Consider the following 60,307-nt stretch of genomic DNA (forward strand, 5'->3'; position numbering starts at 1 on the left):
AATTGAATGTCATTTTTTTCATAGCAATTCAAGGCATATGTTTGTTTAAAATGCTCATAACTAGTATTCGAGATATAAGTGCTCTAAATATATGTTCTTAACTTACCTATTATAAAATATTCTTAAATAAAACTATAACATAGAAACTCTTAACATAAATTATATTATCAAGCTATTCCTAAATTGACACAATAATTACCTCAGGGGGTTTTGGTAATTTGCCCTATTCCTAAATTGAATTGACGCTAGGGGGGGGGGGGGGGGGGGGGGGTCAAATGGGAATTTTGACACTCGTACACAAGATTCAGGAGCAGGTGTGTGTCGTTAGCGTAACAAGATTGATAGTTGAGGGATGATTGTAATCATGATTCATGGTTATCAAATCGTGAATCAAATCGAAAATCGCTGTATCAAAATTGCGAAGCGTAAATCATAACAAGTCATAAATCCTAAGATTTTTAAAATTTCTTCAAAATATTAATATATTAAATATATAACTACAAAAGTTACTCAGGTTAACATGTTAATATTTAAAATTTAATACTAAATGGACTTTGATACAAAAAATTAACATGATAAAAACAAAAGTTATTAAAAAAATGTGATTTATTATCATTTAATTTATAGTATTTGTGAATGGAAGTATTTATTATTATTAGGTTGAATGAATCGAATTGTACGATTTGAATCGTAAATCGTACGATTTTAATAATGATGGTTGTAATTACGAAACATGAGGGTTTTTTTTTTCTTTCGTAATTCACCATTTAATTTACTTCTACTTAATATTTGGTTAAGGGTAAAAATGAAATTTCAAAAATCAATAGTCAAATGTGCAAAGCCTTTTGCTTTTAGGAAGTCTTGTGCGAAGACTTAAATGTATTAATAGACTATTTAAGTAATAGTGCAGTAGTTTTTACATGACAATCTGTAAATAGACTATCTGCCTCGATATAGATTGACTATTATGTGAATAGACTGTTTTAGAAAACAGTCCAATCTGTAAAAATTACTATTTAAGTAATAATGTGTAAATTGACTATTTAAGTAATAATGTGTAAATTGACATAATAATGTGTAAATTGACTATTTAAGTAATATTGCAGTAGTTTTACATGACAATCTGTAAATAGACTATTCTGCCTCGATATAAATTGACTATTCTGTGAATAGTCTTTTTAGAAAAAACAGTCCAATCTCCATGCCATTGTGATTCGAAAATAATCTATTATCTTGGTTGTCTTGGATGTTCTGCAATTATTAACAGACTATTTTTTGGTAAGAGGCACTAACATATTTTGGAAACAGTTTATTATTATATAATTGGACAATTCGACTATTCTGTCTAGATAGACTATTCTGTAAACTGACTAATAGGTAAATAGACTTTTTTTGTGTGAAATAGTTCAATATGCAAGAGTTGGTTTTGTGAAAATGTGTTTTGCAAATCTGTTCTTCTAAAGTTGCCTACTTTGATAATTTAATTAATGTTATTTATAATTTGTGTAACAGATGGTACTAAAAGGATTGTAAAAAAGAGAAAGACAGAGGGTACTTGGGTTAGACAGTTTCGATCAAACCTTTGGGCAACGTGGTCATTCTTCAGGAACATTCACCTAACGAAAGCACACCTTAATTGCCTAAAACGAACGCCCTTCTACCATTTAGTATTACCATTTGCAAAAAAACAAGTACTTCCATCCACAGTAAGGGGAACACAAGATGGTAGTATACAACTACTACTAACGTATGACAGAAAACGAGGTGCATTTGAAATAGCAGGAAAAACTCTCAAAATACATCCAAGCGAGTTTGACTTGATATTTGGAATCAAATCTGGAACACGGGTGAAATATTCAAAGCGAAGTAGTGTTCAACAATCTCTACTAGGAAGGAGGAGATTCCACCGCTACACAAAGGTTTCGCCAAAAATACTTAAAAAAGAGTTGATAAAAATTGTTGGAAGCAACATTGAAGAAGATATTGAAGACACCGTACGTATAGTAATAGTACATATATTGTCTAGTCTTTTATTCACAATTTCTGAGGATGTGGTCAGTGCGTGGATGTTCAAGTTGTGCGACGACATCAATCAATTAAAAGAGTACAATTGGGGGAAACTGGTAGTTGATTTGCTAATGAAGTATGTAAAAGATAATGAGGCAGAAGCGGTGAAAGGTTGTGTACCTCTATTTCTGGTGAGTCATATGTTTTGAAATTATTGAACTATATTAGTTTTTGAACACTAAAATAACTGCTTAGTTTAGTGAACATTTTCTGATTAAAACTGTATTTGGTGTTTATTTAATTTTAGGAGACTGATGTTTTCTATTACTTGATTAATTAAACAGTCGTTTTGTAAAAATAATAGTTCACTTACAACGACATGCAGGTGTATGCACACATCCAATACTCTTTCAACTATTTATGAAGTTTGAATTAATTTACTACAATCTACAAATATTAATTTTAATTATTTGCGTTAACTTATTTTTGTGACATAACTTGACAGTTCTGGATGTGTGAACGAGTTAATCTTGTGGAGCCAGAATGCCGAGACGCATTTCCAAGATTCAGAAAATGGAGCTTGAAGACCTTTAAGGAAAAGCTTGTTTGTACAGCCATAAAGGACATCACCAACGAACAAGTTCTAGACACCCCCATAACAGAGACTGATATGGAACGTTCATTGTTGAGTGGTTGTTGTGAAGAACAAGAAGTTAGTGAAAAGGAGCCACGTGACTATGAATACGAGGAAAATGACGATTCAGAAGCAAGAAACGAACCGCATGATAGTGAAAGTGAATCGGTTGATGCAGATGATGAGAACGATGATGAACTTGACTGTGATGCACCTGCCACAGCAAGTCCCATTGAGCAATCTTCAGGGAGCAAGAAACGAAAATATGTTGACGAGCACAACGATGATTTGTTGACACATAACACAATACTTGAGGCAAGGCTTGCATGTGCTTTACAGGAGGCAAAAGCATGGCAAACAAAAGCAACCAATGTTTCGGAGCATAACAAAGAATTAGAGCACCGAATTAAAACCTCAACTGACCCACAGTTAGCTACGGAGTTGGAGGTTCTCCAAGGACGTCTGGAGTACGAGCTAAAAAAAAGCGCCGATCTTTCAGACAAATACAAAAACTGACTAACGCCAACGAGAATCTACATACCACTATCGAAACGCTCGTCGCAGATAATGAGGAGTTGAAAGCTGAGATGACAACCATAAAGTTGTGCAACAACAGCTTGGTAGAAGCAAACAAAAGGCTCAACACAGAATCCAACAATGACAAGAAGAGTGACGACATCCAAGAAAATGCTCGGAAGCTAGAAAATCAAGACATGCCATCATGGGACTTATTGTCTCAAACACAAGCTGCAACCCAAATGCAATCAACCATTTTGAGTACATCGAGCCTCGAAATAGTAGATCTCAGTACAAAATGTAAAATTCTGGAAGACAAACAAGAGGAACTGCTCAAACTAATTGAGGAGCAAGCAATGCAAATCAAATCGCTCAAGAATGGTGATTGTGAAGACCAACCAATCACGCGTGGGGCAGCAGATGAAGACTTCGACCTCACCACTTCCGTAATAAACTATCTTGAGAATGTAGAACCAACTTCTGTTGTGGCAAGGAGGACTCGATCAAAGAGGAAAGACGTCACGCCATTTGGAAAAAATCAACTGATTGACATAGGGAAAAACTACAATAAATTCAAACCGTACAAAGACCTGTCAGATGACTACAAAACCATTGTCAACATCATGGCTTCGTCGGATGACGAGATGAAGTAAGTGATTTTCTAATTGTATCTTTTTTTTTTTTAAGGTTTATATATCTTTGTTTGATTTGAACTGTTTATGGCCGTAAATAGTGTGTTTGATTACTGCTGAAAATTTTGGGCTTAGTGTTAAACAACTATTTCAACCTAAAATTAACTATTTTTATTTAGTAAATAAATAAATTTCTTCTTCAATCCCAACATATTAGTTAAACAACTATTTTCAAAGTAAAACCACTGTTTGTCTTCATTAAAAATAATTTCATTTCCTCTAGAGCATAACTAGTCAGTTAAAAATCATTTTTCCCTAACCAACTGTATTCAACCTTAATTTGCAGTAAGGTCATGTGGAGATTGGATGACAAGCGTGCTTGCGTGTTCGTGACAGACATCTTTCATTGCCTGAAGAAACAATGCATAAGTCAATTGGTAAAATGTAGTTGTGTTTAATATCCCCCGTCAACGTACAAGAAAAATAAAATAAAACCTAATAATCATCAAGAATTTGTACTGAATAACAGGTAGTTGACTCGTACAGCAAGATTATTTCTCTTGAGCAATGCAGAGGCACATTCAACCAAACAGCCGATTCAGATTTGAAAGGACGTAGTTTTGTCTTCCCCTCATACTTACTGGTAAGAAACGCATCACTAATTTTAATTCATAGATCATACCAGTTTTATTTTTTCAATTGAACCTTGTGTTGCAGAACTACGTAAGGGGGAGGCCTGATGGGATGTTCGATCCACCCGATGACATCATTAACTACCGTTATCTGGTGTTCCCCATTCTCCATATTAGTACAGCAAAAAATAGATGTCAGGATCACTGGACATTACTTGTTTTAGACAAGTTTCATGGCGATTGGATTTTCTACAATTCTATGTGTCGTCGCTCCAATGATTGTTATCTTGCAGAGGCAATGGAACTGGTATTTTTTCAATTACGCATTGTTTTTATATTACAATATAATACACCTTCAACTTACATAATAAATGTACAAATTCAGAAAAGGGCCCTGGAAAAAACAGCAGCACATCACAACCTCATACTCGTATGTCCAAAAGAGAAAATCGTTTCACTCGCTGAAGCGCCACAACAAAAAGATGACAGTGTTGACTGCGGTGTGGTGGTTTTGTATCTGATTAAAAAACTTTTCGAGCAACAACCAATCATAAAGGACGAAGCTGAATCAGAATACCCAGCAATGCGAACTGAAATTGTGAAAACCTTTCTAGATTGGGGAAGCAAAAAGATGAATTCGAGTAAAAAAATCGCTTGATTATTTTCATTTTTCGTAGTTCTAAACTTGCATAGATTTTTTTTTTTTTTTGGTATTTTGTGTTGACGTTTTATTACTTTTGGGCGAAGTTTTTTGAGCAAACTTTTAGTTTATTGTATCTGCAAACTTGCGTAGAATATTTTAGTAGGTATTTTATGTTGACGATGTTTAATTTATGTACTGAACTAATCTTGGTTTATAATAGTTCTTCATTAATAGTTGTATGCCTTTTTGGTTGCTGAAAGCACAATCGTGCGTTGTAGTGTAAATGTAAAAGGATGCTGCAAAACAACTATATGTTATGTAATGAACTATTTTCACAGTTCTCATGTTATTACAAAAAGGTAGTGTCAGTTGTATATGAACGTATTCTATACCAGATATTGATCTATACTTTATGAGAGCAAAAACTATGAATACAACTATAATCTAAAAAAAAAATAGTTGAATAATTTGTACACTGAACACCTTATGTTGAAAACATCGCACAAACAAAGGCATATCTGAACTCAATTATACTTGAATATAATGTATATTCGATCTATCTAATCAAATAGAAATGAACTATACTAACAATATTGAACAAGTCAACAACAACCTCAAAGTTGAAACACTTAAATCATATATTCGACCTGTTTAATCCAACTACTAAATCAATGTACGAATAATATTGTCGATATAAAATACAAAATCAACTACAATTAAAAATAAAAATTATAAAAATTCCACCCGCATGCGGCAGGTTTTCTTATTATGATTTCCAACTATGTTGCGTATGGTACATTTCATCTTGCGAGGCAAACGCTCACCCCTAGATAAGATCCTCTTCCTTTTCGGTCTGCCACGCTGAGGACGGTAATCTGGAGGTCCTACGATAGCAGCTTCAGGGTCGAGAGGAGGTTTAACAAATGGAAAAATAGGGGAAGCATATGTCAGTCAGAATGTTGAAGTATGAAAAACCTTATCAATAAGGTCATACCTTCCCTTCATTTTTAGAAAAATAATACCAGCAGCATGAAAACATGGCAGCCCCGTAATCTGCCACTGCCTACATGAGCATGTCTTCTCCCGAACATCTATAATCGCAGTTGGATCCGAGTACATTTCCCACACAAATTCAGAAGCTTGCTTAATTAACCAAGGCCTCGCTTTATCAACTAGATCTTTCATAATTTTATCAATTTTAAATGTTAACAGAGTGTGCCAATTAGTTCCCTTAATAAGCCTGTCACAAATTTGTGCCATTATCTTACTTCGAATACCATCAATCAAATTAGTCACTGGCAAAAAACGTTCATCCATTACTTGTGCATTCCAAGATTCAGAACCATTTGACGTCATCTGGCCATACCTTGGTCCCTCAAAATATGCGTTCGACCACTTTTCCTTTGGAATATCAGCTAGAAAATTGCGTGCTCTTCCACCACCAGTTCTTATGAATTTCTCCAAGCATCTTTCAAACTCAGGTTTTGTGGCAGCATAAGCGCAATCTCGAAATTGCCTCACCACAGCTTTACGATAAATCTTGGACTCACCCCTAAATCGATCTTTCAAATTTCCCTTCAAGTGTTTGTAGCAGTAAGCATGAAGACAATGTGGAAACACATTCTGAACCCCAACCAAAATCCCATGATTACGATCTGAGACAAACTTAAAAACCCTATCCATTCCAATAGCAACTTTCAAGTGATTTAGAAACCATGACCAATTACAATCGGTTTCTTCATCCACAATTGCAAATGCAATTGGAAACAAACCTGGATGTGAAAAATGATATTAAATACTGGTTTGTATGTAAACAACTATTATGTAGACAACTATTTATGAAATTAACTATCGTCAAACCAACTATACTCTAAAAACCAAAAAAAAAACATACACTGTACAACTTACGTTGATCGCCGTCTTTTCCGACAGCGCTAAGTAACATGCCCTTGTGTTTGCCCTTCAAAAAGGTGCCATCAAGCATGACAACAGGACGACAGAACCTGAACCCCTCCATACAAGCTGCAAATGCAAAGAAACAACGACGAAAATTCTTCTTCACATCATCAATTTCCAAGTGAAATAAACTACCAGGATTTGTCCGCTCCGCTTCTTCAAAATATGACGGAATAAATGAATACGAGCTGCTATGATCGCCAAAGATTAATGCCCTACCTGCGTCAGTCGATCTCCACGCTAAATAATAGCTAATGTCAACTCCAAACTTGTCTCTCACCTGCGTAATTATTTCACGAGGTCGGGTACCTGGCCTTGATCGAATTTCACCCGCAATCAAGTCAATAATAATAGTTGCACTTAATCTCTTCTTATTCGCAGTCCCGAAAAACATACCGCACGTATGATGTTTATCGTACGTCCGAATAGAACAAAACTTGCTATATTTGTCAACAGAAGCGTGTATCCTCCAGCAGCATTGTTTTTCATGTTTGTACTTACACACTGCCGTCACCCTATATGACTCGTTCTTGATATACTCGTACTCAAACCCCATTTCAATTGAAAACTTAATAAGTGCTTTTCTGAAATCGGCAACACCACCTTCAAAAACCTGACCTACGTCCTGTATCAAATAAATCCAATCAGCACTCAACAGCTTCTTGCCCTCAACCACCGCAGCCACGTTGTCTAAATCACAATCTTCCGTATTCTCACCATCTTTGTCATAGCCAATAATTGGCAGGGTCATCTGAGTGTCGGCATGCCGAATTGGTGCATCCACATGTTGAATCGGTCGAGTCACAATGCCAGCTACACCCTTCACCTCGATATTTATACGCACCAAAGACAACTCGCGCAACAATGCAAACATGGATACCAAGTCTTCATCATCCGCGATAATGCATTCTCCACAATCAGCCATCATATAAGTCATGCTTATACTAGATGCATTCAGACATTGCCATTTCGAACACACAAAATCAACCAATGCTTGGAAAGTGAGACCCGAAGATCGCTTCAGAGCAACCAAACCACCGTACTTCACAAATATATTAACATTGTTATCCATCTACAACAAACATAATATTTAAATGAAAACGCAGTTAATATAGAATATGCATTAAACAACTATTAATACTTACTGCATAAACGACTATAATTAAACGACTATAAATAAATCAACTATAATAGAAAACGAATTGCGAACATGTTACTGCAAAACCAATAGTCGTGTTATCTGCATAACACGACTATATAATCTGAACATACTCAGCACAAAAAAAAAATTCTCCTGGATACATACATAACTGTTCATTCATATTCCGTACGCTATCGTTTGCACAAACAACGAAACAACAGTTTGCATACATGAAATCAATTAGAAGCCACTTTCTGCAATTACATCAGATTCACCATATATATGAATCCAAATTTGATGCATCAAATCACCAATAAAACACATCTGAGTTGCAAAAAATAAAAATAAAAAAAACTCGCCTTCTTCAATTACATTCGCCGACTCTCTGAACGGAACGAGATATGAATCTCAACACGCGCCTTTGGAACGGTTCAGAAATTAACACGATGTTTGAGAGAGATGACGCGGTTATGGAATATGCCGATATATCGTGATTTCAAAGATTTTCTTCAACTCACATGTTTAAAATAAATTAATTACACAAGGGTGAAAATGTAAATATCAATTATGAAATTATTCATAAAAATTCGAATTTAATACATGGGGGTTTTCACTAATTATGAAAAGGGGGTTAAACCCACCCTCATATATGTAAATGATGTGGGGGGTTTCACTAATTATCCCAATATAATAATAATATATTTAGATAAATAATTATAAAAATAATAATATAAAGCATCAGTCAGACACTTGTCAAATAATAGCTCATATTTACCCTCCCCCTCTCTCTCTCTCTCTCTCTCTCTCTCTCTTCTCTCTCTCTTTTAGATAGCAGCAAAAATTCTATATCGGTGATGAGGCGTAATGGAAGCTTGAATCCTATCCAAAGGGGATGAGGTGTGGGGGTGGGTGAAGATGCGGTCTTTTTTAGGGTTTTTCCAAAATTTGTGCAATTGGAAAGGGTTTTTGACGCAGATGGAGAGAGAAAGCTTCAAACTTGGCATAAAATGTAAGCTTATTAACTCATTCGAAGCTCCTTCCTTTTTTAATTCTTCTCTGATGTTCTATTTCCATGCACAAAGGTTTTCTATTTTTCTCTTCCTGCTCGGTGAATTTATCTCTCTCTGTGTGTGTGTGACTGTGTGTGTGTGTGTGTGAATATGAGAAGAAATATAAACAAGTTGGGCTGGTTGATATTTTTCTCAATTTTGTATTTGATTTTTCAATGGCGCGGCTGGAGCTTCTCGCGATTGAGATTGTGGCTGAAATCGAGAATGGATCCGCTCAATTTCATCGTCTCTGTATGATATTTTCACATTTAATCTTCTTTATTTAATCTAGTTCCGGCGTATAGATTGGTGATTTCTGTCGGGTTTTCTGGTTGATTTGCACCATGTACAAAAGGTCTAATGAGGCTCAATAATTGGTGTATGAACAACATTGGTACAAATATGCTGTTTAATACATGAAATCCAGATTTACTTGTGGACACATTTCATGTTCGTCTAGAGTCACATCTATGCGATACAGCATGCTATGCAATAAAGAGGACTTCTTGCCTCGAGGTGGCTATTGCTTGAACTAATTAATCGAACTTGGTAACTGTTTACGTGGTCAAATGAGCAGGGGAAGCTCGTTTTCTCTCAACTCTTTTCTATGTACAAGGCCAAATCTAGTCTTGCTCCTAAACACTTTAAACTCTATTTTCATCAAAAACACGTAGCATGAAGCACAATGTTTCTAAATGCAGGGCCGACTATATCTCTCTCTCTTTCTTGGTCTCTTCTACACCAAAACTATGTTCCTAATAATATTGAATTTTTTTAGACTCGTGTAGAAAAATTTGAATGGAACATGTATTAGCTGCTAGTTATGATGCATAAATCATTTATTCTGCATGGTCACAAATATCAAGAACACTAGACAGCCAAAGATTATTTATAATAAGCTGATGACTTGGTACGTTTAAAAGTAAGTAGGGAAAATATGCATTCATCATCTAGTTTCTTTTCTTTCTCTGCAATGTGAATCCACGTCAACTACTAAAGGAAGCCTAATTTTTTCAGGTGAAGATTATTCCACCATGTTTGCAGATAAAAGTGGCGTGGGCTAAAGCAAAGCATATATCCCCATATATGTTGCACCGTTAAAAACAGAGGAGCAATATTTAACAAAAGTTCAAATACAGAAGAGGGGTCAAGCAACTTACACCATGCAACGAGGGCCTCGCTCACAATAAAGAGGTAGATATTCCTCTAGCACCTTTTATTTATTTTTATTTTACATATAAAAGTTTGGACGAGGTCCGGTGTTGTATGCTTCCATTTGTCGTTTAGCCGTCTGCGGCAATGTTGAGATCTATCACCACCTTCTTTTTCTTAGCACACTTATTGCCTTCAACAATCTGTAATATGTAAACAATTGTGTGTAATAGATTCATTTTTGTGATAATAACCTCGTTGAAATTTATATTCATAATTTCTATTCAGGGTTTCAACTTTAATAACCTCGTTGAAATTCTTTTTTTCTTCTTCCAGCATTTTTTCCTGTTCACAGAATATAAGCCGTTGTAAGCTTTTATCTTTTTTCACACACACACACACTGGAGAATACTCGGATAACAACAATTTCCCTGCAATATAATTGTGGCAAAAATAGATTTACGCACCTTTTCCCGAAGGCTTGACAGAGCATCCGTCGTCATTTTTGTCTGCATGAAGTTATAAATTAATAAATTCTGACATCACAATGTAGTATGGATGGAAATTAACTTTAATATGTTCTTACAGGTTGACAAGAAACTGGAAAGAAGTCTACTGATGTTCGAAGATTCTTACCACATAAGCTCAGTTCATCAAAAAGGTAAACAAAAACTACTGTATGAATTTGACTTCTCTAGTTCATGAAATGGCTCTTGAACAAACTTTACGAGATAAAAGCTAACAAGAATATCATTGTTTTAAGACAAAAGTTTGCTTGGTCCAAAAAAAAAACATAGGCAATCGAAGAAAAACATGAAACCTTAGTCGAACGTATATCCATTAATGCAGTCTCAAGATGTTTCTGCAAGAGGCCAAGGTCCGCCACACTTATCTTGTCAACATGTGGCTCCTTAAGTTCACTATGGGAAAGAAATATAACTTGCAAGTAAACAACCCCGAAAGCGTTGCAACAAAAACAAAATTAAATTATTCAGAAATCGGGAGTTACCTTCCAACAGTTTTGAGAAGCTCACTATATGTAAGATAATCACCGTTTCTGGAGTACAGCAGATCCTGCCCAATCAATCAATCACCTTGTGAAATGAATGCCCTTATATGTGTATATATTGAAGAACTTCTTTATTAAAACTATATTCCCATCTCTTATAAAGAGCGTCGGCTCATTCTATAATATTACTATATTTATGGCATTTCTAATCCATAGCTATCATTTCAGTGCAATTGTGGGGGATTTCAAATCTCTTCATTTGGACTTGTTTTAAATCCCAGAGTCCAAAGTGTCTTAAGGCTCCATTTGGATGGAATGATTTGATTTGGGGAAGAGATTTGAAATGACTATGATTTGTAGTCATTTGAAATCAACACGAGTTACCCATTTTATAACTAAAAGGGACGAGTGTGGATTTGAAACATTTCATCAGATCTCTCAATCCAAACAAGTGCAAGATATTTGTTATTATGGATTTGAAATCCCTCCTCCAAATTGTATCATCCAAACGGAGCTTAGAGACTTTACTTCAAACAAAAAATTGCCTTCCTACTTTGGTTAGAAGTAATGAATCACTTTCGATAGTAGATTTATTTCTATATGCGGAAGAAATATTAGGCCTCAAATATCACACGAGACCGATGACTACAAAAATTCGAAGCACCACATATCTCACAAGAATAAATATCATCAATCAAACTCGTGTATTTATTAATATCACCAATCATGTGGTTATATGACAGTCGTGAAAGATTACGAAATTATCTTCCCTATTTGATAAGCGATATTATTTGAAATTTCAGTAATGATCAACGTTTTCACAATATAAATATCGAGTAAGACCTGTGTATTCAGTTTTTCTTTTCTTTTTTTGTTTTTTTTTTCTTCCAAAATCCATTGTCGGAGGTGTGAATCTTACCTCTGTATCGCAACCATCTTTCTCACTTTCGACTCGACTTTGATATTGTTGCACGACCTGCGCCATGCTGTTATTGTTTAATAACAACAACATAAAAAAACAAAATAATATTGAGCTAAAACCAAAAGAAGAATAAGAACGCAATTGGAATAAAGGCAAGGCAAGAAGAAATGCAAAAATCTTTCACTACGAAACAAAATCATATGTACTTTATCAAACATGAAATATTGGAAAGCAGAAAAGGACACAATCATAAATTGTCTAGAGTTTGTAGTACATTCATTCCTTACAAACGTACAATATCTTTTGGATCGTACATCGCTAGTACGTACAATATCCATCTGTGCCTTTCTCGATTAAAAAATAAAATAACATTATATCTTGCTCGTATATATGGAACTCTTAAAAAAACGTGACCAATCAACCAATAAACAACATGAACTTCTAAATAAGCTCGAATTTTTCATTTGAACTCGTGTCTTAGTTACCAAGTGGAATACCATAGAGGGTTATATGCTTATATTAAAAGTACAAAAACGGTCGCATGCACAAACTTACCAGCGGAGGTTCTTACAGTTAGAAATCTACCAGCGTCAAGAATGTATAAATTAAAACATTACATCTATTTTGGCAGGTGTTTCATAAAAATAAATTAAAATAACTGTTTGCTTGCAAACTATGCGACTTCATTATTTAACATTCAAAAATTCCAAACACACCATTAAGCAACAGCTTGCTCTTATTGTCCTTCCCTATTTTTTTTTTAAATTAATACAAGGTAAAAAAACAAGAATTATCATAATAGTTTCAAAGGCTCCTTTACTTATTTGTTTTGAAATTATACTTTACATGGTAAAAAGAATAAAATATTATTCTTATCTTGATTCATGAACAACAATAATATTCTCTACTAATATTAAATTTGTTAAAGTAAGTACAAGCATTAAAATAAATAATTTGTTACAAATAATAATTTATGAAAAGTTATACAAAGATGGAAAGTTATATGTGATTCAATAAAGCTTGTCATATGCACGAGGATAACTCGTGACAATATAATATATATATATATATATATATATATATATATATATATATATATATATATATATAGATGGCTCTCAAAGCACATGACTATTAACAAATTAAATACTAATACGAAACAACTTTTTTCCCGAGTTAATATATCATTTTTTTTTTCAATGATTGAATGACAAATGCTAATGTTGTGTAGGAGCGTGTACGGGTCGGTACGGCTCGGTTTTTGCAATAAAGCAAAGACGTACCGACTATATTGGTATTTCATATTTTAACAACCGAACATGTCGGGTTTTTTTGGTTCGGTGTTAATGACGGTATCAATTCGGTTTGTTTTTTGTTTCTGTTTCGTCTATTGATTCACCATAAAAAAACGATTATTTGATTTACAGTGAATTTGGATTTTCATTACATTTGTTTGAAAAAAATAATTAATAAAAAACATGTCACGTGGAGGCGTTCGAATGATAAAGGCAGCTAGGGGAAAACGGTAAATATTTATACTATATATTACAGAAACGTATTTTTGTATAAATTGGTATTGTTCGGTAATTTTTTATTCCCCATACACAAATCGATATTTTGGGTTTTTTTTAAAAAAAAAAAAAAAATTAACGTATATGCAATTTTAACTGAAAACGGTGCATATTGGTTCCGCTTTTAATAAATTATTATCTCTTTATGTTTGTAATATGTTGAGATGTCTTTATCATTTTTTCCTTTAAATCACGATGAAACTGCAGGATCAATTTTTTAATGAATATTTGAGTCCTCTCTTTTTCTGGGTGCAATTTTGCACCTCAAATTCCTCCACCACCATAGGAGTACTTTTAATTTTCAAGTATCGAAATAGTAATTTTATTACCCGGTCCCCTTATTAATTCCTCTATTTCAGGAATATGAGAACTAGGGTTTTGAAATTTCCACAAACCAACAATTTCAACTCTGTATATAAACAAAAAGAGAATTCAAACAATTAAGGAAAAGAAAAAAGATTAGGCAGTGTTAATTACCTATTAGCGCTGCAATACTCATAAAGCTTTCCTCTCTTGGAGAAGAAAATGGCGGCCACGTCGACATCGCAGAGAACAGATAACTCCTTAGTTTTCTTAATCAGACCATTTTTTCGCTTCGAAAAACAAATCATTCTCGCACTGTTATCCTCGATTCGATTGATCTCTAGCTTCTTTTTCCCCATCTTCGGTAAACAAACGAAAATCTCTCTTTCTCTCACCCTTTTCTCTGTTCTTTTCTAGAGAGAGAAAATAAAATAAACTTTTGTAATTATTTTGTGGTTAAAAAAGCAGCCGGCTTTCCTCGCAGCAAATTCTTGTTACTCACACACTATGTCATAGTGTGTGTGTGTGTGTGTGTGTTGTTCACTTATTAGAGGAGGAATGGGGGAATCTGTATGGGAGGATAATTGGAATGTTTCCTCTTTGAGTGAACCGTGGGAGTAATTCTCCACTTTGCTGTCATTTTCAAAACAAAAAATAAATATTTAATACTAATATATATGTGTGATTACTAACGTGTGTATGTATATCAATAAACAAAACATATATATATATATATATATATATATATATATATATATATATATATATATATATATATATATATATATATATATATATATATATATATATATATATATATACGGGTCGGTCCCGGGTCGGTTCCAATAAGACCCGTAACCCGACCCAGAAACATCCGGTTCTAGAAAGTTAAACCCATTACCCGACCTAGAAACATTTAGTTGACTCAAACCCGTCCCAAACGGATCGGTTCCGGGTCCAAGACCCGCCAAACCCGTAACCATTGTCATCCCTAATTATTAACGATTATTAATCTCCTATTTTTCATCAATATATCTCAAATCTTAAGATATTTTTTCACTTTTGAAATAATATGTGGTAGGGAAAAATGATAGTATATATAATAAAATATATAATATATGATATAATATATATATATAAAAAAAGGAGTGTACACGTGGCGCTACGAGGGCGTATATACGAAGCAGACCATGCTATGTTGCCTTATCTCTGGCCCAATCCCTGTACGACAAGAAGAAAAGTAGCTTAGCTATGATTGGCTCCCAATTCCAGAGGTACATTGAATGTTGGGTAAATAGCACTTAACCCCCCTGTGGTTTCACCGTTTGGCACTTCGCCCCCCTGTGGTTTCGATTTAGGCACTTAACCCCCCTGTGGTTGTCAATTGGTAGCGGCCGTCAAATAATCCGTTAAAGTTAACGGTGAGTGCGTCTCACTCGCCCAAATTGAAGTGGTTGAATATTTTCCAAGCTGAAATTCTTTATAATACCCGTATTGCCCCTTTTCCTTCAGTGAAAAATGCTACACCAATTTCTCACTTTTCTTTTAATTGAGAAAAACAAAATTGATTTTTTTAAAATTGTATAATTTTTAATTTGTTAAATTAATTATTGTTTAAATTACATATTTTGAATTATTTTATGATCATTTACATTTTTAAATATTTTTCTATTCAATTTATTTTTAAACAAAGAGCATACATATATATACGTCACAAAAAAATAAATTACAAAATTAGAAAGAAAAATAAAATAAGACCATAATAAGGGCTGACTGATTTTATGAATCTACCCAATCTAAAACAAAAAAAAAACAAAAAAACAAAACAAAAAAAAAGAAATAAAAATGAAAACAAAAAAAAACAAAAAAACAAAACAAAACAAAAGAAATAAAAATGAAAACAAAAAAAAAAAAAAAAAAAAAAAGAGAGAGAAAAATAAACAGGCGGAAGAAACAAGAAAATGTGGACGAAGATGAGGAGTTCTATAACACGCCGCCGACCATCAACCCCTTGGTGACCCAACTCAACGCCTCAATTCAAGATCCTGAAAACTCATATCTCTTCTCTTTCTACAATAATATAAAAATACTTGAGTTTCTGAAACCGTAACAAATCAAATCCCCAACCAAAATTCTCTAAATATAACCACAAGGAACAGAGAATTATCAATATTCTTCTCAAAATTGAGGATTTCAAAGAAGAATCAAAATCCTAGGAATCAGAGATGCCGCCACAGAAGACGGAAAAACGCGAACAATGGGTTCTGAGATGAAATCCCTGGGTTTTTTTTTTTTTGTCTTTTTTTATCTAATTTTCTGGGAATTTTTTCAATATATTGTGGGGAATTCTTGATTTGTTCCCCGAGGTTTATCGGCTTAACCCTAAATCATAAACCAGAGGGAGAAAAAATTATGTGTGTTCTGAAGGGGCTGGAATACTTGGCGCATTTGTAGGCGAGGTGAAAAAAGAGATGACTGGGTGTTAAGAAGTTATAAAAATTGTAGTTTAGTCCTATGAATTTAGTTTATTTATCATTAAATCATATTGAATTTGTATTTATCTATAAAGGAAACCTGCAAATAGTAGAAAATTAAGAGGGCATTTCAGACATTTAACTTTTTCCGTTAGTTTATTTGACGGCCGCTACCAATGGACAACCACATGGGGGTTAAGTGCCTAAATCGAAACCACAGGGGGGCGAAGTGCCAAACGGTGAAACCACAGGGGGGTTAAGTGCTATTTACCCTTGAATGTTAAATAACAAAAAACAGCCCTTTTTTTTTTTTTTTTTTATTTAATTTTCAACCAAAACTAGGAAAATCTCTGCTGTATCACAACTGAAAACGTGTTACGTCATACGAAGTGGGCCCTAAATATTATTTGTAACACAACTCACCCACTCAATTCAATTTATATTTTAAATCTTGAGGTTTTTTACATAAGTCCTCAACCAAACATCTTTATTATTCTAGGTTTAGGGACTATATTTCTTTCATTAATAAACCCACTCATTTAATATTTATTATAAATAAAGGAAACATTCATGTATATGCCAATATTACCCTCGACCATTTATACTCAATTTTTAATTGTAACCCCAATTTAATCAATTTTGTTAAAAAAAATCAACTTTGACCACAAAAAATCAATTTTGACTTTTTTTTAGCATACTTTAATATACTCCAATTTTATCCTTAACTTAATTTAATCTCAATTTAACCCCAAATTTCACAAATTATTCAATTTTGACCCAATTATTTTTTTCAAAAAAAAAATTCAAAAAAAAATAAATTTTGCCGCCGGATTCCGGCGTTGACTTTTCAAAAAAAAAACTTGTTTCGGAGTTTTTAGCCGGTTTCTGGCGTTGACTTTTTTTTTTCCTTTTTTTATTTTTTTTTTCTTCCGGATTTTTTCTCCGGTTTCTGGCGGTCTCCGACGTTGAATTTTTTTAGTGTTTTCTTTTTTTTTTGTTTGTTTTTTTTTTTTATTTTTTACGTCTGCCGCTAAAGTTAGCCGTAATTGTGCTATCACTGACAGTAAATTAATGTAATTATACTATAATGATAGTTAATTAACGTAATTGTACAGCCGTTGACAATACATTAGTGTATATTTTTACACTTAATTGTACCTTTTAATTGTAGCTTTTGGGTGTGTTTTACGATAATTGGTGCTTAAAATGGTTATTATTTGTATTTTAGGTACAAATCGAAGAATTGGCAACTTATGGGGTAAAAACTGCAAATTCGGAGAAAAAGTGGGCCAAAAGTAAAAAAATCAAAACTCTGAAGAATTAAAGATCGGACGGCCGTCCGGATTTCAGAGTTATTTCTCGCACGGGCGTCCGGATTAACGAAGTGGCGCAGTGAAGGAAGTTTAATTTCACAAGGAAACCGCCCTCTTATATTTTTGCACCCTATTTAAAGGCCAAAAAAACACACAATTAGGAATCTATCTTTTTACACGCGTTCTAGGAGCAAGAGAACGGAGCAACGAAGACGAAGACTTGACGATTCTTCATCATAGTTCTCCCTTTACTTTTGTTCATAACTTTTATGATTTTTCGTATTTTTATTATGCTTTTCGTAGAGAACATGAGTAGCTAAGTTTTTATTCTAGGATTTTGTCGGAACCCTATGTGGTGATTCGAACCTATTTTTCTAATATTATGCAAGTTTAAATTCATTGATTATTTCTCCTATTTGATCTTATTTAGCGCATGAAAGTAGCTAATTTATGTTGCTATATGTTATTGTTAGAATTGATGGACATATCGTTTTAATAATTAGAACAAGGATAGGAGAGCCTTCGATTAGTTTTCACCGGATGAGTGTGTTAATTGCATGTGTTATCGTAGACATACAGATAATACCTTAGGTAACCGTTTCCGAGACTTGTTATTTAATGTTTTATTCATACTAGGTTTGCATAGACATATAGTGAATCGTTTATGAATAATAGACTTATAATACACGCGACAGCGGGTTATGAGTAATTTCGTGTCTCGGGTTAATAATCAGGAATTGTAACTTGCATGATAGAGGTTTAATTGGGTGATGAATTATCGCATAGGGGGAAGATAAAATCCTAGATCCGTTTTTATATTGATATTGTCTCGTGATTATTTGCTTTCTTAACTAGTTTAATTGTTTTAATTGATTTAAATTGACAACCTTGCGTAGGCTGGATAAAAATCATAATTGTTAGAATTTGGTACTTAGGATTAGGTAATTTGAGTATTCCCTGTGGGATCGACATCCGACTCTCACGAGTCCACTTTTACTACGTGTTTGCGATACGTGCACTTGCGTGTTAGGTATTTAGCACCCAACACCAACCACAATAGTTTCTTTGTATTTCATTTTCCTCTCTCATCTGAATTTTCGCCTCCTAGTTTTCTGGCCGACGATGGTGTTTTTCGAAGTCATAATTTTCTCGCCGATGGTTGAATTTGATCAACTCCCGTTGGATTCCTCTCGTCGAGTTATTTAATTTATGGTAATTTTGTACATGTTGGAGCTCAGGATATATTCCTTTGTTCGTTTTACCGTGCGCGTATATTTCGACGAACTGTGGTTCTTCTTTGAACTGTAACTTATTATCTGGTGGTTGGAATTTAACGAGTTACCCACTGTTGGATTCCTCTTGTCGATATCTATCTTTGGGTGTTTAGTTTGTTTCAATTTTGATTGTCAAATTTTTTTATGTGATTTTTTCCATTTAAGCGCTATAAACCTTGGGTCGTTGAGGGCGGCTGGGATTTTGGTAAGAGACTCTTAGGGTGAGAGTACAATTTGGCGGTTTGGTCTAAAATTTCGTAGTATTCGCAGATATGATCTCTCTCCCTATCCCTCTTTTAAATTTCATTGATTTTGAGTGTTTTAAAGATTTGTCATTTTTTGTTAACTTGCCCTAAAATTTATTTGGAATAACAAAACACTCTATTCATTGTTACTAGTCTCCGCAAATAACATAACTAATTCTTTTTGTTTGATTTTATAAATGGAAGTTATTGATCTTTTCTTTGAACCAAAAACCCGGTTAAAGTTGTAGACGAATTTGACGGATTTACATCTACATATAACTAAAGTAATGTGTAGTAATCTGTAGCATATACATACAAAATTATTGTAGTTATATACAGTAACAAATACATGTTATTCTGTATTTCAATATGTCTTTATTGGTTACGAGTTGATTTATAATTTAAATATTTAGATTGTAAGTTTTGTTCTTGGTGTTGATGAAGTTTTTTTATATATAGTCGGTGATATTCGGAAATTTTAGCGAGCAGTACTCTTATGATAAGTCTAATTGTCGGAAAAGTCCTTGTATATAAAGTATTAGCATTTACCACTCTACGAAATTTAGTCAACGACATGAAACCCCCTAATCCATGATCGTGTGATACACTCACCAGTTATGCGACTGAGGGTGTATTTTCAGCCTGAAAAGACATAAATACCCTCTAAATCAGAAATTTCAAAAATTTATATATTCACCCTAGAATTTTTATAAGTCTCAAATGAAGTTTTCAAAAATTTTAATTCAGTCCCTTATAATTTCAATAAAGCCCTCTCTCCCATGATTATCTCCAGACATTAGTCGTTGGAACCCCAAACAGTGGTCAAGATTCTCTTCAAACCTTAGTTCTTTAATTTGGGGATTTTTTTTTCTCGCCGAAACCTAGAAGAATGGGGAAGAAGTTGTAGAATAAATTTCGTCGATTAATGGTGGAATCGAAGCAGAAGGCTTCAATTGTAGAGGAATTTGTCATTGATTTGAACCAATCCTTCAAGCATAGAGGAGAGAGGCGACGAAGATGGTGAATGGCGGAGAGGAGGAGCAGGTTGGGAGGGTTAGGGGTGTGCACGGGTCGGTTCGGTTCGGTTTTAGCCAAAAACCGAACCGATATATCGGTTTTTGTAAAATTAAAAACCGTGTATGTCGGTTTTTTATCGGTTCGGTTTCGGTTTTTTTCAGTTCGGTTTCGGTTATTTTTCGGTTCAAGTGTCAATATATATTCAAGTTGTTGTACAAACAAAAAAAATACAATTACAATTACTTTCACAACTTACTAATGCAATGAAAATATAAAATCTTTAATTTCATAGGACTTACGTAATTCAGATAATGTATTATGCTTCATTTTTTTTCCTACTTTCATCTACCACATTATTAAAACCATGAACTCAAGTAAATTTTTACTTACGAAATAAATAAAATACAATGTCTCAATTTATGAACAAATGCTTAGAATGAGACAAGTAATTGAAAGATAGAAAATAAATATTAGGGTAAAATAATACATAAATTATATAAAATGAAGTCATTTTATAGTTTCGGTTCGATTTTTCGGTTCGGTTATTTACCTTCCCACCATACCGAACCGAATAATTTGGTATTTCAAAAATAAAAAACCGTACATGCGGTTTGCTATTCGGTACGGTTTAAAACGGCTCGGTTTTTCGGTTTTTTTGCTCACCCCTAGGGATGGGGAACGTGAAAAGATGACTCTTTTTTTTTTTTTGACTTTTTCGTTTTTTGGTTTTATATTTAATATGTATTTTTTGTATTTTTCTATTTAAATATATTTGAGTTCTTATATATATATATATATATATATATATATATATATATATATATATATATATATATATATATAAATATTTATAATTACAAAAATAAAGAAATATACAATATTTATAAAACTAAAAGCAACTATATTATAAAATTCAGTACAATTAAATTACTTATAGAATTGTTTAAAAAAATAAAAAATAAAGTTTTATAGCACGAAATAATATGAGATTTTTAAGACTTATTTCTATTTAGTACATATTTTATTTCATAAAATTCCAACTAAAGGCACTATTTTTTTTTTAAAGATATAAAATAAAAATAAACAATCAGAAATATAAACATAAGAAATTTGTTTTTGGTATATTTTTTGGGGTGGGGAGTTTTTTGCTTGATCTTTTTTAGGGGTAGTTTAGTCGTTTCACTACAGTCAACGCGTTTGATATGGGAAATGGGTGATAGGCTAAATAAAGTCCATCATAGGGGGTATATGATAAATTTTTTTAAACATGGACTTTTACGGCAATTACACTTTGCAAAAGGGGTGTATGCAATTAACTCGTGATATTCGTGTATGTACATAATTGGTCGACCGTAATTTTGGGGTGTAAATAAAATGCACGCGGAGTCCGTGCCTTCCGTACCACCACAATTATGGTCATTCTTGGGTAAATCCCGCTCCTAAACCTCCCAGGAGGAACAACAACAGGTTCTAAGCCTTCCATTAGCACCTTGCCTGGTTAGCAAATCCATTCCTTTGCTCTCTGGAAAGGAGTGGCAACCCAATTAGCTAAGAGCAATTCCCAGCGTGAGGAAGATTCCGATCTCACTAAAGAAATGACAACAATCAACTATAGTCATTTGTAGTCGTTTTCAGTACAGTAAATATTTCCAAAAATTCTTTTAAAAAAAAGCATTAAAAAAATTAGTAAATAAATAAAATTAGAAAAAAAATTATCGGAAAAATAACAAAATAAAAAATAGATTTATAAAAAATCAGGAAAATAATAAATGTAGATAAAAAAAATATTGAATGCCGTTAGGCGAAAATTGCATACTAAGAGTTTAAGACAGTATAGTCCTTTTTTCCTTTTGAGTATCCAAAAGTAGGGTTGCGACTGGGTTAGTTTTCATCCTTCAACCGATTCATTACCGACCATATTTTTAGGCGGGTAATAATTTTTTAACCGAACCATTGGATTGGTCAAAAATTTCAACCAACCCATCTATAATGAGTTGGTTGGTGGTTTTCAATATTATCAAAGTTGGTTGACCGATAATTATCGATCAACCAACTATTTTATTAAAAAATATAAAATAAAGAATGTGTTTTTTTAATTATTTTGAATTTGTTAGTTATATTTTCCTTTTTAAATTTCTATTAATTTTTTTAAACTGATAACTGATGAGCGTGCAGTGGTATTACTCATAATGTGCTTATTTTTATTCCAAATATATTTTGATTTTTTTTAAGTGAACTAGGTGACATGTATAACCCGTCAACCGATACATTTCGGAACCAAATATTCGGTTGTCAACGATTAACCGACCCACAAAGATTGGGTCGGCAGCGATTTTCAAATTTGAGGAAAATTAGTTTGTCGTATGGATCGGCTTTTAGGCTGGTAATCGACCGACCCAACCCAGTATTAGTCCTAATTGGAACTACTTTAGTGAATGAGAGGCATGTCAAATGAATCCCAAATTTTTTGGACCTACCTCAAATTATCCAAAACTGTTGCATATTAGCGTAATTCGAATTTCGGTATTGATTTTATTTAGCACTTACTTAAATAAGCACAGTCAATAAGATATAAACTATCAAACAAAATAAATAGCTTTAACTCATTCAAATCATATATTTATTTAGGATAAATTACAATCACATCCAGAGATAAACTGTAATTATGAAAAAAAAAACTTCTCTTATTTACAAAATTACATTCAGCCTCTGTATTTTATTGTTGTCTTACATATCGACTATAACGGTGTCATATTAAATAAAAAAATTAGATTTGGTGGAATATTTTTTAGCATATCCCCAATTTACCGCTTCACACATGGCAGAATAAAATGGTTCATTTCAGAATTTATTTTTTTTTGTTACAAAATATTTTGATCTCGGTTCAGATCAGAAATAACTCAAATAATGGGCTAAATTGAAATTTCAGCCAAATCCACTTCACACCCTTTCAAATCCAAAGCAGCGGTCTACCACCGTCAAGATAATTTCAGCAGTGGTGGGTGAAAATGGATAATATCAATTTTGGGTGAAACTTGTATGCTAATACAAATAGGTAAATATGACATTTTCAATTGTCATAATCTTTTTTATTTATTTATTTAATTTTCATGTAAAGGGTAACTTGGACAATGCACATTCTCTATTAGGGTTTTGTTGCAACCGTTAAATGCAGGGTGAACATAATTTTCCAAAAAAAGAGGGGAATTTTCGTAACTGCATCTTAAATCAGGGGTTGGTTGTAATTCACCCACTTATTTATCCTTCTTAGAGCATCTTCCAACGTCGTTACTATGTTTTTCACCAAATCCTATTATTTGTGGTGAAAAAATGGGTTTATCTCAGACCTTAGCACACTTGCAAATTCACTACTTTTAGTGAAGAAATAGTGTATTTGGTCTCCCACCAATTCCATCAAATTTTGCACAAAATAATAAAATAATAATATTAAATCATTTTTCTATTTATAGATAATAGCATTTAGTTTGGTCTCCCATGGTATTTCACCAAATATATCACAAAATAATAAATTTATTGTTAATCATAAGTTTAGTATATTTTATTTTCAAAATATTGATTATAGATCCGATTATAAGCATATTGATTATATAATCTAGCTGGTCACCTTTATCCCACAAATGTGCTACCAACCTTTTTCTTACTTCATTATATTCTCCTTGATTTATCAAATTTCTGATAATACATATATTTATTTTTTAAACATATAACTTATTAGGGCCAAACATATTTATATTTATTTAAAACATAATAATAATAATAATAATAATAATAATAATAATAATAATAATAATAATAATAATAATAATAATAATAATAATAATAATAATAATAATAATAATAATAATAATAATAATAATAATAATAATAATAATAATAATAATAATAATAATAATAATAATAATAATAATAATAATAATAATAATAATAATAATAATAATAATAATAATAATAATTATTATTATTATTATTATTATTATTATTATTATTATTATTATTATTATTATTATTATTATTATTATTATTATTATAATAATAAAATAAATGTATTTATATTTTGAACACTAATTAATTAATTAATTAAATATATTTACTATAAATATGTATAAATTGGTAATCATATGAAATCAGTTAATATAATAATTTTATATGGTAATTATAAAATGGTGTTAATTGCACCAAATCTTATTTTAATTTCTATATTTAATAGGAAAAATAAGATTTGGTGGACAAAATAGTAGAATGGTGGAAGGGTGGGGGATGCAAATTTCTTCACCAAAATTTTTGTTGAAAATATAGAATTTGGTAATACGTGGATATGATGTGTTATGTGACACAATGAGAAATCAAAACTAAATCACCATAATTTTAGGTGTAACAATAATTTCAAATTGGGATATTAAAAATACTTAATTTAGGTATGAAAAATAGGATCGGAACGAGAGTGCAAGAAGCCCTTAAAATATTTGATAGAAAGAGTGAAATCAACTCAAGATATTTTATACAACTCTAAAGTAGTATTTCGCGGAAGGTGTTATTGCCCTACAAAATATCTATAGATACAAGTATTAAATATGTCAAGTGGAGATCAATTATTTTATGGGTAAATGACAAAAAAGCCCATCACATGCGACTTAAATGCATTTTAGTCCACAAAAAAAACAGTCTCTCAATTAAGCCCATCCCCATGTCTTTACTCTAAAATACCCTCAATAATATAATTCTTAACAATTCCACCTATTATGCTCCAACTTCCTTAATATTACACATTGACCCCGGATTTAAACAAATATATCACATTAACCCCCAAAACTTCTTTTTTTTCAGAAAATAATTTTTTTTCTGAACTGTTTTTTTTTCGGCCAGATTCCGGCGTTGACTTTTTTTTTTTTTTTTTTTTTTGAATTTTTTTTTTCCGGCCGGTCAACCACCGTTGACCGCCGGTCTCCGGCGTTGATTTTTTTTTTTTTTTTTTGAATTGTTTTTTCTTAGAAAAAAAATATTTTAATTAATATTACTGTCTTGACTACTAAATTACTGTCTCAGACAGTAATATTACTGTTTGGGACAGTAATATTACTGTTTGGGACAGTAATATTACTGTTTGGGACAGTAATATTATGAATATTATTTTTCCGAACAGTAATATTATTAATATTATTGTCTAAGACAGTTAAATTACTGTTGGAGACAGTAATTTAACATCCAAGACAGTAATATTAATTAAAATAAATTTTTTTTAAGGAAAAAAATTAAAAAAAAAAATCAATTAACAGTTAAGTTACTGTCTCCGACAGTTAAATAACTGTTGGAGACAGTAATTTAGCAACGAATACAGTAATATTAATTAAAAATATTTTTTTTAAGAATAAAAAAGTCAATTAACAGTTAAATTACTGTCTCCGACAGTTAAATAACTGCTGGAGACAGTAATTTAGCAACGAATACAGTAATATTAATTAAAAATATTTTTTTTAAGAATAAAAAAGTCAATTAACAGTTAAATTACTGTCTCCGACAGTTAAATAACTGCTTGAGACAGTAATTTAGCAACGAATACAGTAATATTAATTAAAAATATTTTTTTTAAGAATAAAAAAGTCAATTAACAGTTAAATTATTGTCTCCGACAGTTACATAACTGCTGGAGACGGTAATTTAGCAACGAATACAGTAATATTAATTAAAAATATTTTTTTAAGAATAAAAAAGTCAATTAACAGTTAAATTACTGTCTCCGACAGTTAAATAACTGTTGGAGACAGTAATTTAGCAACGAATACAGTAATATTAATTAAAATATTTTTGAAGAAAAAAAAAAAAAAACAGTCAATTAACAGTTAAATTACTGTCTCCGACAGTTAAATAGCTGCCGGAGACAGTAATTTAGCAGCCAAGACAGTAAAATTAATTAAAATATTTTTTTTAAGAAGAAAAAAAAAAAAAAAAAAAATCAACGCCGGAGACCCGGCGGTCAACGGCCGTTGACCGGTCGGAAAAAAAATTCAGGAAAACAAAATTCAAAAAAAAAAAAAAAAAAAAAAAAAAAAAAAAGTCAACGCCGGAGACCCGCCGGAAAAAAAATTCAGGAAAACAAAATTCAAAAAAAAAAAAAAAAAAAAAAAAGTCAACGCCGGAATCTGGCCGGAAAAAAAATATTTCAGAAAAAAAATTATTTTCTGAAAAAAAAAAGTTTTGGGGGTTAATGTGATATATTTGTTAAAATCCGGGGTCAATGTGTAATATTAAAGAAGTTAGAGCATAATGGGTGGAATTGATACGAATTAGGGTTAAAATTGGGGTCAAAATTGAAATTTGGGTTAAAATTGGTTAATTGATGAAATTGGGGTGTAAATCATGAAATTGGAGTTGAATTGGGTTTCAATGAATTGGGGGTAATTTTGGTATATATAAAGGGATTTTCCTTATTTGCAAATAAGTTTGAATGGCGTGGATTTATTTGAAAGACAAAAAAATTGGATGTCCCTATTTTAATTAAGTGCCCTTGTCATGGGCCTATTTGCCATTACCCCTTATTTTATTTTATTTTTCAAATATTACCTGATTAATTCGATGACACATTGTTTTCTTATTTCAAATTTCAAATAAACATGAATGCCATAATCCTGAAACCCCTAAAACTAGTAAAATATCTAATGTTATTGGAATAAACCTCATTTTTAGTTACAGTTAAATGTAAAGAATATATTTGTAATATAAATGACGATATTTAAAAGTCAAGCGAGATATATTTTATTTTGAAAGTGGAGATCTAATAGAGTAAAACGGGTACAAACTGGAGAATATTCCACATAATTTAGAAGATTCCACTAAATTTGATACCGTAAGGGCGGCGCGTAACAAGTCATAGTTGGGGTGGTTGTAATTACTCAAACACTAGAGATTTTTCATAATTTGACCTTAATTTACTTCTACTTAATTTACCCTTTAACCTCGGGATAGATGTTGCAATTTATTTATTAGATTAATTAATTAAGAGGAAGATTAAGGCTTTTATTCTATAAGATACTACACTTTTTTTCTTTTCTGATTTTATTTTAGGGTAAATTCTAATTTTTCCCTCGATATCACTTTACACCCTTCTACTCTCAATAGCATTGATTTGCTCCTTGTAATTTGGCTCGATATCATTTTATCCCCTTCTACTCTCAATTGCATCGATCCCCCCCCCCCCCCACTTGAAAAATTGTCTCAATGTGGCCCTCGCCGTTAGTTTTCACACCTTCAACCTTAACACCGTTTAATATAAGTTTGAAAATTACAAAAAAGCCACGCCTCTCAGTTTAAATAATTATTAAAAAATAAAAAAAAAATAACAAAAAAATAAATTGTGGCTGGCGTCGTGGACTATGTTTTCTCGTTGTCTTTAAATTTTTTTATTATTTTATTTTTTGTTTTTTTTTATTTTTTTAATAATTATTTAAACTGGGAGGGGTGACTTTTTAGTAATTTTCAGACTTAGATCAAACGGTGCTAAGGTCAAAGGTCTGAAAACTAACGGCGAGGGCCACATTGAGACAATTTTTCAAGTACAAGGGGGCAAATGGATGCAACTGAGAGTAGAAGGTGGTAAAGTGATATCGAGCCAAAGTACAAGGGGGGAAAGTGGAATTTACCCTTTATTTGATGGATATTTATATATACTTGTGATAAGCATTGACTGCCACGTGTAGTGCGTTTAATTTGAACAAGTAATAAAGGGTCAATCTTTTGAAGGGTTAAGGTGTTGCCATATATAATAATAATAATAATAATTTGAGTAATAAATAATAAAAATAATAATATAAGCATCAGCCACTTGGCTTAATAATAGCTCATCTCTACGCCTCTCTCTCTCTTTCTCTCTCCCCTCTCTCTCTCTCTCTCTCTCTGCCAACTTTTAGATAGCGGCAGAAATTCGGGGTAATGGAAGCTTGAATCCTCTATCCAAAGGCGGTGAGGTGTGGGGGTGGGTGAAGATGCGATTTTTTTAGGGTTTTTTATTTTAATTTTTTTTCTAATTTGTGCAAGTGGAAAGGGTTTTTGACGCATATGGAGAGAGAAAGCTTCAAACTTGGCATAAAATGTAAGCTTATTAACTCATTCGAAGCTCCTTCCATTTTTAATTCTTCTCTGATGTTCTATTTTCTCTTCGTTTTTAACCTGCTCGGTAAATTTATATCTCTGTGTATGACTGTGTGTGTGTGTGTGTGAATAAGTCTGAATTCGTGTACAGATCATATTTTACTTGACGAAAGTCTGAATCCGAGATCCATGTATGTACTACATATATATGCGTTTATGTGTATATACATATACATAATTGTAGAGGAATATGTATTTATATATATATAAAGCTGTGTATTATATAATAAAATACAAGGCTGTAAAAATTGGCAGGATATGTACTTTTTTGTTCTTCCTTTGGCTCTGATGGTGTCTTCTATTTATTTAAAATGGTGAAAGTCGTCTTGCACTCTTTTGTTCCGTGTCCTGCAAATACGAGAGAGACTAGTTTTAACGAGCTTGCAAAACAGAAATACTAGTATTGAATTATATATCAAATATGTTTTCGTTTCAACAATTTCGAATCGAAGCGCATTTTGCATCTCATGCATGTGATAGAGATATCTAAAATCGTAAAGAGTGGGAAATCCATATATTATACTTCATATATGTGTTCTCTCTTTCTCTCTCTTCTCTCTCTCTCTACCCCTTCGCCATACCAACTTTTAGATAGCGGCAGAAATTCGGGGTAATGGAAGCTTGAATCCTCTATCCAAAGGCGGTGAGGTGTGGGGGTGGGTGAAGATGCGGTTTTTTTTTAGGGTTTTTAATTTTAATTTTCCAAATTTTGCAAGCGGAAAGGGTTTTGATGCATATGCAGAGAGAGAACTTCAAACTTGGATTTGATGTAAGTTTATTAACTGATTCGAAGCTCCTCCATTTTTAATTCTTGTGTGATGTTCTATTCCCATGCAAAGAGGTTTTCTATTTCTCTTCGTTTTTAACCTGCTCGATTAATTTATCTCTGTGTGTGTGTCTGTGTGTGTGTGTGTCTGTGTGTGTGTGTGTGAATAAGAGAAGAAATACAAAAGAATCTCAAACAAGTTGGGCTGATTGTTTCTGAACTCGTGTACAAATCATATTTTCTCCACAAAAGTCTGAATCTGAGATCCATGTGTGTAATACATATATATGTGTTTGTGTGTGTGTGTGTGTGTATATATATATATATATATATATATATATGTGTGTGTGTGTGTGTGTGTGTGTGTGTGTGTGTGTGTGTGTGTGTAGAATTGCAGAAGGAATATATATTATATAATAAAATATAAGGCTGTAAAAATTGGCAGGATATGTGCTTTGTTCTTCCTTTGGCTGTCATGGTGTCTTTTATTTAAAATGGAGAAAGTCGTCTTGCACTCGTTTGTTCCGTGTCCTGCAAATACGAGAGACTCTAGTTTTAACAAGCTTGCAAAAAGAAATAGAGTATTGAATTACATATCAAATATGTTCTCGTTTCAATATTTTCGATTCGAAGCGCATTTTGCATCTCATGCATGTGTAGAGATATGTAAAATGTTCAGGCGTATGGAAAGTGTAGAGGGATTGGAAGCTACAGCATATTATACTTCATATATGGGTTCAAAAAACGGTTAGGCGTATCTATAGAGCCCTAATAAGAGATATTAAAGTAAGCAGTTAATATTGGTATTCCACCCTCGTGAATTGTTCTATTTTTGTTGAAACGTTATGATCGGTGTTAGAAAAGATGCTAGAATATAAAGATGAGCTAAAATGAAGCAATGTGTTTCCAATGGTTGTTTGGTGCTATTTTTTAGTACTTTGGATTTTGGAAACAAGTTCGAAAGGTACGTTTCCTTGTCTTACAAATTTTAATATCTTAAGTCCCTTTGCTCGACAACAATTTCAAATACCACTCAAGAAAATAATAGAACCACTTTAGAGGTGATTGACAAATTGACTAACAAGAAGAATCACTTTGCCTTTTAGGGGTGGACCTTCATCGGGACTTACCGAAATCCATTTTATGAGTTTTATCTTATTTAACATGTATTAGGTACATTTTTTTTTTCGAGACTTTAACATTGTGCGGTTTACAAAAGAAAAGAGATTCACAAAAGGTCTAATCAGGCTCAATAATTGGTTAATGGACAATATTGGTACAAATGTGATTTAATACATGAATCAAGATTTAAATAGAGCCAAAATCAAATTGTCGAATGTGGTACGAGACAAGGAGAACCTTTTTTAACTATTGTTATTTTCGTTTGATATCATTTTTTTTGTGGACACATTTCATGTTCGTCTAGAGTCACATGCTATGCAATAAAGAGGAGTTCTTGCCTCGAGGTTGCTATGAAAGAAAACGATGAAGTGTAGGAGAGTTAAACGTTTAGTAGATGTTGATTAAAAGTACGTTTTATGTTTAAATTTTAGTCTAAAGGGACAATTTTGGATGTGCCCATTCCTTTCAAGCCCATTTGAGAATGCCTATTCTCATTCTTGCATGTATTAACTAATCGATTACGATAAATTGGATCGGATTTTGCTGTTTTTTCTTCATTTTGAATAATCCGGTGTATTATGAATCATGTTTTTGGTATTGTTGCTACGTGCCTCTGAACTCACATGATATATAATCTCTATTTTCAATGTTGGTCCATTGGTTGAACTTATTAGTCGAACTTGGTAACTGTTTACGTGGTTTGAAAACCAACTCGACAGTGCCACATTTAGGTCTGTAGTTTAATCAAACTCCAAGAACTTTGGACCAATTAGTTGGACGGTCTGTTTTGATCTGTAGGGAAGCTCGTTTCCCTTTTTTTTTTCTTTTTTAATTTCTGAACTCTTTTCTATGTAGAAGGCCAAAATCTAGTCTTGCTCCAAAACCCGTAACTCTATTTTCATCTAAAACACGTAGCATGAAGCACAATGTTTCTAAATGCAGGGCCGACTAAATATCTCTCTTTTTCTTGGTCTCTTCTACACCAAAACTATGTTCCTAATAGTATTGAATTTTTTTAGACTCGTGTAGGATTTTGAGTGGAACTTGTGAGTACTAAAATGGCGAATGCAGGCATTAGGGCTAGTTATAATGCATAAACCACTTTGCATACGGGTGACCAGAATGTATAACTCCTGGAGTAGTATCGCAAGTTAAATCAATTATTCTAGTTAAGTGGGAAGTTAATATACCGTGTTTATCTTCTCACTCTTAAGAGTCACCGAAAATCAAGAACACTATATATTCCCCTTGAGCTTTACAATATCCTCTATTCCAAATAGGAAGAAGAGAACCAACTTGTTTATGTTTCTTCCCTTAAAACATCGACTTGGTACGTTTAAAAGCAAGTAGGAAAAATATGCATTCATCATCTAGTTTCTTTTCTTTCTCTACAATGTGAATCCACGTCAACAACTAAAGGAAGCCTAATTTTTCAGGTGAAGATTATTCCACCACGTTTGCGGAGATAGTTTTCTTTTTGTATGCAATGATAAAAGAGGCGTGGGCTAAAGCAAAGCATATATATTTTCCATATATGTTCAAGCGTAAAAACAGAGCAATATTTAACGGTGATACAGAAGAGGGTTCAAGCAGCTTACACCATGCAACGAGTGCCTCGCTCACAATAAAGAGGTAGATATTCCTCTAGCAGCTTTTATTTATACCTGCATGCATTTTTATGATTCTGCAGATGATTTATTTTTATTTTACACATAAAAGTTTGAAGGAGGTCCGTCCGGTGTTGTATGCTTCTATTTGTCGTTTAACCGTCTGCGGCAATGTTGAGATCTATCACCACCTTCTTTTTCTTAGCACACTTATTGCCTTCAACAATCTGTAATATGTAAAACAATTGTGTCTAATAAATTCATTTGTGTTATCATAATATATATATATATATATATATATATATATATATATATATATATATATATATATATATATATATATATATATATATATATATGCAGGGTTTCAACTTTAATAACCTCGTTGAAATTCTTTTTTTCTTCTTCCAGCATCTTTTCCTGTTCACATAATATAAGCACTTATCTTACTTCACATGAACCAATTGTCCGCAATAACATGCTCTATGCATCTAAGCTTTTATCCTTTTTCACTCACACACACACACACTGGAGAATACTCGGATAACAACAATTTCCCTGCAATATAATAGTGGCAAAAATAGATTTCCGCACCTTTTCCTGAAGGCTTGACTGAGCATCCGTCATCATTTTTGTCTGCATGAAGTAATAAATTAATAAATTCTGACATCACAATGTTGTATGGATGGAAATTAACTTTAATATGTTTTTACAGGTTGACAAGAAACTGGAAAGAAGTCTACTAGTCTACTGATGTTCGAACATTCTTGCCACATAAGCTCAGTTCATCAAAAAGGTAAACAAAAACTACTATATGAAGTTGACTTCTTTAGTTCATGAAATCGCATTGATATACCACACACACATTCATAACCCACTCTTGAACAAACTATATGAGATAAAAGTTAACGAGAATATCAATGTTTTAAGACAAATGTATCATTGCTTTGCTTGGTTCAAAAGAAAAACATAGAGAATCGAACAACTGCTGGTCTGAATGAGGTATGACCGTATGATGAATTTTCTCTTAGCAGAATACTTGTTTAAGTGCACTTTATATGTTTGGGGTCACATTTGTTTTCTACAGTTCATTGAGTAAACAAATTAGTAGAATATACAAAGGGACTGCAAAATATGATGGAGAGTGAAGATGAAACCTTAGTCAAACGTAACTCCATTAATGCAGTCTCAAGTTGTTTCTGCATGAGACCAAGGTCCGCCACACTTAGCTGCTCAACACGTGGCTCCTTAAGTTCACTATCGGAAGAAATATAACTTGTGAGTAGACAACCCCGAAAACTTTGCAACAAAAACAAAATAAAATTATTCAGAAATCGGGAGTTACCTTCCAACAGTTTTGAGAAGCTCACCATATGTAAGATAATCACCGTTTTTGGAGTACAGATCCTGCCAATCAATCACCTTGTGAAATGAATGCCCTTATATGTAGATTAGTGTGTATATTTTTGAAGAATTTCTTCTTTATTACAAATTTACAACTATGTTCCCATCTCTTATAAAGAGAGTCGGCTCACTCTATAATATTATTATATGTCTGGCATTTCTATAATATTTCGTCTGACCAACCCTGCCTTTTCTATATTGACATGGTGTCGACAGTCGAGTGTCGAGTGTATCCAGGGAGAGTTGGATTTTTAATATAAAAACCCAAAAAAAAAAAACGAAATTTTTGAAAATGAATCTCAAAATCTACTTTGAAACCATAATTTCCGAGTAGTCCTCTTTGTTTTGTGACAATCTTCGTGTTGTCCTTTGTGTTGTCCTTTATGCTGTTAATCTTGTTATTACAGCTCTTACTGCTCCGTCTTTTGTTGGGAACCCTAGGTAATGAAGAAATTGTTGTCGTCATGAACTAATAATATCTACTTATTCATAGACTCTAGCTCGAGGGGAGTGTTACGTAACTTAAGCAGTTCCAACTTGAGGTGAGCATTGGTGTCTATATATTATAGAAGTATTGAACCTCCTTAGTCAGGAAATTTTCATTTTAACTTGACCCTATATTTTGATTTTGTCTTTACTCGGAATCCAAACTTTATACAAATGTTCCTCTACTCCGTATTTTTTTTTTCGTCTTTTCACAAAGACCTAATTTTGTGTCGACTAATATGGTTAACTAGGTAGGTCGACCTCAGAGCTAGGTGGACTACTGACTAATATGTTGTTACGTATATAAATAAATAAATGTATAAATGAATGGATGTTGGTGGTTGACTAAAATCAACTATGTTGGTCGACTAATTTATCGTTACGTGTTAGAAGATTAACAGATCACAGATCGAGAAAGAGAGCGAGCAAACGGCAATAGATTCAAAACCATCTATCAAAGTATCATGAGCACTAATAGAAAAAATCTTCTGTCATCTGACCAGATTTTGTAGGCATATCATGAAACTAAGTAGATTTTCGAAAAAAGGAACACTAGAAAACAAATAGTGACTTAGAGAGCAATAGCTCGAGATAAGGCATATATTAAGAACGAGTAAATTAAGAATAAAAAGAAGGGATTGCAAATGAAAATTTAAACTTACGGTACATTCGGCTAGAAAGGAATTGATTTAGGAATTTCATATCCAATGCTATCATTTCAGTTGTTTTTTGAGCAATTGTGCGGGATTACAAATCTGTCGTTTCGAATCCCTCTGTCCAAAGTGCATAAGGCGCCATTTGGGTGGAATGATTTGATTTGGGGAATGAATTTGAAAGAACGATTTAGAATGACTCCAATTTTGAGATAATTGAAATCCACACGAATGACCCAATTTATAACTAAAATGGTGGAGTGTGGATTTGAAATTCTTCATCAGATCTCTCAGTTCAAACAAGTGCAAGAGATTTATTACTATAGACTTGAAATCCCTGTCCATATCCAAATGGAGCTTAAGAGACTTTACTTCAAACAAAAAAATTGCCTTCCTACTTTAGTTCTAAGTAATGAATCACGTCCGCTAGTAGATTTATTTCTATCTTTGGAAGAATTATTAGGCCTCAAACATCACACGAGACCGATGTCTATAAAAATTCCAAACACCACATATCTCAACGAATAAACATCAATCAAAATCATGTATTTAATAATATCACCCATCTATGCATATACGAGAGTGAAGTTGAATTATCCGATCGAACTCCTATTCTCAGATTAAATGACAAAAGACCAACAGTCATATAACATTCTTGAAAAATTACGGAATTATCTTACCTAATTGATAAGCGATAATATTTCAAATTTCATTAATGATCAATGTTTTGACAATATAAATCTTGAGTAAGACCTGAGTATTAAGTTTTTTTTTTTTTTTTGGTTTTTTTTTTTCGAAATCCATCTTCGGGCGTAAATCTTACCTCTGTATCGCAACCATCTTTCTCACTCTCGATTCGACTTTTATATTCTTGCAGGACCTGCGATATGCTGTTTAATAACAACAGTAACAACATGATCAAGGTATTATAATGCTCATGCCAAAACAAAATAATATTGAGGTAAAACCAAAAGAAGAATAAAAATGCAATTGGAATAAAGTTAAGGCAAACAAGAAATGGCATGATCTTTCACTAAGAAACAAAATCATATGTACTTTATCAAATATGGAATGTTGGAAAGTAGAAAGGGAAACATTCTTAAATTGTCTAGAATTTAGAGTACATTCATTCCTTACAAACAGACAATATGTTGCTAGTACATATAATATCCATTTGTTCCTTTGTCTTTCTTTTTTTGATTAAAAAATGAAATAAAAATAAATCTTCGTTTATATATGAGAATCTTAAAATGTGACCAATCGACCAACCAATAAGCAACGTGACACTCTAAATAAGCTCAAGTTTTCACGTCTTAAATAAAAAGTGAGGATTGTAATACACTTTTGTTACATAGGAACTAATGTAAGATAGGCGTAAGAAACAAGAAAAGCGATATCAAGGTGCAAAAATGAATTCATGATCAGTCGAAGAAAACATGATCAAAAGATGATATGCCGGTTACGAGTAAGAACTTGTAGCCAGTGTTAACTTGGAAGCTCGAGTACAATAATCTTCTTCCAACAAGACACGTTTTGCGTAAAGGGTCGTGAAATTACCCGTTCGAGACCATTTAATTCCTTGGGTTTTTTTCTTTTTTTTGGTTTTTTCAAATGTAGTCATCAGATGCAAAATATGTCTCTCTATATAGCTTGAACTTTGAAAAAAATAAAAGAAAGTTTAATGGAAGGACCAAAACTTGATAATATCCAGAGTGTGTGCTAAAAGATTGAACTTTTACGTTTATTATATTGTTGAACATTATCTTTTATTGAGGGTATACTGCAAATGCAACATCACATATATTATTTAGGGTAAATAGCACTTAATTATCCTTTGTGGTCTGGACTCTGTGCACCTAACCCCTGGTACTTTCAATATAGCATATAAACCACTCGTATTTTAATATAAGCACATGACCCCCTTTACTTTCAATAATTTCTTCTTTTTAATGCAGATGATTATTTACCACGTGAAATATCATAAGGGGGTTATGTGCTTATATTAAAAGTATAAAGGAGTTATTTGTACAAAGTTCAAACTATGGGGGGTCATGTGCGGGTCATGTGCTTATATTGAAACTATAAGAGAGAGTCATGCGCATGAAGTCCGAACCACGGGATTGTCAAGTGCTATTTAACCTACCATTTATATTAAATTAAAAGCACATATTAAACTATAAAAATATACTCAATATATAGAAATGTTCTGTTCTTTTATATAATCGATCATATAATTTAATATAGACATTAGAAATAATTGTTTGCTTGCAAACTGTTCAACTTTCATTAGTTAACATTCAAAAATATCAAACACACCTTTAAGTAACACCTTGCTCTTATTGTCCTTCCCTATTTTTTAATCCTTTATTTACTTATTTATTTTGAAATTATACTTTACATGGTAAAAAGAATAAAACAATATTCTTATTATCTCAATAATAAATTAATTGTGTTGAATAACAATAATATTCTCTAGTGATATTAAATTTGTTAAAGTACGTACAAGCATTAAACATAATATTTTTTTTTGACACTACAAATAATAATATTATTATGAAATAATTTATGAGACGTTATACAAAGATGGAAAGTTATATGTGATTCAACAAAGGTTGTCATATGCACGAGGATAACTCGTGACAATATAATATTTAAGATGGCTCTGAAAGCACATGACTATTAAGTATTAACAAATACTAATATGAAACAATTTTTTTCCGGAGTTAAATATATCATTTTTTTTCAATGATTGAATGACAAACACTAATGTTGTGTAGGGGTGTGTACGGTTCGGTTTTTTGCAATAAACCAAACACGTACCAACAATATTGGTTTTTCATATTTTAAGAACCGAACGTCTCGGTTTTTTGTCGGTTCGATGTTAATCCGTTTTGGTATGAATTTGTTTTATTTTCGGTTTCGGTTTCGGTTTCGATTTCGTTCGGCATAAAAATAATATTTGATTAACTGAATTTGGACTTTTATTACATTTGTTTGAGAAAATTAACAAATAACATCCGAAATTAACTAATAACAAAAACACCCCACATGGAGGCATTCGAAAGACAGAGGCACGCTAGGGAATTTTCAAGATCCGATCCTCTTATTAATTCTTGCTCTAAAAGATAGTAATCTGGTTACTAAAAATCTCGAAATCTTCTATTTTAGGAATATGAGAGAACTAGGGTTTTGAAATTCCCATCAACCAACAATTTCAACTGTATATACATAAACAAAAAGAGAATTAAAATAATTAAGAAGAAAAAAAACAGATTAGGTGGTGTTAATTACCTATTGGCGCTACAATATTCATAAAGCTTTCCCCTCTTGGAGAAGATAATGGCAGCCACGTCGGCATCGCAAAGAACAGATAACTCCTTGGCTTTCTTAACCAGACCATTTCTTCTCTTCGAAAAACAAACCATCCGAGCACTGTTATCCTCGATTCGCTTGATCTCCAGCTTCTTTCTCCCCATTTTCGGTAAACAAACGGAAATCACTCTTTCTCTCTCTCTCTCTCCCTTTTCTTTGTTGTTTTCTAGAGAGAGAAAATAAAATAAACTTTTGTAATTATTCTGTGGATAAAAAAGCAGCCGCCTCTACTCGATCCCCAGCAAATTCTTGTTTCTCACACAGTGTGTGTGTGTGTGTGTGTGTGTTCACTTACTAGAGGAGGAGGGGTAATCTGTATCTTGAAATCTTTCATCTTTGGGTGAACCGAGGGGGAGTAATTTTCGACTTTAATTTGCTGTGCCTTATAAAACAAAAATAGTTAAATAATAATATATATATATATATATATATATATTTGCGATTACTAACGTGTGTATATAAATAAAATAATATAATATAATATTATAATAAAAAGGAGATGTTAGAGGAGTGTACACGTGGCGCCACGCGGGTGTAGATACGAAGCAGACCACGCTATGCTTCTTTCTTCGGCCCAATCCGGTTCGACTAGAAGAAAAGTGGTTTGGCTATGATTGGCTCGCAATTCCGGTGGTACAGCCGCTATTTTATTTTTATTTTTTCCTTTTTCATTCTTAGCCAAAACAAGGAAAAAAGCTCTATTACCAGTTCTTTTTTTAATTCTACATCAATCTAAAAATCAAGGGGTTATTGTTGTCGGAACCGGATTGGACCGGCCGGTCCGACCGCGACCCGTGAAAAAAACGGCCCGGTTCGACCTCTAAAACCAGAAAAACTAAGAACCCGGTTCAAATGTTTAAACCCCGGTGGGACCGGACGAAACCGGTGAACCTGGAAACCGGCCATTGACTCTAGTATTTGTCTAAAACACTGCGTTGGAGGTGGCTGGCTGTTGGTGGTGGGATCTGGGTGGAGTAAGCCGTGGGGGACCGGAATTTGATGAATCTGGTGGTAGATGACCGGAAAAAGTTGTGTGTGACGACTGGGTATGGAGGGAGAATCAAAATAGACGAAGAAGAAAGAAAAATAGATAAATAGAAAAGGGATATATATGCTGTGGTGTAGAGGAAAAAAATAATTTTGTGGAGGTGAAAAAGGTGATGAAGATGATGGGGAAGAAGAAAGGTGGGAGAGATGAGAGAGGAGATAAAGATGAAAAAAATATATATTAAGATAAATGTGTATTAATTTTAAGAGAAATATATTAAAAATAGTAAAATAATCTTGATAATTTCATATTGTGATAAGAGAGAAAAATTTAATAAATATGGATAAAATATGGGGAAAAAAATGGACTTAATGTAGTATTGGAGCTTGGAGCTGTAAAGTGTCAGAGAATTTGAAATAAAAATATTTCTTTAAAGTGACGGTTATTGTGGAACAAAGTAATTGCTATCACAACGATTCGTGTAGGTTCGTATTAGATTTACTTCATATTATCAAACATTTCTTTGAAATTTTGTCTCCCATTAAACAGTACAAGGATAAATATAATATAACTAAATTAAAACCGAAAGGATGTTAATAACTCTATTTTTCTCCTTAAAAAGGGAAGTGTATAACCTCATTATAAATAGAGGTGAGGTTGGTAGGGTAACCGCATCAAACTCCTTAAATCAATATCATTACTGAAATTTTGGTAGAATGAAATTTATTATTGTTGTCCTATCAAAAGTTCCGGTATTACAAAATTGAATATTATTTTTTTCATATCAATTCAAGGCATGTATTTGTTTAAAATGCTCAAAACTAATATTTGAGATACAAGTATTCTAAATATATATATTCTTAATTTGCTTTAACATAAAATATTTCTTAAATAAAGTTATAACATAAAAACTCTTAACATAAATTATATTATCATTATGGAGTATATAAATAATGTATATAATTTAGAGTTGAATTATTATGCAACATTGGTCAGTATTCTAGTTTAACCTTGAGTTAGGCTTATGGAGTATATATTAGGGGAAATTGGCTAGACACTCCTTATTCTAAACTTATATAGGTGGAGATCCAATCTATTTGATGAATATAGGTGTAGGTCCTTAATCAATTAAATTAAATTAAATTATTAGTGTATAGACATAGATGCCCCCAATTAATATTTATATGTAAATAGTTATTTTAGAAATTAAAGGAACAAATCCCACAAATCTCTCACTCTCTCTCCTTTCTACACGGTCAAACACATCTCCCATCTCATCACACCTACACACATCTCTTTCTCATCCCTTCTCTATCACACACGTATTTCACCCTCTCTCTCAAGGCAACAAAATTTGAAAATTAATTATTTATTACTTTATAAAAATATTTAATATTTTTTACATAAGTATTTTTATAGCAATCTTTCAATTATTAATTTTCTTGAGATTATATGTGTTGGATTTTAATTGTTATTTTGTATGTTCTCGACAATATTGCATTTTTTTTGTTTGCATTTTCTTATCAGTTATACTTGAACAAACAACAAAATAAAAAATTTGAACAACATAATAAATTTGCAACATAAAATAGAAAACTGCAACGATACAAAACAACAAATGTAATAGTTGCTAACATTAACAACCACTAATTACAAACTGCAAATACAAACTGTGAAGGCAAATTGTACACGAAAAATAATAAAACATGAAGTGCAAACTGTAAACTGTAAACTACCAAAGTTATTTAAAACGACAAAATATGTTAGCAATAAAAAATAAAAAATACAAATTTCCATTTGAAATAGAAAAAATAAATTATAACAATATTACAGGATGTGCAACAAAACTCTAAAAAGTGTAATATTTTCACAATAAATCATGATGCAAAAAATAAATTAAAATTCAAAGAGAAAAATAAATGTAAAGCATTAAACAATAATTTTTGACCATGTCGGCGGCATTAACCGAAAATTATCTTCTTTCTTTTTTACCCAGGCATGTATGGGTTGAAACACTCTCACGGCAGGATATAATGTACAATCTTGAACCTACAAAAAAAAAAAAATTGCAAACTTTAACCACGACTTACTAATTGCAAAGTTAAGGAAAAATAGCAAAAAAGAATTGTGATTGCAAAAAACAAACAACATACGCAAGTTCAAACAAGATTTGCAAAATAATCTGAAAAATGCAAATAGAAAATTGATTGCAAACATGTGTAAAAAGAGAAAAACTAATCTAAAGTCCAATTTATGAGGATTATAGTACAATGTAAACCTAATTGCTAGCAACATAATTCGCAACTCAAGAACGTCAACATACAACAAGCGTTACATTACAAAATAGTTTCAAAGTGAAAACTAAAATTGCAAATAAATGTCTTTTGCAACATACATGCTTCAAAGTGTAAAAAAAGTAGCTTAATAAAAACTGCTTAAGTAAAATTTAAAAGAAATTAATAGCAATTATTAATTGGAGATGAAAACAACAGTTTATCTTACAAATGTAAACATGAAATGCAAACAACTAATACGAACTCCAATTAAGGCCAAACATGAACTGCAAACAACCAATAACAACTTCAATTACAATAGAGAATCGCAAAGTGCAAACTGCAATTAAAAAAAAAAAAAAACTAGACTACTAACTTCAACAAACCCTGCAATTTATATCTGATTTCTCGGGGATTCGAATTCATCATCCTCGTTCGCTCGCTGTCTCAAAAAAAAACGGGTTTTTGAATGAGTATTGAAAAAATCGAACAATGCTATGTACATGTAGTTAATAGGAGTATTGTTTACCGAGACGAAATTGTGTTTGAGCCATTGTAGAAATCACAAACAACAGATGAAGAAACAACAAACGATGTCTTCAAACAACAAACGATCTCCAAATACAAACGAGAAAAGAAAAAAAAACTGATTTCCCAACGTAGACAACACACGAAATTTTGTGGATTGCAAACGACAGACTCAATGCGATTTCTAGTTAGGTTTGGTATTGATGAAATCGATTTTTTGGAGCGGTGAAATTTGATGAAATCGATTCTTGGGTGTGGTGGAATTTGAGATTGATAATACGTGACGTTTTGGAATGGGTTAATTAACTGCAAGGAGAAAAATATGGGATATTTATTTTGGAAATTTTTATTTCCATATATTGTTAGGGATATTTTTGACATATTAAAAAGGGTAAATTCCACTTTACCCCCTCGTACTCTGACTGAGAGTCACTTTACCCCCTCGTACTCTCAATTTCATCGATTTACCCCCTTGTACTTGTACAATTTCCCAATACAGCCCTTTTCTTCAATTTTTTTTTTTCAATTTTGACTCTAACGCCATTTGGTCAACTCTGTAAATTACAAAATTGCCACTGCCTATAACGCGTCGTTTCTCCTCCATCAATATTGTCATTTCTTCTTCTCCCACCACTTCCCCTTCCAAGATATCCCCAAATTGAACCCCTAACTTGGTAAAAATCAAGACCCAAAAATTGATCGATTCCACCCAGTGCAAAGAAAAAAATATATGAATGTGTGACACTTTCTCTTTTCTAATCTCGAGAGTCAAAATCGAAAAAACTCAATATTTACGTCAATATTTTGACTCTTGACCAAATGGCGTCAGAGTCAAAATCGAAAAAAGTTGACGAAGAGGGTTGTATTGGAAAATTGTACAAGTACAAGGGGGTAAATCGACGAAATTAAGAGTACGAGGGGGTAAAGTGGTTCTTGGGCAGAGTATAAGGGGGTAAAGTGGAATTTACCCTATTAAAAATAATAAATTTACTAAAAATTGAGTTTTATTAGTTGGATTTATAGACATAAAATCTCTTAAAGGAGGACATATAGCAAATTGCCCCTATATATTACTCCCTTGTATTATTTTCCTAAATACACAATAATATGAATTATATATTCATTTTCTACATGGTATCCGAGCGATCATTTTTTGGCATCTGATTTGTACTTAACCTATACCTACGTTTATTAAATTTTGATGTTTTGTTAAGGATCACCCTTTTCGAAGCTCCATTCATCGTCACTGCCTAGCTAGAGAGGACGACCATCCTCCGATTGGCGTTCACGGGATTCGGCGAGCGAAACCCTAGTGCGTGAGTTTCACGCACGACCTAAAACTTTTCGGCCCTAATCCACGCATCACGCGCGGGCTGAAATTTTACCGTTTGTTTGCTCTCCACGTACGGTTTATGTTTTGTGCATTTAATGGTCAATATAAATCGTTTCTGCGTGCATTTATAATAAAACAAATTATTTGCCTGTTGGAATATATTAATTACTCGAAAACGTATTTATATTCTCACGAATAATCAAATTTCATGTATTTTATATTAGCACTGTGTAATTAATGGGATTAAATATTCAAGAAAATAAATTGATAAATTATTGTCTCCAACAATAATCTAACTGTCGGAAACAGTAATGTTATTGTCTGAGACAATAATATTACTGTCTGAGACAGTAATTTTACTGTATTAATTAATTTATCGTCTTAGCCTGCAATTTTGCTCTTTTCGACCGTAATCTTACTGTTTGAGACAGTACTTTAGCAGCCAACACAGTAATATTAATTAAAATAATTTTATTTGAGAAAAAAAAAATCAAAAAAGAAAAAGTCAACGCCGAAGACCCGGCGGTAAGTGGTGATTGACCGGCCGGAAAAAAAATTCAGAAAAAAAAACTTTTCGAAAAAAAAAAAAAAAAGTCTAACGCTGGAATCTGGCTGGAAAAAAAAATATTTTTCAAAAAATTATTAAAATGGGGATTAATGTGGTATATTTATTTAAATTTGGGGCTAATGTGTAATATTGAGGAAGTTAGAGTATAATGGATGGAATTGATAAAAAATATTTTATGAAGGGTATTTTAGAGTAAAGACATAGGGATGGATTTATTTGAAAGACTGTTTTTTGTGTGAACCAATGTGTATTTAAGTCGCTTATCATTTGCATATATATCAAATGTAACATTATAACATTAACCACCCCTAATCCTCTTAATTAATTCTATCATTAATTACATTTCACTACTATGATAACATCTAATGTTTGAAAATGAAGGCCGCCAAGTCTAAACTCTAAGCGCTAACCGGTCGATAAGTACCGTGAAATATAACTAACATAATTCATTAAAGTTAAATGGTAAGGGAATATTACACCACCAGCCGGCCGCGGCCCACAGGCTCATCCATGCGCTCGTATTGGCTGAGCGCACGGGGGCTGACTTATGAAATTAATACACTTGCTTAATTTTGGGACGGAAGGAGTAATATATATAACTTAGTCTATTTTAGTCTTTACTGCAGGCAGACGAAAATAATAATAATAGTAATAATAATAGTAGTAGTAGAAAAATTGAATAGGAAGCAAGAGTGTTTCTTTACATAGTCTGCATATGAACTACAAACTAAAGAAAGAAACCTCATGACAGAGAAAATAAGTTATACGAATTGTTCAACCACCACCACCGGTCGTCGTCTGAAAATAAGTCCGATCGAGCTACTATATATATATAATAGATATTAAACATGCAATTTTATGAAATTAAACACACATAAAAATTGAAATTTTCTCAGATAAGAGTACTTTTTTTTTAATTATGAGAGACAGAAATTAAACGACTAGAGCATGCATGCATGCATGCGCAACAAGATCCGATCCATTTCGGCCCGGTCGGAACTCGATTATTGCTGGAGCCAGCTTGTTATGTAGTTATTCACACTTGGCCCTGCTCCTGTTATTTGATCTGCCTGGTACCTGCGTTATTAAATTCATTAATTAACAACATATGTATCGAGAAGTCGTCGTATTATAGTAATTAATTACCCGCCGATTTGCAGACCGCAGTCGAGGGGATGAAAGAAGCCATCGGGCTGATGAGGCTGAGGTGGCGCTTCTCTACCATAGCCCATGTCATGGTCAACGTTATTATTATGGTTCCATTCCAGACTTATTTGACTTCCTTCCATCAACTGCATTCATTCATTTACATGTACACCACATATTAATATATTTAAATCCCTTTTATTATTTTCAAATCTTTATTCCTTCACTAATATTCACGTAATTGTTCGGTTTATGAAAGGATGTTCGTTCGTTCGTTCGTTCGTTCGTACGTACCCGGTGTTTCAGACTCCTGTTAGCCTCATTCAGTGCATGCTCCTAATCATTTTAAACAACCATGCATATATAATATGATATATACCCAAAATATTAAATAAAATAAATAAACGAGACGACGGAAATAATTAACGTGTTCAAAAAAAAGATACATATATATGTATATATATTTACCTTCCTCTGAAGATCTGTGAGGGTATCCAGCATTGCTTGGGTCTGCAAAAAAAATTAAATAACGTTTTAAAAAGCCGTGCATGCGTTTAATTTCACACGACGAGGAAAATAATTCCGCGGCGTGTTCGGAGAAACGACGAGTTATTTAAAAAGTAGAAACCCTAGTTGATCTGATCTGCTTAAGTGACATGTCAAGTTGCCTCTCAAGTGATTCAAGCTCCTTGCTGTTCAATGGCCCGAGATCCTCTCCAAGAAGGTTTCTGCTCGATTTTCAAATTCCATTATTATTTATTTATTTATTACCTCAAATATTTTTATTTTTATTTAATATATAGAAAATCGGAATATATATGTACGTACCTCTGAGAATGCTGTAGGGCTTCGTAACGAGCTTTAAGCTTCAAGTACTCCTGCTGGCTGCTCAGTTCCTACAAGCAACAACACTCATAATATCATTTATTTGTATTTTTCGAAATCGATTTTTTTTTTTTTTTTCATAATAGATTGGTTAATCGAAATCAAGATTAACCAAACAAGCCCTTAATTCATGATTTATTTTTGCTAACCTATTTATTATCTGAAAATTAAAAATATTTATGATTCTTTTATTTTCTGAATAGATAAAATACCAGATCAAATTATTTGATCAATAAAATCATGTCACAAGAAACGCATGAATACTTCTTCCCATACACTAATTATAGGGAATATAATAAGATGACGTGGAATATAATCAAATCTGCCAGCTTATACAGATATTCATCACATGTGAAATAAAATTGTCAAGAAAAATAGATTATGCAAACTTAGGAAAGTTGTTCAAATTTTAAGGTAATAATAATGCACGTGGGACTAATATTAGCAATTATGTATCTACTACTTAATAATAAATAAAAAGAACCAATAATAATATATCTAGATATTCCTATAAAATAGGACAGCAAAAATCTCGGATAGACACATGAAATGGACAAGATTTAAGACCAAAAATAAAATAAAAAAATAAAAAAATAAAAAAATAAAAAATAAAACATAAAAAAATGAGATATATGTATAAAACCCTATATGAATAAATAAATATCAGGATAGAAATGAAAACAGTTGAAATATTTTCTTTGGATTCTGTCTTGTCTTATTTAAGACAGTTTCTCGAGGTTTTAGGTTTAGAACTTCTTGGCTGTCAAGAAATATTAATTACTAGTTTTTAATTTGCTAATTATATTATTTTTTTTTTTTTTAAATTTCAACTAACTTTTGGCATGAAATGGAAATTATCCATTTTCCATAAGAAAAAAAAGAAGAATCCTTGATTGACTGATTTTCCTCCCAAAATCTCTCCTGAAAAAAATAATTAAATAAATAAAAAAGAAGGGATTTTTCCATTTCTTATAAGCCTGAGATCTCTACATATGCTCAAACTCATCTGGTATGATTTTTTCAATTTCTGTATATACATACACACACATATATATATATATACACAAGACTTTTCACCTGCTTTTTTCATGTTATTAAAAATATATATATAAACTCCTCTCTCTTGTTTACTTTTCCTTCAGAAGTTTCAGAAATTTCTTGGTAAGATCATATATATTGTATGTATATATTTTCATTCTTGTATGTATATCCCATTCTTGATTTTTTATTTTTTTATATGTTCTTTATATGTGTTGAATTCTTGTTCTCTTCATATATATATTAGCATTTAATCATGAATCTATGCTACATCAACTGTAGACTTCATTTATTGCTTTCTTGAAAAAAAATAAAAAAAACACAGCATGCAGCCCTAATATACCCCTTATTTTTTCGTTTTCGATGTTACGGAAAAAAAAAACCCTCAAATCTTTCAGGTTGCGCAAATGGAACAAGAAATGCTAACCCTAATCTCGTACACGAAACGAAACCCCACCGAAGAATCCTCCGACTCCAACTGCAGCACCATCTACATATCCAACCCAACGAAACGCTCAAGAATCGAGCGTTTCAAAGGTGTGGTCCCGCAGCAAAACGGGCACTGGGGGGCGCAAATCTACGCGAACCACCACCGAATATGGCTCGGCACGTTCAAATCCGAAACCGAAGCCGCCACGGCTTACGACAGCGCTGCCATCAAGCTCCGAACAAGTGGGGACCACCACCGGAACTTCCCGTCAAACACCTTCAACAACCTCGAGCCCAAATTCCAAAGCCACTTCACGACCGAGGCAGTTTTGAACATGATACGAGACGGGTCGTACCCTTCGAAATTTTCGGATTTCCTAAATTCCCAAAAGGGCGAAATCGAGATCGGCTTGAACCTATCTTCGATACACGGGGATGGCGAGTTTTCTTGCACGCTGCTTTTTCAAAAAGAGCTAACACCGAGCGACGTAGGGAAGTTGAACAGGCTCGTGATACCTAAGAGGTATGCGGTGAAGCATTTTCCGAATGTTCCGGAAGGTTCCGGAGAGGGTGGAGGAGAGAGAGTGGAGGAGGTGCAGCTCGAGTTTTACGATAAGGGGATGAGTTTGTGGAAGTTTAGGTATTGCTATTGGAAGAGTAGCCAGAGCTTTGTGTTCACACGGGGTTGGAATCGGTTTGTGAAGGAGAAAGGGTTGAGGGCGAACGATACTATTGCTTTCTATATGTACGAGAGCCGAGGCGGAGGGCGTTTTGGTCATTCGTCGTTTCTTGTGATTGATGTGGCGGCGGGGAAAGGAGGCGGTGAATGTGAGGCGGTTAAGGAAGAGAGAGTTGAGATTCTAGGCAACGAGACGAAGGGTTTTAGGCTTTTCGGAGTTCAGATAGAATAGGGTAATGAGGCTTCATTTATTTGATGCTTTCTTGAAAAAAATTGTGATGATTTGTTTGTTGGTAAAGGGTAAAGTTTGGTTAATGAGTTTTTGATTTGATGTTTTATTGTTTGTTTCAGTTTTTTAAGTGTTTCAACAAGAAAAGATTGCACACAAAGATATTATTTTTATTTATGTGAAAATTATTATTCAAAAAAAAAACAAAAGAGTAAAAGAAGATAAAAAATTACCAGGGCCTCTCTGGCAGATACATTAGTCTCTGGTGCTCCATAGTTGCACTTTTGATACCTTTCCAGTGTTTTCAGCATGCTGCTAAAGTAAACACACATAACAAATTGCAGTAAGTACTTACATACATAGAGAGAGAGAGAGATAGAGAGAGAGAGAGAGAGAGAGAGAGAGAGAGAGAGAGAGAGAGAGAGAGAGAGAGAGAGAGAGAGAGAGAGAGAGAGAGAGAGAGAGAGAGAGAGAGAGAGAGAGAGAGAGAGAGAGAGAGAGAGAGAGAGAGAGAGAGAGAGAGAGAGAGAGAGAGAGAGATATGAAAATATTAGCAAAAATAATGATTTTTTCTGGCTTGCTAAAAGCATGTTTATGTCTAATCACATCTTTCAAGCAGGAAAGAAAGAAAAAAAAACAGATTTGAGGTTAAAATCCAGTGTTGAAACTTTGTCCAGAGGTAATTTGGTAGTAACTCTTTGGAATTTTATAAGGAATATAATTAATTTTCTTGCAGCTTTGGCTAATAGATCAGGAACAAATAATAAATTAAACCTTAGTCATCATGTCATAAAACTGAAAAAAAAAATGGATACAAGACTGCTTTCAATCAAATTAACAATCTAAAAAAACCCAATTAATTAAATTGAAAACCCAAAAAAAAAATGTTGAAGAGTGAGTTTTTAGGGCCAAATAAGAAACAAAATCTACAAGATCTGAGAGGAAGCAGTGAGAATGATGAGTTTTTAAATTCAGAATTTTAAGTTCTTACAGAACCCTAGCTACAGAAAAAATAAATAATAATAAAAAATTCAATAACCACCAAGATCTTGAAAGCTGATTTAGCAATCTGAGTTACTTCTGTTTCAAAAATATATTTTGAATGAAAAGAAGAGATATTTGAACATGAAACCCTAAAAAAGTTGTGATTTTGACCCCAAAAACAAAGAAAGAAACACACACACACACACACACACACACACACAACCTCTAGTGCTTCTGCTAGCTAGGTTGAGATATTGATCCTTAATTCTTGAAACCAAATTCCAAAAGAACAGAAGAGAAAACTTGGTAGGAATCATATGCTTAACAATTCCAAAAAAAAAGCTTCTTGGTTTAGAGAGAGAGAGAGAGAGAGAGAGAGAGAAAGAGAGAGGGGTTGAGTTTGGTTTAGAAGTAGTGAGAAACACTAGATCGGATCTCTTAAGAAAGAAATATGAAGAGAGAGAGAGAGAGAGAGAGAAGAGAGAGGAGTACAGGAAAACACAAGGGTGCAGAAAAATGAACATGAAAATGGAAACAACTCTTCTTTTCATGGTTTCCTCTTGCAGATCTAACATTTCAAGAAGCCCCAGACCCCAACACCACCCCCAAACCATTCACACAAACGGCAATTTAAACAACCATTTAAGAAAGACGATTCACTTTTACCATAAAATCAAAACACCAAAAAATTAATAACAAAGATTAAATTTTGAGACAACCCCTCATCTCAAAACATTAACCCCATAAATAAAATCCAAGAATCTTGAAAAAAAAAATATTGCAAAAAAAAAAAAATGAAGGTAGGGTTAATTTGTTTGGTGTATGTATATGATGTATGTATGTATACCTAGAGCTACTGCAAAACTCGTACAGCTTTCCTCTATTGGAGAAGATAATCAAGGCAACCTCAGCATCACAAAGAACAGAAAGCTCGTAAGCTTTCTTCAAAAGACCATTCCTTCTCTTCGCAAAAGTCACTTGTCTGTTTATCTTATTCTCTATCCTCTTCAGCTCAACTCTCCCTCTCCCCATCTCTCCTCTCTCTCTCTCTCTCTCCTCTCTTTCTCTCTCTAAAAATCACTCTAAACTCTCACAACACACACCCTTATAAATAATAACGTATGCAAATATATATATATATATATATATATATATGTATATGTAAAAAAAATGAAGTCAGAGGAGAGAATATTAGTTAGTGGTGGTATGAGCATGATGATCCCATGAATAGATTTTGCATAAATACGCTAACTAATCTTTTTCTTTTCTCTTTTAAAAAAAATTGATTTTTTTTTTTTTTTTTTTTTTTTTTTAGATGATGATGGAGTTATGGGAGATTATTTGGTGGTGGTGAGGTGCATGGTTAGACTATGGGGAGCTGAAGAACTTCCAGTTTGATCCAACGGTCAGAAGAAGGGGGTGGTGAAAAAGCAGACAAGATGGATGAGGTGGGGAAACCTTAAAACTGAAGAGTTTTATCGGTGCAATGGGACACGTGTCATGATCTAACTGGGTGATGAAGGGGACTGGGGGTGGGCAGCTGCCCTTCTCAACTAGCTAGCTACAATGTAATCGAAATATTTATGTCTTTTCAATCGTTAAATTGCTCTCCCTATGTAATGAAAATATTTATTTGTTTAGCCAAAATTAGGGTGGGAATTAGAACGATGTTTCCGAATTTCTCTGATTTCGATTCGTGTATGATATTTTACGGTTTTGGACAGTGTTTTTCAATGCGAATTCCGAATGTTTCAATTTTATTTTTTTTTTCTTTTTCGAAATGAACTGGAATTCATATTAGATTCTGATTTTCGATCCAATTTTTATTTTTGGAAATATTTTTGAAATTTCCATTTCTTTTCTCAAAATTTACACTTATGACTTATAATATCAATATTATGATGTATTATATATTGTAGATGAGTCAAATTTTGAAGATTTCGAATTCCACCAATTTCGATGGAAAAAATTCTTATTTTTGATTAAAAAAAAAAAAAATCATTCTAGTTTCTGAAATTTTGATCTCCATTTTCTTCAATTTTTTTGTGAAGGAAATTATAGTTAGTTTTTTACTTCTGAAAAGAATTATGATATAACCATTCCACAAGAGATGATTTAATTTAATGGATGAAGTAAAGATACTCACATGTTTTACATATATTTAATAAATTTATATACTAATAACTAAATTAGGCAACAAAAAGTTATCTTTTCTTTTTAGATTCTTTTTCTCGTGATATTAAAAAAAAAAAAAAAAAAAATTGTGAAAATGAGAACTTTTAGATGTTCATATAATTATTAAAACTAATTAAGGATGTTTTTCACGTGTGTTACTTTTGGTCGCAAAAGCAGAAAACTTCCAATTCCAATCCCTTGAAGTTGATATATGGGTTTGTCATCTCGAAATCTTCGTACTAAATCGTAACGAAAGGTAAACGAACCATGGTGAAGAAAATATCTTAAAAATAGCAATATTTATTTGTAAATTCGAAACGTAAAATATGGTTTAAAGCAAGCTTGATAATTAAGCTTTGACGTGACGAATTTTTTTTAAGAATAAAGTATTGAGCGAGAATTCATTTCTATGTCGAATGTTTACTAATCAACACAACTTTATCGACGGATGATTCATCTTGCTTCTACTTCACAAAGTGTAGCATAAATTTGATTATTTTCCTATTTGGTGATAAATATATAAATAAATAAATAAGTAAATAAAAAATAAAAAAAAAAAAAAAAAAGGAAATTATGTTGTTGTTGTGGTAGGTAGCTTGTTTTAATTAGGAAGGAGGCATGTCTTAATGAAGATACTTAATATGCAATTAGCTAAAACTAGTCTCGAATGAATGAGCTAATTGAATACTACTTTGTTGGTTAATTAATGGCTATTTATTCTTGCTAGCTAGCTGTTTAGCGATGGCGATTGTGCAATTTGGTGAAGAATTAATTAGACTATTTTTATTTTTTTAGAGGAATATTCCATTATCAACCAATAATTTAGTAAACCAAATAAGTATTTTCGTTTTAAATTACATAATCATCGGTCATTTTATTTTAGTTAATATGACTTCTAGTTATTTATAACCATCAAATTTCTTAGTTTGTTCTTCGATATATGCAAGCAAGCCCGTTCCTGAGAAATTAGGGGCATATGCGAGTTTTAAAATTTTGGAAAAATGGGGCCATTTTGTATACTATACACATTAGTTCGCTCTACCGAGGACGATTGGACCCTAATTTTTTGATTATGAATTGAGAATTTTTTTAGATAATATGACTAATATCGACCAAGTTAATAAGGTAAACCAAAAACATTTTCGTGGTTCGAAGCAGAGCTCTAAAGTTTTTTTGAAATTACTCTTAGAAGTATATTGAACAAATAAATATATGTAACACTTGTTTAAATATAATAAAATATAATATAATAACTTCAAATTACCGAAACTCCTTGAATTTATAGCCTTATAGGTAGACAATGTATATTATGCAAAGATTGTTGGAATAAAATTTAAAATCTTGTTGAAAAAGAACTCAATATCCAACCATTTAAAATTGATTTAAGACGATTCATTCAAATCAAAAGTTAGAATAAAGTATAAAAATTTCCAACGAATATTTAAACTATTTCAAATAATATAGTTATGGTTATTCAAATTGTTGAATTATTAATATACTTTAAATATCATTTAAAATTATGACTATTATATAAAGAGCACAAAAAATTATTTAGGGGCCCAAATATTTTTGTAAAAGTCGGGAGCCCTAGGTGACCGTCTTTCTTGCCTATAGTCCCGGATCCAAAACACATTCGGAAATTAATAGGGAAATTTAGTTAAACATAAAAAATACACATATACTAATTAACACATGCACCTCTAAAAACTGCTATTAAATGATTTCTGAACCAATTAATTCTAAAAATAAATATGGTAAATTGGTTCAGAAATTATTCAATATTGTAAAACCAATTTCACGAGTTATTTTTTTATTTATTTTTTATTTTATTTCTAATTTATAAATATATGCGTCACCGCCCATATAAATATCAAATATATATATACTTATTCGATACGTTAAAGCCTCTACAGTTGTGAGATATCAATTATTCAAAGGATATTTGTGGTCCATTGTTTGTAATTTACAACTCATCAAGATTTTCAATAAAAAAAATAAAAAATAAAGCAACAATAAAGCAACTTATTACCAAAGTTTCTTATTGGTGCAAATTAAATATGGCTTCATACATATGTATCACATATTTATTTATCCTTATGAAGCAAATAAAGGTAGTGTTGTTTGTGGGGTTGGGGTTTATTTTTGGTTATTTACTTCCTATGGTAAACCTGATAAAAAAAAAAAAAAAAAAAGGAAAAACACGACTTCCCATCTGAATATTTCCGATTTTAAAATAATATTTTTCATTCTAAATTCGAAAGTTTCAGTTATTTCGATTTTTTTTTACGAAATTGGAGTAGATATACTTGATTCTAATTTTGGGTCTAATTTTAATTTTTTTGAAAATATTTTCGAAAATTTTGATATATTTGGAAAGTTCAGCTTATAATATAATCGTGCGTTTTACATTATATTATAGGACCCTAAAGAATGAAAATTATAATTTCAGGCGAGTCTGATTCAATTTTTCTTTTTAGAATCTTTCCGATTTCAAAATAATATTTTTCATTATGAATTTGAAAAGTTTCGATTTCTTTTTGATATTTTTGTTGAACGAAATTGGAATTGATATACTTGATTCTGATTTTCGGTCTAATTTTACCTTTTGAAAATATTATCGAATCTTTTGATATTTTTGGAAAAATACGCTTAAGATATAAACATGCATTTTACATTAGGACCCTAAAGAATGAAATTATTATTTCTGCAAGCCTAATTCAATTTTTTTTTTTAATTTGTTTCGTCATAATTTTTGAATTTTCGATATTCAAATTTTTTAGGTTGTTTCAGAATGAAATTGGAATTAATTTGTCACTTTCTAAAAATTAGCTAATTTCGATCCGATCCATCCGATTTTAATCCCTAATTTATATACATGAATTTCCAACACTTACTGTTGCTAAGGTAGATGCAAAAATGGTCTTGTATCAAGGGGTAGCCAAGTTGAGAGTAGGAGAGCGCGACATCTAACAACATGACTTCGAATCCCCATGTCAATATTTTATAATATCGAGCGCGTCACACATGATTTCTGCGGTAAAAAATATATTTCATGCTAAAGCGGAATTTACCAAGTGCATATAATATTTTCTTATAATGAACTAATCTTATTATATTTCCGCTATATTTTTTTTTTCGAAGCAATTATTATTGAAGGATAAAAATTATCATAATCCTCCTAAACTAACATCCACTTATTAGAAATTCTCTCCAGTATTTATCGGTCTGCCGAATAAATTCTCTCCTAAACTCCGATGTTGTATATTATCGGTCTGCCGAATTTTAATCGACATTCATATGAATTTTTAGTGACATTTTTACTACTTTCAGTTGACTTTTCGATAATATTTATAATATCAATATTATTATGTATTTATATTTTAGCCACATTAAAAAAAAAAAAATTGTCGAATTTTGTTAATTCTGATAAAAGAAATTGATTCTTGAACATTTTTTTTCAAAATAATTTTTAAACTTTGATGTTCAAAATTTCCAAATATTTTTTGAACGAAACTAGAATTAGTTACTCATTTCCATTAAAAAAATGGTATATATTTTTCCAAAATTAATCAATTCCTGCATTAAATTTTAAACTCACTAATTTGAGAAGAGATATTAGTAAACCCCATATAGTAACAAAAGAAACAGATAACTAAGAAAGATGTAGTGAATTCAAATAATAAATATTTTGTCTATAATACACAACTAAAAACTCAAAAATCACAATTGATACCATTTTAAATAATGAACATTACAATAAAACTCCTCATACACAACGTCAATATTTTTTTCTCCAAAACAATATTACAATTACCACCTCATGATACAATTTTTTGTTTAAAAAAAAAATTAACACACATAATAAATTCATTCATTTTATTTAACAGTACTCATGACATAACTTTTCTATTGATGTTGGACTTAGCATAAACTAAAACATAATTAAAAAAATATCTTCTCCAAAGCCATTTGTAAATTAATATTAAGACGAGTAATAAAGATGATAAGTACTTAAGCCTCCCTATAACTATAGGAGGAGTGATTAAGGATTTTTTTTTTTTTTTTGTAATTATTCTAAAAACTCAAGCTATAATATGTACTTGCATTGGTACTATAAATTACTTTAGGCAGCGACTATTTGCAAGACGAAAATTACTTAGGGCAAGACCAAATTAATTTTTTTTATTAAATTCAGTATAAAAAGACTATAATAACCTTAATAAAATACAAACAAAATAAAAATTATTTTATTGATTTCCTTTTGCAAGACCAATTTAAAAAGGAAAAATTAATAAAAAAAGAAAGAAAAAAGAAATTGAATTGAGAATTAAAAAACGAGGAGGGAAGAAGGGAAGAAGAAAACAAAAAAATCAATTGCAGCACTCAATAGTCGCCCCATCGTCGTCGCCCCATCGCCGTCGCCGTCGCCGTTGAAGTCCACCACCTCCCCGTCGCCGTTGAAGTCCGTTGTTGCCCCAACCCCGCCACAACAATCTCACGAAAAGCAAGTAAGGAAATTACTTTTTGAATTAACTATTTTTTGAGAAATAAATGTGATAAACATGATTTTATTGTTAGAATAATGAATTCAAGTCATTTTAGAACATAGTTGATGATTCTAGGGTTCGATTGTAGCACTATTGTTGAAGGAGTTGCGGTTTTACAAAAAAACGACCTGTACTTGTCGATTTTTTGGCAAATTTTCGACACACTAGCGTCGAAATATGCGCTTAATATCGACACCATAATGTCGAAAATTTCAATATAATTCGACAATTAAGGAGTGTCGAATTATGTTGAAATTTTCGACACTACTGTGTCGATATTAAGCGGATATTTCGACCTGTATATGTCGAATATTTTGTACGTGAAATGAGGTGCGAAAAACGAGAAAAACGATCACAAAGTACAATATTTCTTACCTCTTTGTGTTTTTCGACCTTAGAATCCTCCATATTTATGTCTTGTGTATCCATAATGTCCTTCTTTTCAAGTTTTAGTAAGATTTGAGGGTTTTATGTGATAAGGGTTTTGGAGAATATGGAAGATTTTTTTGTGGAAAAAAATGTGTAAAATGAGGGTGAAGAAGAAGATGTTGGTGTTTTGTTGGGTGAGTTCCCTCTCTTTTTTCCTTTTTTTTTATTCTTTTTTTTGTATTTTTTTTTTGGTCTTGCAATAGCAATTAGCTTAATTTAAATTAATAATATCTAAATTATTATTGGGGTTATATTTGTAATTTCCAGTCTTGATCTTAGTAAATTTATTTATATTTTGGTCTTGCATGAAGTAAGGTCTTGCACTTAGTAATTTTCGTCTTGCAAATATCTGCAGCCATTACTTTAATATGATGGATGTTGTACTTTGATTAGACACTTTTCAATACATTACCTAATTGTACAATGAATTTGTTTAAAATTTATGTTGTCACAATTAATAAGATTCGCACTCTATAAAAAAAATTCTCAAATTCCACCAAGAAGTAAAATTTTGACAGCTAATTCATGCTAAGCTATGCCATGACAGTTTTGATGATCCTAGATGCATTTAGGTTCATGGTTGAGGCACGTGATAACGATATCAATGAATTGGTAAACTGCTTAACTACATTGTTCAATGAGTCGCACATTGGTAAAGGTAGTTGGTGATGTGTTGTCGGTGGTTCATTCATCACAGTCGACCCTCCAGTTTGGAATAACCTCGAGTTGCTTGTGCATTTAGTTGGAAACCGAATGGTTTGCTTATACCGCGCATCTAACGGAGATGAAGGTGCTGAGAATGCGTCTGATGATGAAGTCAATCACAATGATGAGGCTGAACGTGGTGACGATGAGTGTGACGAACCAAAGTTGTATGGTGAGTATAATGAACCAAAATCGGAGTTTAATGATGGGGATGAAGATGATCACTACGCGATATCAAGATCATCAATACTGTGATGGTGAAGAATTATTTGTTTGTTCATTGATACTCGATAAGTAGCTGAATAACGGTATTACTTTTTTTTAGGAGGCTTTACGTACTTTATGAAAAAAAAAAATTGGACGTCAGCTAATGTTGAAGTCAGTAAATACGTACCCTAAAGATTTTTTGTTTTTGCCAAAAAAGAATTTATTATTCCATTATTACGATGACTCTAAAATTAACTAATGTTGAGTCAGCTAATCGAAGCTCCGAAGACCCACCACCGGAAAAAAATTAATAAAAAAAAAAAGAAAAAAGAAAAAAATGGATCAAATAACGTTGAAGTTAACTAATGCTGGGTCAGCTAACCGGAGCTCCGACAACCAGCCATCGGAAAAACAAATTAAAACAAAAAAAAAAAGAAAAGATAAAACAAAAAAATGGAATGTCGACTAATATTGAAGTTAACTAATACTGAGTCAGCTAACGGAGCTCCGACCACCCAGGCCACTCTCGGGGATTTTTTTTTAAAATAATAAATAAATAAAAATAAAAATAATAATAATCAAAATAGACAAGGTAAAACAAACACTAATTAGAATTTGAAAATGATAAAATGGGTATAATGAAACTATTTAGACTTATGTTAAATGAAACTTATAATTAATAGGTTTAAGTCAAAAATATAAAAAGTCTTGGATCAATCCCTCATTAAGTAGATTAACGAGGGGCTATATCAAATAAACCAAGAAATGAAATACGCTACAGTAAAGATAGGTGGAGAAGATCGAAATTCAATTTGTGTGAACAGAAATGAAGTTGACGTTAAAAAAAGCTAAAGCTAACGTGGGCCCAGCGATGCGCAAGTTAGCAGCCGTCCACTATTATTAAATTATTCGTATTTTATTTTGGGTGAATTTAGAAAAAAAAGACAAAATTATCTAAGTTACAGATATGGGTAAATTCAATTTTTGTTACTTGTTACTGTCCCTTCCACCAAAGTTACTTGTTACAGTTTCCATCTTCAGCCGTGGACTTCTTTTTTCATCGCTTCAATATTTAATTGTCATTTTTTCTAAATAAATATTAAATAAAATGTTCGTACCAATAATTGCAGATTTTCTAATATTTATATTAATTGTGTATTTTCGGGGCATAAATAAATAAATATTAATCATACATTTTTTTTTAAATTAAGAACAAATTAATTAATTTTGGCTTCTAAAAATTTCGATTTCAAACTTTTTTACTAGAACGGATCTACTTATAATTCGATCTGTCCGATTTCGAACCGAATTATGAAACGCTAAAGAAACTATCGTTTCAATGTTTGTACAATTTATAGAATTGATAACAATGAATAAATAAAAGAATGTCAGTACAATATAAGAAACTCTAATAACATATTTGTAAAAAAATGTGAGTACAATCTAAGAAATCCTATTTTGCAGCCATTTTTTTTACTTTCACACCAAATCTATGCTAGCACAATCATAATCCATTACATCTATATTTTTTTAATTGTTATTATTATTTGTATCTCCTATTTTACAACATATTCTCTCTAATTCTTCTTTACTTCATTTATTTAATGATCAATTTCGGTGGTGTTTGCAAATACTTTTAGAAATAGATTATGAGTTTGTTTTCTGCACATAATATGTTTTTAGGTGTTAGTAAAACAAGCTTTTGCTTCTCTTAAAATAAGTTGCTTTAAGCTATAACTTTTTTTTTTTTAAAAACCATGTACCTGTTTTCTCTATTTTAGTTGATTTTCCAGGTAATTTACAAACACCGCTAACTTCTAAAAAATCACTTAATTCCATCTTAACTGATCGCAATCACTAATTTTTGCTATTAACTAAGATTTTGCAAGCACCACCTACGACAAATAAGTTTATATATATTTTTCGAAATGAATTTGTATTATAAAATTTATATAAATATTAATGTTACCGGTATCACTAATAAATTTATTATAATTATTGTTACTATCATATACTCTATTAAACTATTCATATTGATAATTAATTAGGAGTAAAATTGTAGAGGAAGACTTATTGAATAAATAGTGAGGTTTAAATGATGTGGGGTAATTAAGTACAAATTGTGTCAGATTTTTAACCTTAAAAAGATAGACACTTTCGTCATCAGCCCATCTGACACGTGAAACCTTTTCCATTTTAGGAAATATCTTTTTAAATTATGTCACGTCGGAAATTTGGGGCCAACCGACCACCCACCCCACCCCCCATACCCACCCACCCCCCCTACCCCGGGGGTGGGTCCCATTTCCATAAATCTGATGAATTCAAGAAGAGAGTTATGTAGCAGCAGTGAACATAAATGTATCAGCTAAATGTCACAATCTCTTTTGTCTGCTTTGATAATACATTTATTTCATTTAATGGTGGGGTTGGTACATATATACAAGTATAACACATTTTCTTTTTTTATTCTTACATATATGTTACTACTATAGAAAAATAAAGTACTAAAAAATATGGTTTTATTAAGGAAGAATAGATTATTCATTTTTAGAATATGGATTTATTATTTGTATTATTTTTAAAAAAATTTAATTGTTTTATTTTTATTTTTTTCAGGATATTTAAAAAAAAACCAAAAAATTTGGTTCGCGGTCGATTTTGGCTAAATATATACACACAACACGATGGATGAATAATGTTTAAAGTTGCATTAGAAATTGCACTTGTATAATCACTAATTAATACTCCCTCCGTTCCTAAATAAGTGTCATTTTCACTTTTCACAAAGATTAAAAAATTCAATAAATATTTTTGATTTTGGAAAAATTAAATAAAAATGACTAAAATAACATTTATTATTTAATGATTTATAAGAGAAAAATAATGATTAGAGTTTCATTAATAAGGTTAAAACATGAAAAATGCATTTAATGCAGTACTGAAAATCTAAAGTGACAGATAATATGAAACAAATATATTTTAAAAAAGAGACAGTTATTGTGGAACAAAGAGAGTAAGTAGTAGACAACTATTAATAATTAATTGTTGTACTTTTCGTTTTGCCTCAAAGCAGAAAATGGAAGTAACATAAGAATAAG

General features: G+C 32.0%; 4 protein-coding genes and 2 long non-coding RNA genes across 12 annotated transcripts; 3 read left to right on the forward strand and 3 right to left on the reverse strand.

The window, feature by feature from the left end:
* Positions 1-6,015: 6,015 nt before the first annotated feature.
* Positions 6,016-8,092, reverse strand: LOC105973193 (uncharacterized). Its single transcript, XM_088825584.1, has 2 exons — positions 6,973-8,092; positions 6,016-6,836 (listed from the first exon to the last, which is right to left on the reverse strand). Exons 1-2 carry the CDS (start codon positions 8,090-8,092, stop codon positions 6,016-6,018), a joined length of 1,941 nt encoding a protein of 646 aa, XP_088681710.1.
* A 2,210-nt stretch (positions 8,093-10,302) lies between these two features.
* On the forward strand, positions 10,303-11,131 carry LOC148766831 (uncharacterized). The gene is made up of 2 exons (XR_016034411.1): positions 10,303-10,404; positions 10,951-11,131. It is a non-coding gene; the product is annotated as an uncharacterized LOC148766831 (long non-coding RNA).
* LOC105962393 (agamous-like MADS-box protein AGL27) lies at positions 10,434-38,167 on the reverse strand. 2 transcript variants are annotated; one of them, XM_088825655.1, is made up of 7 exons: positions 37,983-38,167; positions 35,515-35,581; positions 33,494-33,555; positions 33,306-33,405; positions 32,743-32,784; positions 32,530-32,568; positions 10,434-10,565 (listed from the first exon to the last, which is right to left on the reverse strand). In XM_088825655.1, the coding sequence occupies exons 1-7, from the start codon at positions 38,165-38,167 to the stop codon at positions 10,494-10,496; spliced, it is 567 nt and encodes a 188-aa protein (XP_088681781.1). In that variant the 3' UTR covers positions 10,434-10,493. The 2 variants fall into 2 exon arrangements, with proteins under 2 accessions (XP_088681781.1, XP_012842151.2); XM_012986697.2 differs by lacking the exon at positions 10,434-10,565 and adding an exon at positions 32,048-32,375.
* LOC148766832 (uncharacterized) lies at positions 28,317-38,202 on the forward strand. Of its 4 annotated transcripts, XR_016034409.1 has the most exons (6): positions 28,319-28,431; positions 29,255-29,422; positions 31,978-32,173; positions 32,864-32,944; positions 33,960-35,652; positions 36,047-38,202. It is a non-coding gene; the product is annotated as an uncharacterized LOC148766832 (long non-coding RNA). The 4 variants fall into 4 exon arrangements; XR_016034410.1 differs by lacking the exon at positions 36,047-38,202 and having other exon boundaries at positions 34,046-34,393; XR_016034407.1 differs by lacking the exons at positions 33,960-35,652; positions 36,047-38,202 and having other exon boundaries at positions 28,317-28,431; positions 32,864-33,718.
* Positions 38,203-44,402: 6,200 nt separating this feature from the next.
* SEP3 (K-box region and MADS-box transcription factor family protein) lies at positions 44,403-50,269 on the reverse strand. Of its 3 annotated transcripts, none has more exons than XM_012986706.2 (8): positions 49,991-50,269; positions 48,393-48,474; positions 45,728-45,795; positions 45,528-45,627; positions 45,368-45,409; positions 45,194-45,235; positions 44,900-45,045; positions 44,403-44,830 (listed from the first exon to the last, which is right to left on the reverse strand). In XM_012986706.2, exons 1-8 carry the CDS (start codon positions 50,173-50,175, stop codon positions 44,758-44,760), a joined length of 738 nt encoding a protein of 245 aa, XP_012842160.1. In that variant the 5' UTR covers positions 50,176-50,269; the 3' UTR covers positions 44,403-44,757. The 3 variants fall into 3 exon arrangements, with proteins under 3 accessions (XP_012842160.1, XP_012842161.1, XP_088681173.1); XM_012986707.2 differs by having other exon boundaries at positions 48,393-48,471; positions 49,991-50,261; XM_088825047.1 differs by lacking the exon at positions 49,991-50,269 and adding an exon at positions 49,367-49,556 and having other exon boundaries at positions 48,393-48,471.
* LOC148766833 (AP2/ERF and B3 domain-containing transcription factor At1g51120-like) lies at positions 46,654-48,241 on the forward strand. The gene is made up of 2 exons (XM_088825046.1): positions 46,654-46,793; positions 47,221-48,241. Exon 2 carries the CDS (start codon positions 47,230-47,232, stop codon positions 48,160-48,162), a length of 933 nt encoding a protein of 310 aa, XP_088681172.1. The 5' UTR covers positions 46,654-46,793; positions 47,221-47,229; the 3' UTR covers positions 48,163-48,241.
* Positions 50,270-60,307: the final 10,038 nt, after the last annotated feature.

The sequence above is a fragment of the Erythranthe guttata genome, chromosome 11 (assembly GCF_056151865.1).
Source record: "Erythranthe guttata isolate IM_541 chromosome 11, IM_541, whole genome shotgun sequence".
Classification (NCBI taxonomy): domain Eukaryota; kingdom Viridiplantae; phylum Streptophyta; class Magnoliopsida; order Lamiales; family Phrymaceae; genus Erythranthe; species Erythranthe guttata.

Coding starts and splice junctions, on each gene's coding strand:
- LOC105962393 (XM_088825655.1), bottom strand. CDS start 38,167: ATGGGGAGAAAGAAGCTGGAGATCAAGCGAATCGAGGATAACAGTGCT. Junction 32,569..32,742: donor AGTCAAGCCTTCAGGAAAAG/GTGCGGAAATCT, acceptor TTATGTGAACAG/GAAAAGATGCTGGAAGAAGA. Junction 10,566..32,529: donor AAAAAAAGAATTTCAACGAG/GTTATTAAAGTT, acceptor TACATATTACAG/ATTGTTGAAGGCAATAAGTG.
- LOC105973193 (XM_088825584.1), bottom strand. CDS start 8,092: ATGGATAACAATGTTAATATATTTGTGAAGTACGGTGGTTTGGTTGCT. Junction 6,837..6,972: donor CGGAAAAGACGGCGATCAAC/GTAAGTTGTACA, acceptor TTTCACATCCAG/GTTTGTTTCCAATTGCATTT.
- LOC148766833 (XM_088825046.1), top strand. CDS start 47,230: ATGGAACAAGAAATGCTAACCCTAATCTCGTACACGAAACGAAACCCC.
- SEP3 (XM_012986706.2), bottom strand. CDS start 50,175: ATGGGGAGAGGGAGAGTTGAGCTGAAGAGGATAGAGAATAAGATAAAC. Junction 45,236..45,367: donor TCACAGATCTTCAGAGGAAG/GTAAATATATAT, acceptor TAAAATGATTAG/GAGCATGCACTGAATGAGGC. Junction 45,046..45,193: donor ACAGGAGTCTGAAACACCGG/GTACGTACGAAC, acceptor GAATGAATGCAG/TTGATGGAAGGAAGTCAAAT.